The sequence below is a fragment of the Somniosus microcephalus genome, chromosome 6 (genome assembly GCF_052327205.1).
Source record: "Somniosus microcephalus isolate GS21.2 chromosome 6, FLI_Smic_1.0, whole genome shotgun sequence".
NCBI classification, from domain to species: Eukaryota; Metazoa; Chordata; class Chondrichthyes; order Squaliformes; family Somniosidae; genus Somniosus; species Somniosus microcephalus.
In genome coordinates this window covers 188,990,909-189,054,485 of record NC_140992.1, presented here as the reverse complement: position 1 = coordinate 189,054,485, position 63,577 = coordinate 188,990,909, and the positions used below count along the sequence as shown (strand labels likewise).

The following is a 63,577-nucleotide window of genomic DNA, read 5'->3' as shown; positions in this document are numbered from 1 at the left end:
CACCACCAGCATACCGTGGCTGCAGTGTGTACCATCTACAAGATGCACTGCAGCAACTCGCCCAGGCTTCTTCGGCAGCATCTCCCAAACCCGCGACCTCTACCACCTAGAAGGACAAGGGGAGCAGGCACACGGAAACACTATCACCTACAAGTTCCCCTCCATGTCAGAGAATATCCTGACTTGGAAGTATATTGCCGTTCCTTCATCGTCACTGGGTCAAAATCATAGAACCCCCTCCCTAACAGCAATATAGGAGTACCTTCACCACTGTGACTGCAGCAGTTCAAGAAGGCGGCTCACCACAACCTTCTCAAGGGCATTTAGGGATGGGCAATAGATGCTGGCCTTGCCAGCGATGCCCACATCCATGAAGGACTAAAAAATGCAAGTGTTGTAGCGATCCAAGGCCTTTCCTGGCTCGACCAAGTAAAACATTGTAGATGTTCTCTGCCACAACTGCTCACTGCTCTGTAATTGTCCTGGAGAGCAATGGTAACCCCTCATTTCTTTCCCCCTCTACCAATCACCTGCTGAAACGTTTCTCCCCTAATGACAAGTTCAAAGAGTTCATGGATTTCTTTTTCGTCAAATAGAGACCCTCTGTTCAGCTACCTCTACTGCTTCCTCCTTACCCCTTGCACATCAGGCCAAATCTCTCCTCATACTGTACCCCTGAATCCTTGTTTCCCTATATCTTCTCTTCCTTCTTCCCTACATGCACTCTCTAACTTCATCTAATCCGCATGAACCACTTCCTGCTCCATAGGCGCAAACCGATGACCACCCAACTTCCATTTCTGGCCCCCATGATAGCTAAAGTTATAAATGGCTGCATCTTGTCAGAGACTGTCCCCTTTCATTTGGAAACCACTCATTCCAATAAACTCACACTCGACCGCTCTTCTCTGTGCAAACTGCCACCACATCTCTGAACTCCATTTCGTCCTGCAAGACACTGGGCCAAACATTGCGGCCAGTGGTGGCATACCTCCGGAGTATACCGCTGACCTGTGAAAAGAATACGCATCTACCTGAAGGCGGCCCTCCTGCGAAATCTTGTCATCTGATGCTGCGAGTAGAAGGGCGGCGTAATGGCCACAGATCCCAGGGACGCAGCCTGTATGGAAGCACACCTGGTATTACGTGGACATGGTCCTCCAATAAGAAAATAGAATTAGATTGTACATAACTTCAGAAGGGAATCCTGTAATCCTGTAACTACAGGCCAGTCAGTTTAACATCAGTGGTGGGTAAAGTTTTAGAAACAATAATCAAGGAAAAACTTTATGAGCAGTTGGAGAGGTTTAAGCTAATTAAGGAGAGGCAACACGGATTTGTAAAATGCAGATCATGTTTGACTAATCTAATTGAATTTGTTGATGAAGTAACAGGGAGGATCGAATAAGGGAATGCAATGGATGTTGTCCACATGGATTTTAGGAAGACGTTTGACAAAGTACCACATAGAAGGCTGGTTAACAACATTGAGGCTCATGGAATAGATGGGTCAGTGGCAGCTTGGATAAGGAATTGGCTTAAAGACAGAAAACAGCGAGTTGTGGTAAATGGCTGTTTTCAGACTGGAGGATGGTAGGCAGTGGTGTTCTCCAAGGGTCAGTGCTGGGGCCACTGCTTTTTGACAAGTGGCAGATGGAATTTAATACAGGGAAGTGTGAGGCGATGCGTTTTGTCAGAAGGAACAGGGAGAGGCAATATACACTTAATGGCACAGTTTTAAAGAGTGTGCAGGGACAGAGAGACCTGGGCGTTAATGTGCATAGGTCCCTCAAGGTGGCAGGACATATTGAGAGAGTGGTTAGCAAAGCACATGGGATCTTGGGTACAAAAGTAGAGAAGTTATGCTGAACCTTTATAAAGCGCTAGTTAGGACACAACTGGAGTATTGCGTCCAGTTCTGGTTACCACACTTTAGGAAGGATGTGAAGGCTCTTCAGAGGGTGCAAAGGAGATTTACCAGAATGTTTCCGGGGATAGCTACAAGGACCGTTTGGAGAAGCTGGATTTGTTTTCATTAGAGCAAAGGCGGTTGAGGGGTGATTTGATAGAGGTGTACAAGATTATGACGGGTTTGGCTGTTCCCACTAGTTGATGGTACAAGGACTAGGGGGCACAGATTTAAGTTTTTGGGCAGTAGATACAGGGAGCATGTGAAGAAAAACGTCTTTAGGACCTGGAACTCGCTGCCGATGGAAGTGGTGGAAGCGGACACACTCACTGTTTTCAAGGGGGACTGGATAGGCACTTGAGGGAAATAAATCTGCAGGGCTGCGGGGATAGAGCGGGGAATGGGACTGACTGGATTGCTCTACAGAGAGCCGGCACGGACTCGATGGGCCGAATGGCCTCACTCTGTGCAGTTATGACTCTATTACTCTATAATCAAAATGAATGGAATCCCGTAATCTGATTTAGTTATAATTTACAGGATTGGAATTTAATTCCTAATCAGCTTCGTTCCACCAACTTCACTAAAAATTTAATTTTGTTGATAATAATTATCGACATGATGAAGACTCTCATATTTGCAGAAACAAGGCTGATTTGATACAGTTAAACTATATGATTTCCGAGATGAACGTGTTTAAAACATGTCTGAGGATAGTATCCCCTTACGCTGATGCAAACAGCTCCTGAATCTGTTGGCATCAACCGCCACATTTCCGTATGCAATTGCTGGTCATGTGTTGGGAATATCGTCCAACTCAGCGCCAGCAATTGGTTTTTCTTGGGCCGTGTGGCTGGTCTGTCAACGCGCGGTGGATTTCAAAGGAGGTAGGATGGCGTACTCTGAGAGTACGCAGCCATACCCACCGCAAATTCCGCGCATGGTTAACCAAACCATCATTCTCCAACGCTTCTCCTCTGTATCCAACCTGGTTAGACTGCCGTTACTTATCAGGAAACACTCCGCTTGTGTTGGCAAATTCTGCACATGAAAATCAAATATTTTCCCTTACTCTTTGCTGTCCATCACACATGTAGTCCAAGCAGTTGAATAAGCGCAGAATTTAGAAAATTCCACTTCACAACTGAAGTTAAATTTCTGAACCCGCAATTACATGATGTCAAACGTCATTGCTACGTATCTCATAGAAAACTAACCGCAAACCATTCTTAACAGTTGCAAACTCGCAGTTACTGCAGAGAGTCATCAGTTGAATCTGTTGCTCAGAATGTCGGCGAGTATGCTTTTCCTGTGTCTGACTCTCCGGGGGATTATTTACACAGGTACCTCTTTATTCATTGTTCCAGCTACTTTAATTTATAACATGCTTCGGAGGTAGTTTCCACATTAATTTAGTGAACTGTAATTCCTCTATCTAGATTATTTTTCTCTCTTCCATCGCTATGACGTGTCTAATACAATTAACCTGTACTTGACTATATTTTCTGACAAATGTAAGAAGTCACACAACACCAGGTTATAGTCCAACAGCTTTATTTGAAATCACAAGCTTTCGGAGCGCTGCTCCTTCTTCAGGTGAAGTGGAGAAATGCATAAAGACACAGCTTATATAGTCAGAGAATCATGTCAGATGTTTACAGGTAACCTTTCCAACTGCCATTTATCACACCTCGGCAGAGAGATAATCACAGCAGTCAAAGGTGTGAATGGTGTCCAAACAGGTCAGTCAGGGAAACATTTTCTGACAGCAGCGGACCAGATTTCGTTCAGTGTGACTCAAACGCCCAAACAAGCGATTTTATCCAGAGGGGGGAACATCACTTTCTACTGCATATTCCCCATCTCGCAGGACCATTCCTTGGTAAGAGTGCATTGGTGGAAACAGGGTGAGAATGAATACCTGCGCACAAGCGCCGACAACGGAAAACGATTTGGTCTGAGAAGTAAGGCGGACGGGTTCTTTCAGTTGCTGAGCGCGACTCTCCGAGACTCTGGAGTCTATCAGTGCGCAGTGTTCCATCGGGGAATAATTCGAGGAAATGGATCCGGATCACATCTAATTGTGCATGGTAAGTGTGAAACACAAGAGAGCGGCACAGTCGAAAATATATCGAACATAACAAACGGGGATGTTTTGTGATTGTTTTATTGCACCGCTTTTGACAGTATGAACATGTGTATTGATACATTTCGCGATAAGTAAAGTTGTATGTTCGTGTTCTCTGTGTAGAACTGCTTATTAGACGCAATATCACAGGCAGAGTATTGCAAAATGTATCAATATTAACCAATTTACACATCAGATGTCTGATAGCGGAAGTTCGGAACAAATTCCAAGCATATAACTGACTGAAAATCGTTTGTATTAACGCGCCAATTCCAACATATACACGGCTCTCAGTCCACTTCTGATGCTCTGTCTGCCCCATCTTTGCGGTTTAACATTCCTGAAATTAAATCTCACATAACCGTCAGGGATTAGAAAGCCGGCGTGCAACTAACGGCTTCACTCAACAAACTGGAGCTTGGAGCAAATAACGTTGTCATCTCATTAACCTCCAATAAATAAAACAATACAGAGGAACTGTGTTACCGAACCCTCCTGAGGTTCAAACGAGCATAATTTTGTTCAACAATTGTCAAGTTTCGGCTGTGAAATCTGTCCGATGCCGATCAAGGCCCTCATTTTGCCATCCACAATGTGCAGATTACTGGTCACTGTCTATCTGTTCCTAACACCGAGGGACTCAGCGCGCCAACTTCCCTCGAGGTTTATTTACTTAATTCTTTGGACTATGAAAAGCAAACGTTGATTAGCAAATCGTGGCGACTTGACAGCGCAGGAAAAATTGAACAGATGCGGGTCTCTATGAGAGATATGGATGAGGTGCGTGTAGATGATGAGTGTAACATTAATAGGACAGGAGGCTGCGCTTTCGAATGGTGCTATTATAAGAAAATAGAAACATAGAACATAGAAACATAGAAAAATAGGAGCAGGAGTAGGCCCTTCGGCCCTTCGAGCCTGCTCCGCCATTCAGTATGATCTTGGCTGATCCTCTATCTCAATACCATATTCACGCTCTCTCTAATTGACGGAACGTAAATCAGAATCATATTTAATCTCCCAATGGTGCCCGGTAACTCGACTTTATTCAAACTCTGTTCCACAGCGGCCCCAACCCCACTGAAGATTGTCTCCACAGAAGGAGATTCCCCTGCTTCACTCACTCTTGTGTGTAAAACGGCTGCGTTTTATCCGGAAAATTTGACCCTCACTTGGTATAAAAATGGCGTCGAAATTGTATTAGGAATACATACCAGGAAAGTGCAGAACACAGAGGGTCTGTATGCAGTTTCCAGCTCTTTGACTTAGACGCAGCCTGTCCCGAGCGACGCCAATTATATCTGTCTGGCTTCTCACGTCTCCCTCGAGACTCCAGCTGTTGTCAGGGTATGAGGCCAAAAGACCAAAAAGGACAACCAGCTACTGTTAAATTCGTAGAGAGATATATCGGACAGTTTGCACATAATAATAATCATGAAGATAGTCCACAGAAATCTCACGGGAAATATCAACGAAAGCATTAAATTCATGTTTTAATGTATAATATAGTTGAACCTGACGTGTTGTAAAACCGGGTTATATCTCAGTTATATTCTCAGTCAAAACATTTTTGGTTTCAAATTCCTTTTATCTGATATATACAATTATAAACAGAAGTTTAACTTTTCTATCCGATTATATCTCCTAAAACAGTGTTGTGAGATCCCTAAAACGGTAGTTCGATGCGTAGATAGATCCAGAATGTCTGATCCATTCGACGAAGTAGTTACTTCAAATACTACATCTAAAAAAAAACATTTTGTATGTAATCTTTCTTATTGCCGTTCTATACCGCGGAGCTACTGAAAGAAACCATCATAGTTTAACCAATAAACTATCTTGAGGCCTACTTTTAACCAAACGCCCGTCATAACTTAATGTTTCTATTAATCTTACAGATAGCGTCGATAAGTCACTTTACTTCTGGGTGTGTGGTGGGTGGATTGGCGTTTCTGGTGCTAATGATCTTCGTTGGGACGCGGTGCCGACTGCTGAAGAATGAAGGTAAGATCAACTGCAAGCCCTTTATTTTATTACAAAACCTCCGGGTTAGTGACAGACTCCGGGTAACACGAGGGAAGGTGAGCTCGATTAGGACTTAAAGTTGAAAACAGTGTTATCTGTTTCAGGAAGCGCCGATTGTTCCAAATGCATTTTAAAATGCAGAATGCTCACAGAATCGTAATAAAAATGGAAAGAATTATCTGGATATTTGCAATAAAAATGCACCCTTTGCAGCACGATAAAAACATGTACCCTGAAACAACCCATTCTGTTACAGATGCGCAGCGAGTTTGAGTGAAAAAGTGTGAGGCTCCGGCCGGGGACTGGTTGTACACACACCCCGAAAGCCCAATGGAAGTGCCGGTTTCGTGCAGGCACTGCGCATGCGCGGGAAACCGGCACTTCCGTTCCCCTGAAAGAAGGGGTTGAGAGGTGGAACGCGTGCGCAGGAGAGGCAGCGCGTGCGCATCGAACTTACTTTTTTTTGCATGTTTTCCCGGGAGGGTAAGTCTCCAGGATTTACACTTTTAAAAAGCAGGCGTAAGGCCTGCTTTTTACAAGGTAAGTGGTGAATTAATTAAAATTAAAAGATTTTTTCCACAGGTTTATTATTTTTAAATACTTTAAAGTAAGGTAAGTTTATTTTTAGCCCCGTATAAAATGTAATTATTTTTTTCAAAAATTTAAATTATTGTTTAAAATAGTTATTTCATGTAATTTATAGTTTATTTTAAAAATGTGACGTTTTTTAAAAATTGATTTGAAAATTTAGTGATGTTTTGGGGCTTATAGTATTTATAGGTTTGACAGCTCTTCCTGTCAAACTTATGAATGAAGCATTCCCTGCTGCCATTGGCTCTCCATGGCCCACATGATCCCAGGGGACTCATCGAACTAACTGTGCCCCTGGGATACGCAAGCACTGCGCCCAGGATCGGAATCCCACGCGGGCCCACAGCTCAACGGCTGGCGCGGTACGTAAGTGCAGGTCGGGGGCTTGCACCCGCGGGAAGCCCCCGACCAGAATTTCTGGGCCTAATAGGAACATTAGTAAGCCGTACTGCCCTCGAACCTACTCCGCCATGAGATGAGATCATGGCTGATCCGCTACCTCATGTCCACTTTCCCGCCCTATCCACATATCCCTTGATGCCCTATGTGTCAAAAAAGATTCCCTTAGTTTCCGAGAAATATCTCAAAAATCCACCATTGTTCATCGCTGCAAGGGCTGGGATTTGAAACACTGTCGGACCAATCCGGAATTGGCAATCATGTTCGGCTTTGTTCTGACTCTGGAACTGTTTTTGCAATCACTGACATGGAAACTGAGTAAATATTTCAATCTTTCAATATCATTAAATTTCATTCATTTCCAGGTAAAGAAGAATGTGTAACTGGACCGAACCACCGTCAGAGCTGGTGCGTTCATTCATCCATCCCGGCAGACGGTTGAAACGTCAAGAAAGATTGCTATAATGGAAAGAGTATATCATTGTCACATCAGAGCAGTTTAAGTCTATTTACTGAAAGTATTTATCCGGTCTTAGTAAGTCATTTAAATCGTGGTTAGAATTGTACTTGACACCCGGTGCGTTGCTGGTAAAAATGTTAAATGGCAGACAACAAAACTGCTTGCTCCGTTGAAAATGCACCTAGGTAATAGCTGTCTATAGATTCATCTATTCTCTGGATTTGAAAAAAAAATTACGTCCTAAAGCTGCCGCTCATTTAAACATTTCTGGAACATTGTGTTGCAGTGTGAACATTGACATGTTTAAATATTAGTTATAGTGATCACAGTTCCTTAATATACACACCTATGTAAATATATCTGAATTAGGGTTTGTGCACTTGATCTTTGGCCGAGTTCTATCTATTCAATGTTTGATCAGCGGCGCGTAAACGGGTGGAGGCAATAAGCTAGCCACATAACCAAACAATTTCCTTTCTGACCCATGCAGGGAGCAGCGGCTGAATTCATGCATTATGCTGCATTGGATTTGAGCAGAGCCAGGTAAACTCCAAGACCGAAACGTGAAGAGGAGAGAACCGTGTACGCTGAGGTAGGACTGTGTAACAAATCAGAGAAACATAGATCACCGGTGTTACAACTCATTCATGCGATAACGGGGGGCATATGTTTGTGCTGACTTTGACCGTGTGCAGCAGGCCGCAAAGCTTACAAAACGACCAATTAACAATATTTACAAACATTGGCTTCACAGACCGAACAAGGGACAGGCCGTGACAAGTTGACATACGCGACTATAGCATTGACTGGCTTAGAGAAAACGGGGAAATGCAAAAATAACGAAAGGACAGAGTATGCCCAGCTACGGACAAAAAAACAAAGAGAAGTAACAGAGGCCGTCTACACAGAAGTAAGAACCAAATAGCAATAGAATTTTAGATGAGGAATTAACTTTTTTGGTGTGTTCTGATCGCATTTCGCTCCCATATCACGCGTATGTATACCGTGCGATATCATCCCTACGAGAGGTAACGCCTTCCGTTGATATATCAGAGAATACAGTCTATAGTTATTACTTACTGTTTTCTTAAAAGTAACTTTCCTGACATAATTTGATGTTAAATCGGTATTAGTTAACTGATGACAAATCTCTGCTCATTCGATTAGAATGATACGCTAATATCCTTGCTGTACCGAATTATCATCATACATTATTAATTCAATAAAAATTGATTATATACGATCTTTTACAAGTCAACGATTGGTGCTCATTTTTTGCGTGCAAAACTGCAAAACCTGTGTGTTGGTTTATGTGTGGCGTCACTGCACTCTGACTTCCAGTCCAGGTGACGTTCCCGATGTGAAACGGGGGAAGCTCCAGTCTATGGAATCGTCCATCAAGCTACTGAAAACAGCTACCCGTTGTTTTATATCTTCCAAACATCTGTCTACCCATGTGGTCAAGTAGATTTATAGAATCTTACAGCACAGAGGGAGACCATGCTGCCCATTGTGCCCGTGTTGGCACTTTGAAAGATCTAATCAATTAGCCCCACTCTCGCGCTCTTTCCCTAAAGCCCTGCAATTTTCTTCTTTTCACGTATATATCCACTTGCGTTTTGAAATTTCCCATGTATTTTGCTTCCAAGACTCATTATCTTCTGGTGTCACTATCGTTACCGATGGGAATGTGTAAACGCTTCGCCTTAAGGCGTTTGTCCCTCTTTTATTCATTCCAGTTTCACATATTAATCTGCCTTTTTGTTTTATATATCCACACACATTTCAGTACAGTTAAATTGGTTAAATCTCTGAAACGCACTGCAATTTCTTCATTTCCTACAATATTGTAACATTGATTACATGGGCTCACAAATTGTAGGTTCTGCATATTGTCCAAAATATCAAGAGAGTTCGGCCAATAAAGCACCTTTTACTCAATTTCTGCATAATTGCAACCATTTTGTGAGGAATGTTGCTCATTCAAATTGCTCCGATCACACTGTTTGACAACATAGAACTGGAGTTTGGAGGTGATGAAGGAGCAGATTTGCAAATAATTTCTAATGTGTCGTCTAGCCGACCTGTTCCAATCACATCGGGACATTGAGCAGAGGCAAGAAATCCCCATTCGTGATGTCACAGGAGAGACACTTCCATCTGGCATTCCTGCATCCAGACAGCATGCAACCGGCAGATTAGAATCATAATAAAGGTGACTGGAAGACAGTAATAAGTGGAGAGATATTTTCCGTTACAACATTGAAGGAATATCAGGCAGTTCTGAAGCGTCTAGATGTTTGCATTCCCCTTAAATAATACACTATCTATGATTATGCACAAGATGACTGAAAAGACAATGCGCAGACATATGTGCAGAAGCAAATATACCGACCAACACATGCACGGCAAATGTATCGTGGCTGTGGATACCTATTGACAAATATCCAACGTCGAATGCCAATGGGAGCACATCTTGGTTCTCTCCGTCCAGGTAGATTTGCAGATTAGTATTTTGCTGGTGGCTTAATGTAAAGGTAATCCTTGCTGCAAGTAAATCGTTTCGGTTTATACTACAATTAATACATAATCAAAGTAAAGATATGAATAGGAATGGATAATCAGCTTAACGGACTCAAACACGATGATTTTTTTCTTATTTGCCTTATCTCTATGTTACCCAGTAAACCACTTTAACTTTCTCACCACCTCTCCCCCAATCAAAAAACAGTTTAATTCGCCGAATTTCTGTTAATCGCTTGCCGCACATTATCGATACAGGTCTGAATCAGAAAAATTGGTCTTTCAGTTATATTCAGAACATAGTTTCTACAGCTTAGAATCGCGACCTCTGATTCCACGCAAGCAACCGGCTTTCCCAATGCAATTGAATTGCCACCTTAATCACTCGACGTGAAAAAGGGGTTGCAGTTAACTCTATGGGACGTATCGTTTTATATTGACAACACTCAATCTAAGCACTGTTCACGTTAAAACCACTATCAATAAGACTTTCTACTGCCTTACATGATGAAGACTGTATTTGCAGTCGCTGAGCATTTGTTTTCACTGCGAAACACAAGTGCTTATGTTGGTTAGTACAAAATTATGAAATAAAAAACGCTGGGAACTTTATTTTTTTTACATAATTTCCCATCCCACTGTAGTTACACTCAGAGCGATATCGAACCCCATCCCTGTGAGACCTACTCCACCTGGTCAGGCCGTGACTTGGATTGATGCTGCAAGTTTAGCATGGCTGGCAAACGGAAACCACTTCACCTGGAGCGAAATTTGGCGACAATGAAATCTGACGGTGTATGATCATTTTCTATGAACCATGTTGTGTTTGAAAGACCCAGGAAAAACTGATAATTCTCAAAAATTCAGCGATTCCCGCCGACCGCGACATTTTATGGCAAAAGGTACCAATGCCTTTAATAAAAAAAATTCACTGCTAACCAAATAAAAGGTTCATTAATGAAAGAGCTTTAAAAAAACGCATATTTGCCCAAATGCATCGCCTTGGTTGTACAGCTATCCTGTCGGTTACTCTCTCCATGCCCTAAAACGAATATACAGCACATAAACAGGTCATTTAGCCCAACTAGTCTGGGCTGGTGTTTATAATCCACACGAGTCTCCTCTCATTCCAGCGACCTCATCTCAGCCTTTCAGCATATCTTTCTATTCTCGTTGCTCTCATGTACTTGTCACGTTTTCTTCTGAAAGCCTCTAAGCTACTTGCTTCAACCACGTCCTGTGGTAGCCAGTTCCACATTCTAACCACTCTCTGAGTAAAAAAAAATCTCCTTATTTCTCTATTGTCTATTGTATTTATTAGTAACTATTTTATATTTATGGCCCGTAGATTTGGATTCTCCCACAAGTGGAAACATTCTTTCCACATATACCCTGTCCAACCCATTCATAATTTAAAAAACCTCTGTCAGATCACCTCTAAGCATTCTCCTTTAGACAAAAAAGCCCTAATCTCCGACAACCACTTCCATCTTCCTTTGTATGACTCCAGCCAGTGAAGTGTTTGCCCCCGATCCAGATTGACTTCAATTTTATTAGGGCTCTTTGGTGCCGCACTCGGGAAAATGCAGCCTTGATGTCAATGACATTCACTCTCACCTCACCTCTGGAATTCAGCTATTTTGTCCATGTTTGGACAAAGGCTATTATGAGGTCTGGAGCTAAGTGGTCCTGGCAGAACCCAAACTGAGCATTGGTGAGCAGGTTATTTGTGAGTAAGTGCCACTTGACAGCACTGCTGACGATACCCTACGTCACTATGCTGATGATTGAGAGTAGGCTGATGAGGCAGTAAATGGAAGGATTGAAAATGTCCAGCTTTTTGTGGACAGGACAAACCTGGGCAATTGTCCACATTATTGGGTAGATGCTGGTGCTGTAGATGCCAGAGGTGCAGCTGATTCTGGTGCACAAGTTTTCAGCACTACAGCCGGGATGCTGCAGGGACCAATAGCCATTGCTGCATCCACTAAACTCAGCCATTTCTTGATATCACGTGGAGTGAGTCGAATTCGCTGAAGACTGACACCTGTGATGGTGGGAATCTGAGGAGGAGGCAGAGATGGATGTTCAACCGGGAACTTCTGGCTGCAGATGGTTGCCAATACTTCACCCTTGTCTCTTCACTCACGTGCTGGGTTCCGCTGTCGTTGAGGGGAACAGTGTTCATGGAGGCATTTCCTCCCATTAATTGTTTAATTGTCCACCACCATTCATGACTGGGTGTGGCAGGACTTCAGAGATTTGATCTGATCTGGTGGTTGTGGGATCGCTTAGCTCTGTCTATCGCATGCTGCTTCTGCTGTTTAGAATGTTGTAGCTTCCCCAGGTTGGCACCTCATTTTTAGGTACACCTGGTGCTGCTCCTGGCATGTCTACACTGCTCCTTGAAACAGGGGTGCTGGCCTGGCTTGATGGTAATATTAGAGTGCGGGATATGCTGGAGCAGAAGGTTACAGATCGTGGTGGAATACTGTTCTGGTGGTGCTTATGGATGCCAGTTTTGAGCTGCAAGATCTGTTCTGATATACACAACACGTGTCCTCAGTGTGAAGACGGGATTTTGTTGGTTACTGCTACCAATGTTATGGTGAGTTTTTTCAAGTTTTACTTGGTCAAATAGGATTTTCCCTCGTGTTGGTTCTCTCACCAACTGCCACAATCCCAGTCAGCCAACTTGGGCAGTATTGGTGCTACCGAGCCACTCTTGGTGACTGAAGTCCACTAGTAGTACATTCTGTGCCCTCAGTGTTTCTTCCAAGTGGTGTTCAACATTCAATAGCTGACGGCAGTAATCAGCAAGAGGTTTCCATGCCATGCGGAGTCAATGTTGAGGAATGCCACTCCCTTTCACTGGTGGTTCTGTCCTGCATGTGGGACAGGCCATACCCAGAGACTTTGGCTGATAGGTCAGTGTAGTCGATCGGACAGCTCTCTCAATTTTGCCACAAGTCCCCAGATGTTAATGAGAAGGACTTTGCTGGGTTGATTAGGGTGGGTGTGCCTTGGTCAAGTCTGAATCCAATGCCGAGTGTTCCTGCTGCTTTACTCTTAATATAATTTTTGTAGCAGTTTGATACAACCGAGTGGCTTGCATTTAAGAGCTAACTACATTCTATATTTCCCGGCACATGGGTCTGGAGTCACTTGTGGGCCAAACAGGGTAAAAACAACCGGTTTCCTTCTCTAGAGGACATTAGTGAACCAGTTGGGATTTTACGACAATCCAATAGCTTCATAGAATCATAGAACTGTTACAGCACAGAAGGAGGCTATTCGGCCCGCCGAGTCTGTGCTGGCTCTCTGCAAGAGCACTTCAGCTTGTCCCCCTCCGCAGCCCTTTCCCCATAGCCCTGCAAATGTTTTTCCTTCTGGTACTTATACAATTCCCTTGTGAAAGCCACGATTGAGTCTGCCTCCATTAACCTTTCAGGCAGTGATTCCAGATCCTAACCACTCACTGTGCAAAAAAGTTTTTCCTCATGTCACCGTTGGTTATTTTGCCAATCACCTTAAATCTGTGTCCTCTGGTTCTCGACCCTTCCACCAATGGAAACAGTTTCTCTCTCTCTACACTGTCTAGACCCCTCATGATTTTGAATACCTCTTTCAAATCTCCCCTCAACCTTTTCTGCTCTAAGGAGAACAACCCCAGCTTCTCTAGTCTATCCACGTAACTGAAGTCCCTCATCCCTGGATTAATTCTCATAAATCTTTTCTGCACCCTCTTCACATCCTTCCTAAAATGCAGTGCCCAGACTTGGACACAATACTCCAGTTGAGGCCAAACCAGTGTTTTATAAAGGTTCATCATAACTTCCTTGCTTTTGTACTCTATGCCTCGATTTCTGAAGCCCAGTATCCCATATGCTTTTTAATCTGATTTCTCAACCTGCCCTGCCACCATCAACGATTTGTGCACATATACCCCCAGGTCTCTGTTCATGCACCCAGTTTAGGATTGCACCCTTTAGTTTATATTACCTTTCCTCGTTCTTCCTACCAAAATGTATCAGTTTGAACTTTTCTGCATGAAATTTAATCTGTCATGTGTCCGCCCATTCCTCCAGCCTGTCTATGTCTTCTTGAAGTCCATCACTGTCCTCCTCACTATTCAATATACTTTCAAGTTTTGTGTCATCTGCAAATTTTGAAATTGTGCCCTGTACTCCCAAGTCCAAGTCATTAATATATGTATCAAGAAAAACTGTGATCCTAGAACCGATCCCTGGGGAACACCACTGTATACCTTCCTCCAGTCCAAAAAGCAACCGTTCACCACGACTCTCTGTTTTCTGTCAATTAGCCAATTTTGTATCCATGCTGCCACTGTCACTTTTGTCCGTGGGCTTCAACTTTACTGGCAAGCCTATTATGTGGTACTTTATCAAACGCCTTTTGGAAGTCCATGTACACCACATCAACCGCATTGCCCTCATCAACCCTCTCTGTTACCTCATTAAAAAACTCGATCAAGTTAGTTAAACACGATTTGCTTTTAACCAATCGTGCTGGCATTCCTTCATTAATACACAATTGTCCAAGTGACTTAACTTTGTCCCTGATTATGGTTTCGAAAAGCTTCCCCACTACCGTGGTTAAACTGACTGGCCTGTAATTGCTGGGATTATCCTTACACCATATTTTGAACAAGGGTTTAACATTTGCAATTCTCCAGTCCTCTGGCACCACCACCGTATCTAAGGCGGAATGGAAGATTATGGCCAGTACCTCTGTGATTTCCTCCTTAACATCCCTTAGCATCCGAGGATGAATCCCATCCTGGTGACTTATCAATTTTAAGTACAGACAGCCTTTCTAGTACCTCCACTTTATCATTTTTATCTCATCTGGTATCTCCACTATCTCTTCTTTCACTATGACTTTGGCAGCATCTTCTTCCTTGGTGAAGATAGATGCAAAGTACTCATTTAATACCTCAGCCATGCCCCCTGCCTCCATGTGTATGTCCCATTTTTGGTTCCTAATTTGCCCCACCACTCCTCTTTCTACCCGTTTATTATTTATATGCCTATAGAAAACTTTTGAATTCCCTTTTATGTTAACTGCCAATCTATTCTCATATTCTCTCTATTATTCTCAATCTGACATCTGTCATATGCGTGCTTTTTCTGCTTCCTCTTACTCTCTATCTCCTTCATCATCCAGGGAGCTCTGGTTTTAGTTGCCATGCCTTTCCCCCTCTTGGGAATGTACCTCGACTGTGCTCGAATCATCTCCTCTTTAAAGGCAGCCCATTGTTCGATTACAGTTTTGCCTGCCAATCTTTGATTCCAAATTACCTGATCCATTCTCAACCCACTGAAATTGGCATTCCTCCAATTAAGTGCTTTTAATCTAGATTGCTCGCTGTCCTTTTCTATAGCTAATCTAAACCTTATGATACTATGATCACTGTTCCCTAAATTTTCCCCAACTGATACATGCTCCACTCAACCCATCTCATTCCCCAGAACCAGATCCAGGAATGCCTCCTTCCTCGTTGGGCCAGAAACGCACTGATCAAGAGAGGTCTCTTTAACACACTTCAGAAATTCTTCCCCATCTCTGCCCTTTACACTATTACTATACCAGTTTATATTAGGAAAATTGAAGTCCCCCAACAACATGGGAGCTTGGTAAGTGTGGGAGTTTTAAAGGTTAATCTCTTTTAAAATCTAGTGTTAATTGCTAGGAGCTCTTAAGTAAGATCAAATGTTTAAGTTAAATTTTAAACTTAACATTTTTAAGTTTCTTTCAGGCTTAAGCAGAGAAAACAATCAAGCTCTCCTACCGAAGAGCTGCTTTAGTAAGTTAATTAGCTTGCTAGAGTAAACTGGTTCCTGAAACAATACCAGAGCAGTGTTGACTCACCTGAGTTACAAAAAGTATAAATACAGGGACCTGTGACTGCAACTGGCACAAGGTGCAGCGGGCACAGAGTGAACAACTTGGGTGTTTGGTAAGTGTGGGAGTTCGGTGAAGTGTGGGAAGGAGGTGCTGCTTTGCCTTGCTTTTCCTAACTTCTCCCACAGAGCGGCGGCGGACCTGAGCGGGAGCAGACCTGAGAGCAGGGATAAAAGCAGCAGCAGACCTGCAACCACTGGAGAAATCTGCAGTGTGGCATCACAGGTAAGGCAGATAAGTGATTGGTAGTGACTGTGGGCTAAGTTTTAAGTTAACATATAGCATATATCTAAATTTTCATACCTAAACTTAAATTAATTAATTTAATAAACTAAACGAAGTAAATAATTTGATTAACACCAAACTAACTAATTAAATAAATACAATAAAGAGAGAACAGGAGATGTGTTGTTACTGCAATATGTGGCAGCTTGTGAATATTTTTGTCCAGGGTGACTACATCTGCGGTAAGTGTCTGAGGCTTGAGGAAATTCGGCTCTGAGTTGAGGAGCTGGAGTCCGAGCTGCCGACATTGCGAGGGAGGGAGAAAGCTTACTGGACCTTTTGCTCCAGGAGGCAGCCACACCCCTTAGATTAAATACTTTGGAATTGACACATGGTCAGGGACAGGAGGGTGTGACTGCAAGTGAAGTAGGTATGGGGATCCAGGAGGTAGTATTGCAGGAGCCTCAGTCCCTGCACTTGTCCAATAGATTCGAGGTACTTGCAACCCTTGTGGACAAGTTTGGGGACTGCGGGGAGGACGAGCAAACTGACCAAGGCACCATGGTATAGGAAGCCGTTCAAGTGGGGGGAGTAAAAAGAAAGGTGGTTGTACTAGGCGACAGTATAGTCAGGGGGATAGACACTGTTCTCTGCAGCCAGGAGCATGACTCCCGAAGGTTATGTTGCATATCCAGTGCCAAGGTGAAGGACATCTCCTCTAGGCTGGAGAAGAACTTGGAGTGGGAGGGGGAGGACCCAGTTGTCCTGGTCCACGTAGGTACCAAAGACATAGGTAGGACTAAGAAAAAGTTGCTGCTGAGAGAGTTTGAGCAGCTAGGGACTAAATTAAAAAGAAGAACCACAAAGGGCAGAAAACATTGGTGGGAATTGTCTATAGGCCTCCAAATAGAAGTGATAATGTAGGGGACGGCATCAAACAGGAAATTAGAGATGCATGTAACAAGGGTACTACAGTAATCATGGGTGGCTTTAATGTACATATAGACTGGCCAAACCAAATTAGCAATAATACTGTGGAGGATGAATTCCTGGAGTGTGTACGAGATGGTTTTTTAGACCAGTACATTGAGGAGCCAAATAGGGAACAGGCTATCCTAGATTGGGTATTGTGCAATGAGAAGGGGTTAATTAATAATCTTGTCGTGCGGGGTCCTTTAGGGAAGACTGACCATAACATGATAGAAATCTTCATTAAGATGGAAAGTGAAGTTGTCCAATCCGAAACTAGGGTCCTAAATCTAACCAAAGGAAACTGCGAAGTTATGAGCAGTGAGTTGGCTATGATAGATTGGGGAACTTCATTAAAAGGCATGACGGTGGATAGGCAATGGCTAACATTTAAGGAATGAATGCATGAATTGCAACAGTTATACATTCCTTTCTGGCACCAAATCACAAAAGGAAAAGCGGATACAACATGGCTAACAAAAGAAATTAAGGATTGTGTTAGACCCAAAGAGGAGTCATATAAAGTTGCCAGAAAAAGTAGCAAGAAAGGACCAAGGGATTGATTAAGAGGGGAAAAATAGAGTATGAGAATCAACTTGCAAGGAACATAAAAGCGGACTGTAAAAGCTTCTACAAGTATGTAAAAAGAAAAAGATTAGTGAAGACAAATGTAGGTCCCATACAGTCAGAAACGGGAGAATTTATAATGCAGAACAAGGAAATGGCAGAGCAATTAAACAAATACTTTGGTTCTGTCTTCATGGAAGAGAACACAAATAACTTCCCAGAAATGCTAGGGAACCAAGGGTCTAGTGAGAAGGAGGAATTAAAGGAAATTAGTATCAGTAAAAAAATAGTGCTGGAGAAATTAATGGGACAGAAGGCTGATAAATCCCCAGGGCCTGATAATCTGCATCCCAGAGTACTAAAAGAGGTAGCCATGGAAATAGTGGATGCATTGGTTGTCATCTTCCAAAATTCTATAGATTATGGAGCAGTTCCTGCAGATTGGAGGGTCGCAAATGTAACCCCACTATTTAAAAAATGAGGGAGAGAAAAAAGGAAACTACAGACCGGTTAGCCAAACATCAGTAGTAGGGAAAATGCTAGAGACGATTATAAAGGATGTGATAACAGTACACTTAGAAAATATCAATGGGATTAGACAAAGTCAATATGGATTTATGAAAGGGAAACCATGATTGGCAAACCTACTGGAATTTTTTGAGGATGTAACTGGTAGAATAATTAGGGAGAACCAGTGGAGGTGTTGTTTTTGGATTTTCAGAAGGCCTTTGATAAAGTTTCACATAAAAGGTTAGTGGGCAAAGTTAAAGCACGTGGGATTCGGGGTAATATATTGGCATGGATTGAAAATTGGTTAACAGTCAGGAAACAGAGAGTAGGATAAAATGGGTCTTTTTTGGGGTGGCAGGCGATGACTAGTGGGGTACCGCAGTGATCAGTGCTTGGGCCCCAGCTATTCACAATATATGTCAGTGATTTGAATAAAGAACCAAATGTAATATTTCCAAGTTTGCTGACGACATGAAACTAGGTGGGATTGTGAGTTGTGAGGAGGATGCAAAGAAGCTTCAAGGCGATTTAGACAAGTTGAGTGAGTGGGTAAATACATGGCAGATGCAGTATAACGTGGATAAATGTGAAGTTATCCACTTCGGTAGGAAAAACAGAAAGGCAGAGTATTATTTAAATGGTGATAGATTGGGAAATGTTGATGTACAAAGGGACCTGGGTGTCCTTGTACACCAGTCACTGAAAGTGAACATGCAGGTGTAGCAAGCAGTTAGGAAGTCAAATGGTATGTTGGCCTCCATTGTAAGAGGATTTGAGTACAGGAGCAAAGATGTCTTACTACAGTTATACATTGCCTTGGTGAGACCACACCTGGAGTACTGTGTGCAGTTTTGGTCTCCTTACCTAAGAACGGATATATTTGCCATAGAGGGAGTGCAGCAAAGGTTTTCTAGACTGATTCCTGGGATGGCAGGACTGTCGTATGAGGAGAGATTGGGTCGACTAGGCCTGCATTCAATAGAGTTTAGAGGAATGAGAGGGGATCTCATTGAAACGTTTAAAATCCTGACAGGGCTAGACGGACTGGATGCAGGGAGGATGTTTCCCTTGGCTGGGGGGTGGGGGGCGGTCTAGAACGAGTGGTCACAGTCTCAGGTTATGGGGCTGGTCATTTAGGACTGAGATGAGGAGTAATTTGTTCACTCAGAGGCTGGTGAACCTGTGGAATTCTCTACCAGAGAAGGCTGTGGAGGCCAAGTCACTGAATATATTTAAGAAGGAGATAGATAGATTTCTAGACACAAAAGGCATCAAGGGGCATTGGGAGCGAGCGGAAATATGGTATTGAGATAAAGGATCAGCCATGATCATATTGAAAGGTGGAGCAGGCTCGAATGGCCGAATGGCCTACTCCTGCTCCTATTTTTCCATGTCTATTTTTCTATTGCTACACCTTGGTTTTTGCACCTCTCTGTAATTTCCCTGCAAATTATGCTCCTCTATATCTTTCCCACTAGCTGGTGGCCTGTAAAATACATCTAGTAGTGTAATGGCACCGCTATTACTTCATAACTCTAACTGAATAGATTTTGTCCGTGACCCCTCCAGGACGTCCTCTCTCTCCAGCACTGTAACATTCTCCTTAACTATTACTGCCACCCATCCCCTTTCTTTCATTCCCTTTCTTTCCTGAACACCTTATATCCAGGAATATTTAAAAACCAATCCTGCCCTTTTTTGAGCCAGTCTCCATAATCGCCACAGCATCATATTCCCATGTGGTTATTTGTGCCTGCAGCTCACCAACTTTATTTACCATGCTTCATGCGTTTACACACATGCACCATAAAGCTGCCTTAGATCTTCTTGTATGCTCTCCTTTTCTGACGCCACCTAATACATTACTATTTCTTATTCTAGTGCCATCTGTCTCTCCCCATCCTATGTGCACTTTGTTTCTCCTTTCTTATGCTACATCCTGGTCCCCAGCCCCCTGCCAAATTAATTTCAACCCTCCCCAACAGCGTTAGCCCCCACCCCACCCCCGTTCGGCCTGACAGGTCGCACCTCCCCCAGAACCAGTCCCAATGTCTCAGTAATCTGAAGCCCTCCCTCTTGCACCATCTCTGCAGCCAGGCATTCATCTGCTCTATTCTCCTATTTCTAAAGTCACAAGCTCGTGGCACAGGGAGTAATCCAGAGATTACTACTTCTGAGGTCCTGATCTTTAATCTCTTTCCTAGCTCCCTCAAATCTGCCTGCCCTTTTCTTCTACCTATGTCCACGACCTCTGACTGTTCACCCTCCCCCATCAGAATGTTCTGCAGCCGCTCGGTGACATCCTTGACCCAGGCACCAGGGAGGCAACATACCATCCTGGAATCAAGTATGTGGCTGCAGAAACGCCTGTCTGTTTCCCTAACTATCGAATACCCTACCACTATTGCCTTCCCAATGTTCCTTTTCCCCTACAGCTGAGCCTCCCATGGTGCCGTGGACTTGGCTCTGGCTGTACTCCCCAGAGGAATCATAACCCTCAACAGGAAAGCGAGATGCACTCATTGGACGGCTGAACTACCTGCCTGGTCCTCCTTGTCTGTCTGACGGTCACCAAGTCCCTATCTGCCTACACACTCTTATGCTGCATGGTGACCACCTCCTGAAATGTGCTATCCACATAGCTCTCAACATCAAGGATGCACCGCAGTGACACCAGCTGCAGCTCAAGCTCCAAAACACAGAGCTTGAACTCCTCGACACTTCCTGCATATGTGATTGTCCAGGACACGGGAAGCATCCTGTATTTCCTGCATGACACAGGATATGCATTCCACGGGACTGCGGTGCCCTGCCATGCCTCTATTTATTCAACTATTAACTAACTTAGAGAAATAAACTTAAGACCTAGAGCTAGAAATTGGCCTCCTTTGCACTTCCCGTTATCGCCTCTGGGGAGTTATAACGGGGCACTAACAACTTACCAACTGGGCGGGGCAATAGAAATGATTCCTGCGAAATTCAATCAGGGGGTAGCACTAGCGGTAAAACTTCTGCCTCGATCTCCTGTGTACCGAAGATCATGATGTTACCCGGTGCCCATTGCCCCGTTACTGCCCAAACTGATCCCAAATTTACTTCTGCCCCCTGCAGCTTTGCCAGTCTTCAGCAATTGCAGCTGCAGGCGCCGTTGTGACCTTTGCTGGCTGCTTGGGGAATGACAATTAAAGGGATTGGTGGTCAGGTAGATCAAAAAAATGTTCCCACCCCTTAGTGCTGTTTGTTTAAATTTTCAATTGCTGCAATTGATCAGCCTTGCACTCTCTTAGAGTGCTTGGGGCTGTTCCTCACGGATCGCGCATGCCATCACTGACCCATCCCCAGCCTTACCTTTAACTGCTGTGAGCATTGGCCCTTCCCTTTAAAGGAGAGAATGAGCCAGCGAATTCAGCAGCGCTGCATGGAACATTGATCAGTGTTATACTGACACCACCCCTCTCACTCCGATACCGCCCCTCTTACTCCCTTCCGCTAAGGGAAGTGGTAGTGCTTGATTGATGCTCCACTTCCCTCTTGGAGTGCTACAACTGAATTTCGCAGTAGCCTCTCATCACTAGTGCCTGGTGATAATTTTTCCACTTCCGAGGTTTTAGCACCCCAAACCAGGATATAATGAATGTCTCCCCCCAAGAGTCTTAAAAATCGGGCCTACCTTTATTTCTGGTCGCTTCTCTTGCGCTCTTTGGGCTGGATTTTGCCAGCCCTGGGGAGGCGGGTTTGGAGGCAGGACTACTGGGAAAGGACAGAAATTGATGGTGCAGATCTTGGTGGTGGTTGCCCAACCTGGCCCCAACCCGCCGCTATGCCATCTTGCCAGGAGGCAGGAAGCTGTCCCGCACTGGTTCCCATCTCCTTGGAGGTAGGAAGGGATTACAGCCAATTAATTACCTGTTAACAGGTAGTTAACAGGCAGATAAGAGGATTATCCCCATTTTGCCCACACAAGTGCGGGCTTCCTGAAGGCTGAGGCGAGTAGTGGGTCTGCAGGGGTTGGAGGGGTCCAATAGTGTGCTGTGGAGGTGAGTGATGGGTGCAAGTGTGGAGAGGTGATTATCTGAGGTAAGTGGAAAGTGTAAGAAAAAGTGTACTTACCTTTGTTTCTTCCTGCAGGTTTCAGTCAGTGGGTATGTGGAGAGTCTCGCACCTCCGCAGTAGAGATGACAGATGGCCGTTGCATTCTCCAATACAACAACCATCTAATTTCTGCCAAAGAAAAAGGTTTGATGATGTCTTAAATTCAAGAACTCATGAAACTACAGAGAATGTCAACGTTTGACAGCTTCACACAGTTGTCAAATGATGGCAATTCAGCTGTCAAAACTTTTTGACAGATGAAACCTCATACGTTGACGTTCCCTGTAACGGGCTTTCCCGTAATTGGCCTGCTAAGCCCACTGGGCGGGCTTAACAAGACCAATCAATCTAAAATAGCGTGGGATGTCCAGAAGTTGATGGAGGCGGGACTGAAACCCGACAAGTGGGAGTCCCGCCTCCAAAAGCTCCACATTGGCAAAATCCAGAGTCTTTAATCACGCAGTTAAATTAGAGAGCCTAAAACGCTAATACTCACCCACGAATCACCTATCTGCTGACCTGTGACATCACTCCTTGATTTTTTTTCCCTTTATTGTTTATGAATTTATCCGATCTCTGGCTATTCATGTTATCTTTAATCCTTCCTTTAGTTTGTCCTTTACTCTCTTTTCTTGATTAATTTATTGTTCGGTTTTTGTAATTTCTGGCATTCCCACCCCCTCCCATGTTATTATTTTAAAGTCTTATTTACAATCCTAGTTAATCCTTTCCTCTAGGACCTCGGTCCCAGCCTAGTTCAGGTGCAGCCCATCCCAATGGTACAGTTCCCTCCTGCTCCAGTACTGGTGCCAGTGTCCCATGAAATGGAACCCATCCTTCCTACATCACTCCTATAGATAAGTATTGACTTTCCTCAGCTGTTTGTCTCTATACCAATTTCCCCGTTGCTCAGGTAATAATCCGAAAAAAAGTAAAAAACCGGACCTCACACGTAATAATCCCGAGATTATTACCCGTGCTGTCCTGCTTTTCAAGTTAGCTCCTAACTCCTGATGCTCTCTTAGATAAAGTCTTTATTCACGCAGTTAAGTTAGAGAGACTAAAACGCTAATACTCACCCACCAATCACCTAATCTTTCCTTTATTGGTGAAGGCATGGAATATAAGAGCAGGGAGGTTATCCTTGAACTGTATAAAACACTAGTTAGCCCACAGCTAGAGGACTGTGTACAGTTCTGGTCACCAGATTACAGGAAGGATGTGATTGCTCTGGAGAGGGTACAGAAGAGATTTACGAGGATGTTGCCAGAACTGGAGAATTTCATCTATGAGGAGAGATTGGATAGGCTGGGGTTGTTTTCTTTGGAACAGAGGAGGCTGATGGGCGACTTGATTGAGTTGTATAAAATTATGAGGAGCCTAGATAGAGTGGATAGGAATGACCTATTTCCTTTAGCAGAGAGATCAATAACCAAGGGGCATAGATCTAAAATAATTGGTAGAAGGATTATAGGGGTGTTGAGGAGAAACCTTTTCACTCTGAGGGTGGTGGGAGTCTGGAACTCACTGTCTGAAAGGCTGGTTGAGGCAGAAACCCTAATCACATTTGAAAAGTACTTGTGTATGCACTTGACATAACAGAACCTACAGGGTTACGGACCAAGAGCTGGAAAGTGGAAATAGTCTCGACAGCTCCTTTTCATACATCACAGACGCAATGGTCCAAATAGCCTCCTTCTGTCCCATAAATATCTATGATTCTCTGTTATTGGTTCTGACATGGAGCACAACAATGAGATCCTCCTCTACACTTCCAGATTACTTACTATCCATTTCGAGATTTCCCTTACTCTAGCACTGGGTATGCAAAATTGCCTTCGGGAATCTCGATCCCTGGCTGAGATGACTACCAATTATAGAATCCCCCGTAACTTCAACCTTTCTATCCTGCACCTCCTCCTTTGGAGAAGCTTCTGTTCCATAATGTCTTGGCTGGCATTGGGGCTGTCCTTCCCACAGTCTTTCACCTTATCCTCACAGGTATCAACTACTTTGTACTGATTGGATAATTCTGATGGACCTCCTTCTCTACCTCTCCTACGTTGCTCTTACCCAGTTGACTGACAGTCGCACTCTCCCCTTCCTGTACCTATTCTTTCCTCTGGTTTGTAACTGTATTCTGGCGTAAATTATGCAGCAATTCCTCCTCCTGCCTTATGTGTTGAGTGTTTCTAGCTCACATTCCTGCTCAATGATTCTGAACCAGAGTGTCTCGAAGCAGAGACATTTCTTGCAGATATTTTTTATTCGTTTATGGGTTGTGGGCGTCGCTGGCAAGGTCAGCATTTATTTCACATCCCTGATTGCCTTTGAGAAGGTGGTGGTGAGCTGCCTACTTGAACTGCTGCATCCCGTGTGGTGAAGGTACTCCCACATGGCCTTTTGCGAGGGAGTTCCAGTATTTTGACCCAGCAACGATGATGGAACAGTTATATATTTCCAAGTCAGGATGGTGTGTAACTTGGAGGGAACTTGCAGGTGATGGTGCTCCCATGAGCCTGCTGCTCCTGTCCTTCTAAGTGGTAGACATCATGGGTTTGGGAGGTGCTGTCGGAAAAGCCTTGGTGGGTTGCTGCAATGTATCTTGTAGATGGTATACATTGCAGCCATGGTGCACCAGTGGTGGAGGGTGTGAATGTTTAAGTGGTGGATGGGGTGACAATCAAGCGGGATGCTTTGCCCTGAATGGTGTCGAACTTGTTAAGTGTTGTTGGAACTGCACTCACACAAGCAATTGGAGAGTATTCCATCATACTCCTGACTTGTGCCTTGTAGATAGCGGAAAGCCTTTGAGAAGTCAGGAGGTGAGACACTCGCCACAGAATACCCAGCCTCTGACCTGCTCTCGTAGCCACTGTATTTATGTGGCTGGTCCAGTTAAGTTTCTGGTCAATGGTGACCCTCAGGATTTTGATGGTGGCGGCTTCGGCATTGATAATACCATTGAACATCAAGGGTGGGGGTTGATTAGACTCTCTCTTGTTGAAGATAGTCATTGCATGGCACTTGTGTGGTGCAAATGTTGCTTATCACTTATCAGCCCAAGCCTGAATATTGTCCATGTATGCAGGCATGGACTGCTTCATTATGTGAGGATTTGCGAATGGAACTGATTACTGTGCACTCATCAGTGAACGTCCCCACTTCTGACCTTATGATGGAGGGAAAGTCATTGATGAAGCAGCTGAAGATGGTTGGGCCTAGGACACTGCCATGAGGAAATCCTGCAGCAATGTCCTGGGGCGGTGATGATTGTCTTCCAACAACCGCAACCATCTTCCTTTGTGGTAGGTATGACTCCAGCCAATGGAGAATTTCCCCCCTGATTCCCATAGCCTTCAATTTAACTGGGGCTCCTTGAAGCCACACTCGGTCAAATGCTGCCTTGATGTCAAGGGCAATTACTTTCACCTCACTGTGGTAGTCTGGCATAGTCTCGTTGTCCACAAACTCCCACATTCAAAAATCCCGACACAGTGCCTGTACTGCCAGGTCTTAATTAAGTAAATAATTAATTAATTAATTAAACTTATTTTATTAGTTGGTTATCTGTAGTTTATTTCTTAAACTATTTGGTCACTTGAGGTCTAGATTGAATAAATAGGTGGATTTAGCTCGATGTTAAGTAAATTAGCAGTCAGTTATTGTGATTAACTAATTAGCTATTTATCAATCATTAGTGTCTTTAAATTGCCCTAATGCAATAAGATGTCTTTGGGTCCAAATGCTTGGAGCCTCTCAAGTTTAGTCGAAGAATGACTACGGGTGGACGAATATTATTTCACTGTTCTCGTCGCAATTACTGCTTCTCTCCTCCCATTTGTTTCCGTAGATATGCCGAATACGATGTATCCCGCAATGCGAACGCGTATTTTTAACTATTCCATGTACACAGTGTCCAACTTTCTCTTCAAAGAGCAGACTTTCATTTGAATTGGCTTCGCCCATGACATAAATTCTGATCGTGGACTTTGAGTACAAATAAATGTCAGATGTTAATGGGCCTCCAACGGGTCTCGTATTTATAATTCTATGACCAGTACTTTCTCTCTAAGTCACTTCATTTTACATCAGTAAAATATAAGACATATGATAGGTTTACACGCTCGATACAACTTGCCACGTATAAATATCAACACTTAGATTTATTGAAAAATGTCGTCAGCTGGAAACATTCATCCATCAAGATACGTGTCCGCTCGCAAGAAATACTAACATGTCAGCTAAAACCCTCTCCCCCTGCATTTACATAGAATGCAATAAGCTCATTATATACAGGAGCCAACGAGCAGTTAACTTTGTATAATCTAATGTTACAGAAAGAGTGTGTAACGAAGTATAATGGAACCCGGCTGTAAGCGAGTGCTGTAGGAACCCTTTATCCGTTTCGATTGCAGCTCCTTCATCACGTTCCCTGCTTTCGTATGTTGCTGCTTTTAATTCCCAGCTGTGCCTGGACACGCGTTATTCTTTCCCAAAGGCTAACCTATTGCTCTCGTGGAATTGTGAGCAGCGGAGGCAGAGATTATAAGCAGTTCTTTACCTGGCCATTAAAAACAACATTCAGAATCATAGAATCATGGAAATTTACGGCACAGAAGGAGGCCATTCGGCCCATCGTTTCTGTGCTTTTAAATAATGTAATTAACTTGTTTATTTTTTCTATTTTCCATCCACACCCGGCGCCCTTTAGAGCACGTCAGCATCAATATAAATAGACTCACAGATACACTCACAGCTGCATCAATATCCAACTATTATTAAACTAAAGGAACGTTCTTCAATTATATCCTTGCATTGTGATTCGACAATAATTATCAAAATAATATTACATTAAATCATTCTAGGACTGAGGCAAACTCCTCAATTTTACATAAATATGCCGTCATCTCAGGATGTATTAGGTACAAAAGTTACATTTGTGTTTAACTTTCTTTCGGAGATATTCTTTCACTCATGATTATTGTGTATGTGTAATTGTGTACTTTATCTTTCCTATATTAAAATTACCTAATATAAGAACATAAGAAAAAGGAGCAGGAGTAGGCCATTCGGTCCCTCGAGCCTGCTCCGCCATTTAGTGGGATCATGGCTGATCCCATTTTGGCCTCAACTCCACTTTCCTGCCCGCTCCCCATAGCCCATGACTCCCCGATTGCTCAAAAATCTGTCAATCTCCGCCTTGAAAATATTCAATGACTCAGCTTCCACAGCTCTCTGGGGTAAAGAATTCCAGATTCACGACCATATGAGAGGACAAATTCCTCCTCATCTTCGCCTTAAATGGGTGACCCCTTATTCTGAGACTATGCCCCATCGTTTTAGATTCCCCCACTAGGGAATTAACAACAGATTACATAAATCATAACCGATGTCGCACTGAATCGTTTCCATGGCACTTAATGTAGAATGATACAAAAATACTGCTCTTAGTAGTTTTATTAATGATTATCTGAATGAAAACCTTCGAACCGTCTGCACTCATCTGAGGTCCAATACTCTCTTGCACACATATAATTACGTTTCACACTGAATAAATCCACATCTTAAGGCACCCATAGGTATAGCACGACCCATACATATCAGAAGATGCCAGGTTGGATTGCCTGTCAGTGTTGTGTTAAATGATACCTGTAATGTATATACCTTTAAGGGGGGGAACTACTTTTTACAGCTCATGTATACTGTAGTACCGGCAGTGACCACACCTGTATATAGCACTGAGTAGGAATCTGTACAGTCAGTTCAACTGTGAGCTACGTTGAGTAAACACCTGTTGTACCGTTTCTGCTGCAGTCTGTATCTTATTATACCCAGACACAACATTGACGACAAGGCAAGGTTGAACCTACCTGCAACTCTGCTTCACCTCCCGGGGATTCGTTCCTGGAGATCAGTGGATTGGAGGTCAAGGCCAGAGACTCGGGCGTTGACCACGGGCAACCGCCCAGTCATCCAGCAGAGACTTGAGAATTGCGGGGGAGGCTGTCGAGAGCCAGGCTTGGCTTTCCAGTCGAGGTGGTCCAGCGAAATGGGCTGGCAACAGGTAGTGCGCAGACCCTTCCCGGACAGCGGCAGGCTAGAGCCCGACCGAGCGGCACAGCAAAGGGCCGAGCAGCGTTGACGGGGGGGAGAGAGAGAGAGGGCAGAGCGCACAGGGCGCAGCCGGTGTTCAGGGGCCAAGCAGCATCGGAGAGAGGGAGAGAGAGACGCACAGAAACCCGCGAGGCACCGCCATTGCCACGAGGACCGCCGAGTGCAGCGTTGGCAGCAGCGGGGGAGGAAGGAAAGCGCAGGAGATGCCATTTTAAGCCATTGGGAGACGCCATTTTAAACCACACCCAAAATGCCGAAGAGTGGCAGTATCACTGCATTTGACAATGAAGTCAAAGATTGGACTACATATGTCGAGCAAATAGAGGTGTACTGCAAGGCAAATGAGGTGTCAGATGACAAGAAAGCGTCGGTATTGTTAAATTTAATGGGTGCAAAGACGTATGGGTTATTATGAAATCTAGTAACCCCAACGAAGCCAATGGAAAAGAGTTTTGAAGACATAGTAATGATACTACAGGAACATTTAAACCCCACACCGCTGCTGATAGCAGAAAGATTCAAGTTTCACAAACGGAACCAGCATAAGGATGAAAGCAATGCTGATTATTTAACAGAACTGAGCAAACTATCGAAACACTGCCAGTTTGGAGCGGGACTGGCAGATATCTTAAAGGACAAGTTTGTGTGTGGGCTTCAAAGTGAAGGAACCCAGAAACGGCTTTTATCTGAAAAGGACCTTACGCTGGAAAAGGCTTTCAGCATTGCGGTATCATATGAAGCAGCAGCACGGGGCACTGCAGAGATACAACAGAGACCGCAAGAATATGGCACAAACGAAATGTCATATGGAACAGAGAAGTGCTATCGCTGCAGCAGAACAACAGACGACCAGAATGATTGCTGGTTCAAAGACAAAGTGTGCAGACAGTGTGGAAAAGTAGGACACATAGCATGAGTCTGCAGGTCGTGAAAGAAAACCAGCAATAAGAAACCTACCAAAGGAAAGTACAAAAAGGTACATAAGATGACGGAGAATAGTTCAGACGAACAAAAGAGTGATAATGACTCCGAAAGCAGGGAACTGAGTTGTCTGAAACTACATAATGTGATCACAACGGAGGATCACCGAACCATTTGGGTCACTCTCAAGATAGCAGGAGTCCAGGTAAAGATGGAATTGGACACAGGATCAGCCCTAACAGTCATAAACTGATGGGACTACGAGCGGCTATTCTCACACATACCCTTGAGAGACAAAAATTATTTTGAAGACGTACACAGGGCAAAAAGTCTACCCCAAAGGAAAAATAAGGGTGGCCGTTATATATAACGGTAAGGAAACACCAAAACTAGACCTGTATGTATTGCAAGATGGAGGACCACCATTACTGGGACGTGAATGGATCTGGAAAATACAACTGGATTGGCATTCCATACAGGCACTGACTGTGGCTGACAAAAAGGATGATGATGTCACACCTGGGCGACTGTCAAAGATCCTAACTGACGTGAAAGAAGTGTTCCAGCAAGGACTCGGAACACTAAAAGGCATGACAGCGATGATTAAAATGGAAGAAAACGCAAGCCCAAAATTTTTTAAGGCCAGACCTTTTGCGATCTGCCCAGCCGTCGAAGCAGAGCTGGAAAGTCTGGAACATTCAGGTGTACTGTCCAAGGTAGACTGGAGCGAGTGGGCTACACCCATCGTCCCTGTGATGAAAAAGTCGTTGAGCAGCACGCCTGGGGAACCAAGGAAGGTTCGCATCTGTGGGGACTTTAAGGTAACAGTGAACCTGGTCCTTCACACCGCACAATATCCACTTCCACAGATTGAAGATATTTTCGCCTCGCTATCTGGAGGGAAATGCTTCACAAATATTGATCTGGCCCAGGCGTATCTGCAAAAAGAGGTAGAAGAAGCATCAAAAAAATACCTCAGCATCAACACCCATAAAGGTCTCTACCAATACAACCGGCTGGTATTCAGGGTAGCATCAGCTCCGGCTATTTGGCAGAGGGCAATGGAACAAGTCCTGCAAGGGATCCCAGGGACGCAGTGTTATTTGGATGACATCCTGGTCACGGGCGAAAATGACAGTGATCACCTTGCCAACCTGGAGCAGGTGCTCACTAGATTGCAGGAATATGGGCTCCGAGCTAACCGCCCCAAATGTGAGTTTTTTAGAAAACAGATCTCGTATTGTGGCCACGTTATCGATAAAGAGGGGTTACATAAGTCCCCAGAGAAGATTGAGGCAGTAGTCAAGGCTCCAGCACCGGAAAATGTGTCACAACTGAGTTCGTTCCTCAGGCTGGTAAACTACTACCATAAGTTCTTGCCAAATTTGTCTACAATACTACACCCACTGAACACCCTACTGCAAACTGGGGTGCCATGGAAGTGGAGTGATGAATGTAGATGAGCTTTCCAGAAGAGCAAAACACTAATCACATCGAAAGAGGTATTGGCCCATTACAACCCAGCATTACCAATTCGGTTGGCATGTGATGCGTCACCCTACGGCATTGGAGCGGTGCTGTCACACAAATTCTCAGATGGCTCAGAGAGGCCAATAGCCTTTGCGTCATGATCACTAACCTCAGCCGAGCGTAACTATGCCCAGGTTGACAGGGAGGCCCTCAGCCTAGTGTGGGGAGTGACAAAGTTCAATCACTATCTGCACGGGCAGAAATTCACCTTGCTGACTGATCACCAGCCTCTTGTCTCCATTTTTAATCTGAAGAAGGGCGTTCCAGTGATGACTACGCAATGACTACAAAGATGGTCACTTTTTCTAGGGGCGCACCACTATGAGATTGAATATAAGGGCACGAAACAGCATGGAAATGCTGATGGGCTATCACGCCTGCCACTGCCTACTGCGGAGGAAGCACCAGCAGCGGATCCTGTTGAAATATTCCATTCGACTATAGTTGAATACCTACCGGTAACTAACGCTTGTATCGAAAAGGAAACCTGAAATGACCCGACACTGTCTCGGGTATATGATTTGACGGAGAAGGGATGGCCAGCACATGGTGACTCACTGTTGCCAGCATTCTCGACAAGGAGAGAACAGCTGTCAGTGTGCCGGGGGACCTTGATGTGTGGATCCCGAGTGGTAATTCCACCCAAGTTAAGGGATAGAGTGCTCAATGAGCTTCATGAGGGTCATCTGGGAGGGGTAAAAATGAAAAGCCTAGCCAGGGCTTATGTGTGGCGGCCGGGAATCGATAAACAAATCGAGGACCTGACCAAGAGCTGCTCAGGATGCCAGAAAGTCCAAAATGCACCACCACAGGCCCCTCTACACCCATGGGAGTGGCCCTCATCTCCATGGCAACGGGTGCATATTGATTTTGCTGGTCCATTCATGGACTCAATGTTTTTAATAGCCGTGGATGCGCACTCGAAATGGCCTGAGGTCATCAAAATGTCCCCCACCACCACGGAGAAAACTATTGCAGTCCTACGGACCATTTTTGCCAGGAATGGCTTGCCAGAACAGATTTGCTCCGACAACGGACCACAGTTTATGTGCGAAGAGTTCCGGAGGTTCTTGAAAAAGAATGGGGTAAGGCATTACACATCCGCCCCGTATAACCCAGCCACAAATGGATTGGCTGAGAGGTTCGTACAAACCTTTAAGAAGGCAATAAAGGCTATGTACAATGACAACATTCCGCTGCTGCACAAGGTGGACAATTTCCTGTTTGCCTACCGGAATGCGACACATGCAGTCACCAACCAGGCCCTAGCCATGATGTTCTTTAACCGAAGGTTAAGATCTCGCCTGGATTTGCTCAGACCAAACATACGAAGAGATGTTGAGAGTAAGCAATTCCAGCACATCCATGAGAAGCCAACAAGGAGCTTCAATGTAGGGCAACCAGTCTTGGCCCGTGACTACTGAACAGAAAAATGGCAGCCAGGAACGATATGCACACGGCAGGGCCCACTAATGTACACAGTGAACGTTGGGGAGAGCATCGTGAGATGCCATGCTGACCAGATCCTAGGGTCACAGGAACAAGTCAACCCCATGCCTCACCCATACGTACCTGGTGATGAGCCCGACATACAGGTCGCATCTACCCCAGAAACAGTAGCATCGGAAGCTGATGAACCAACCGACGACAGGGGGCCAGAATCGCCTCCGCACCAAGAGCAAGACACTCGGGAAAGGCGCTATCCAGAAAGGATCAGGAGGCCTCCCCAAAGACTGAATATATAAATAGACTTTTTTCAGCTAATGTTGCATGTTAAAAGTGTTCATTGTAATTAGTTTGATATTTAATTGTTAAATGAGTGTTATGGTACTGTTAATCTAAAAGGGGAGGAATTGTAATGTATATACCTTTAAGGGGGGGAACTACTTTTTACAGCTCATGTATACTGTAGTACTGGCAGTGATCACACCTGTATATAGCACTGAGTAATAATCTGTACAGTCAGTTCAACTGTGAGCCACGTTGAGTAAACACCTGTTGTACCGTTTCTGCTGCAGTCTGTATCTTATTATACCCAGACACAACAATACCAGTTCCGGCAGCAGTTGAAATGCTAAAACTGGCCTGAGTGCCCAGGGAGAGGAAGAAGGCAATTAGCCTGCCAACCCGAAAATGACTCGCTTATTACTACGCTCTGATTTCTGTCCGTTAACTAATCCTCAATCCAAGCTAGTATATTACCCCCAATCCCATGAGCCCTAATTTTGTTTAATAACCTCTTGTGTGGCACCTTTATGGAATTTAATACAGACAAGTGTGAAGTGATGCATTCTGGCAGAAGGAACAGGGAGAGCCAATATAAACTTAATGGCACAGTTTTAAAGATTGTGCAGCGACAGAGGGACCTGTGCGTTAATGCGCATCGGTCCTTGAAGGTGGCAGGACTTATTGAGAGAGTGGTTAGCAAAGCATATGGGATCTTGGTCTTCATAAACAGAGGTATTGAGTACAAAAGTAGAGGAGTTATGCTGAACGTTTATAAAGTGCTGGTTAGGCCACAACTGGAGTATTGCATCCAGTTCTGGTCACCGCACTTTAGGTGGATGTGAAGTCCCTTGAGAGGGTGCAGAGGAGATTTACCAGAATGGTACTGGGGATGGGGGATCTTAGCTACAAGGACAGGTTGGAGAAGCTGAATTTTTTTTCATTAGAGCAAAGTTGAGGGGTGATTTGATAGAGGTGTGCAAGATTATGACGGGTTTGGATTGGCTAGATGGGGAAAGGCTGTTCCCACTAGTTGATGGTACAAGGATTAGGGGACACAGATTTAAGGTTTTGGGCAAGAGATACAGGGGAGAATTGAAGAAAAACATTTTTATGCAGCAAGTGGTGATGACCTGGCATTTGCTGCCGACGGAAGTGGTGGAAGCGGAGACACTTAATGCTTTCAAGGGGAGACTGGATAGGCACTTGAGGGAAATAAACGTGCAGGGCCACGGGGATAGAGCGGGGGTGTGGGACTGGCTGGATTGCTTGACAGAGAGCCGGTATGGACTCAATGGGCCGAATGGCCTCTTTCTATGCCATATGACTCCATGACCTTATCAAATCCCTTCTGAAAACCCAAGTACACTAAATCCACTGGGTCCCCCTTATCTATTCTGTTAGTTACATACTCAAAAAATTCTAACAGATTTGTCAAACACAATTTCCCTTTCATAAATCACTTTTTTTTAAGTGATCCCCATTCATACTTTTGACAGATCCATGCGTAGATACCTGTCAAAAGTGTACAGGGGGATTCCCTTCTTTGATTGGTTCTGCATAGCCCACGTGATCCCAGGGGCGCTTGCAAACTGCATGCTCCCCTGGGATACCTGGGTCTCTGTGCATGTTGGAGAGCAGAGGCCCAGGATCAGAAGTCTCGGGACTTATGGAGCCAGCAGTTAAGTTCATATATTTTTTCTGATCAGAGGCATCCGCACGTAGGAAGCCTCCGATTGGAAAATCCGGCCCAAAGTATTTGTTTAATTTCTTTGCCATTTCCTTATTCCCCATTATAATTTCTCCTGTCCCAGTCTGTAAAGGACCCACATTTACTTTTGCTAATCCTTCCCTTTTTACATACCTATAGAAGCTTTTACAGTCTGCTTTTATGTCTCTCGCTAGTTTACTCTCATATTCTATTTTCCACTTCTTTATCAATTTCTTGGTCCTCCTTTGCTGAATTCTAAAATCCTCCCAATTCTCAGGCTTACTACTCTTTTGGGCAACATTATAAGCCTCTTCCTTTGATCTAATACTATCTTTAACTTTTGTTAGCCATGGTGGGGCCACTTTTCTCGTGGAGTTTTTGTGCCTTAAGGGAATGTATATTTGTTGTAAATTATGTATTAATTATTTAAATGCTAGCCATTGCTCATCCAATGTCATACCTTTTAATGTAGTTTCCCAATTTAACTTAGCCAACTCGCCCGTCATACCTACATAGTTTGCTTTGTTTAGATTTAAGACCCGAGTTTTGGACTTAACAAAGTCACTTTCAAACTCAATATAAAATTCTATCATATTATGGTCACTCTTCCCTAAAGCCTCTTTACTATAAAGTTATTAATTCTCAATGGCCACGTGAGAAATATATGGAGATGGCTGTGGACATCCTAGCAAGAATCCGCACTTTGGGAAGAGGAGAAAACAGGAGAAAATGGCGAAGTAACCACATGAAAACAGCTCACACTGAGAGGCATCTATGCCAGATTAAAGAATTGTCCCAGAATACCAACCCTGCAGTTTTTGCTGATATTAATGCAAAAATGAACAAGAGCACTCGGTAAGTGGCACCTGTGTTATGAATTACTCAACCATAAATATAAGCCTTAGAAAATACAAGACAGAAATTGCATTTATATAACACCTTTTATCATGACTGGACGTTCCAAAGAATATTTCCAAAGGACTATAGCATGTTCCAAACAATAATTGAAGTACTTTTGAAGTGTAGTCACTGTTGTCATGTAGAGTAAAGCAGTAGCCAATGTGCACACAGCAAGTTCCCACAAAAAGCAATGAGATAAATTACCAAATAATCAGTTTTAGTAAAGTGGATTGAGAAATAATTATTGGCCAGGATGCAGGGAAGGGCTCCCATGCTCATCTACAATATAGCACCATGGGCTCTTTTATGTCCAGCCAAGAGGGCAGACGGAACTCCCTCAGTGCTGCGCTGAAATATTTGCGTGGATTTTGTGCTCAAGTCTCTGGAGTGAGAACTTGAACCCACAACCTTCTGACTCAGAGCGAGGATCTACCACTGTGCCAAGACTCAAAATTGCATCCAATGTTCAGTGTTTACTATTAGAATTATCCTGTAAGAAACTGAAATAAATATGAAAATTGTCATGGTAAAGTATCGTATTTCTATGTTGTCAGCAATTTGGTGGCAAAGCGTTTTATTTGTTAATCTTAAATTACATAGAAGCATTGATTAGTTCAGCACAGAAGTATGCCATTCAGCCCATCGAATCTGTGTAGGCTTTTCGGAAGAGCAATACTGTTAGCTCCACTCCGCCGCTCGTTTCTCATAACCCTGCAATTTTATTCTCCTTCAAGAACTTATCCAATTCCCTTTTGAAGGCTACTATTGAAACTGTATCCACCTCCCTATCAAGCAGTGCATTCCAAATTCTAACCACTCGCTGCATGAAAATATTTTTCATACGAACATAAGAAATAGGAGCAGGATTGAACCCGGATGATTGTCGACCTCAACTCCACTTAGCCACCTGATCCCCATATTCCTTGATTCCCTTAGAGTCCAAAAAATCTATCGATCTCAGCCTTGAATATACTCAACAATTCAGCATCCACAGCATTCTGGAGAAGAGAATTCCAAAAATTCACAACCCTGTGAGTGAAGAAATTTCTCCTCATCTCAGTCCTAAATGGCTGACCCCTGAGACTATGCCCCCTATTCCGAGCCTCTCCAGCCAGGGAAAACAGTTGCTCAACATTTACCCGGTCACCCCTCTCAGAATATTATATGTTTCAATGAGATCGCCACTCATTCTTCTAAACTCTAGAGTGCTTAGTCCCATGCTACTCAATCTCTCCTCATAGGACAACCGTATCATCCCAGAAATCAATCTAGTGAACCTGCATTTCACCCCTCTAAGGCAGGTATATTCTTCCTTAGGTACGGAGACCAAAGCTGTACACAGTACTCCAGGAGTGGTCTCACCAAAGTGCTGTACAATTGCAGCACGACTTCCTTACTTTAGTACTCCAACCCCCTTGCAATAAAGCTCAACATACCATTTCCCTTACTAATTGCTTGCTGTATCTGTACATTAACATTCTGTGTTTCGTGTACAATGACACCAAAATCCCTCTGAACACCAGCATTTAATAATTTTTCACCACTTAAATTATTCTGTTTTTCTATTCTACCTACCAAAGTGAATGACCTCTCAATTCCCCACATTATACTCTACCTGCCACCTTCTTGCCCATTCACTTAACCCATCTGTATCCCTTTGCAGACTGTTTGTGTCCTCCTCACAGCTTACTCTCCCTGCTAGCGTTTATTGTCAGCAAACTTGGATACATTACACTCGGTCTCTTCATCTACGTCATTAATATAGATTGCAAATAGCTGAGGCCCCAACACTGATCCCATATGCCCTTATCTTGTGTAACAACCTTTCGTGTGGCACCTTAGCAAATGTCTTTAGAAAATCCAAATATACTACCTCCACTGGTTTACCTTTATCTAACCTACACGTTACATCCACAAAATACCCTAATAAATTTGTTAAACACGATTTCCCTTTCGCAAAACCATGTTGACTCTGTCTAATCATATTATGATTTTCTAAGTGTAATGTTAGCAGTTTCTTAATAATAGATTCTAGCATTTTCCCGATGACTGATATCAGGCTAGCTGGCCCGTAGCTCCCTGTTTTCTTTCACTCTCCATTCTTGCATGCTGGTGTTACATTTACTACCTTTCAATCCACTGGGACCATTCCAGAATCTAGGGAATTTTGGAAGGTCAAAATCAATACATTCACTATCTCTGCAGCCACCTATTTTAGAACCCTAGGATGTAGGCTATCAGGTCCAGAGGATTTGTGGCTTTTAGTCCCATTAATTTCTCCAATACTTTTTCTTTACTAATGTTAATTACTTTAAGTTCCTCACTCTCATTAGACCCTTGGTTCCCCACTATTTATGATATATGTTGTATTTCTTCTACTGTGAAGGCAGTTACAAAATATGTGTTTAACGTCTCTGCCATTTCCTTATTTTGCATTATAATTTCTCCTGCCTCAGCCTCTAAGAGACCCACATTTTCTTTCGGCACTCTCTTCCTTTTTACATACTTTTAGAATCTCTTACAATCTGTTTTTATATTTCTTGATACTTTACTCTCATTCTATTTTCTCTCTTACTAAATTTTGTTCATCCTTTGCTGGTTTTTATAAGTCTCCCAATGCTCGGGCTCACTACACTTCTAGGCAACATTGTAAGCCTCTTCTTTTAATCTAATACCATCCTTAACCTCTTTAGTTAGCCATGGGTGCATCAACTTTTACCGTGGAGTGTTTTATTTCTCGATGGAATGTATAATTGTTGAGAATTATGAAATATTTTTAAATGTTTGCCATTGCTTATCTACAATCATATATTTTAATCTAATTTCCCAATCTACCTTAGCCAACTCGCCCCTCATACATAAGAGCATAAGAACACAAGGAATAGGAGCAGGAGTAGGCCATTCGGCCCCTCGCGCTGACCCCACCATTCAATAAGATCATGGCTGATCTGATCTTGGCCTCAATGCCAATTTACCGCCTGCTCCCCATAACCTTTGACACTCCTGTAGCTCAAATATATGTTTATCTCTGCCTTGACTATATTCAATGACACTGCCTCCACAGCTCTCTGGGGTAGAAAATTTCAAAGATTCACGACCCTCTGAGAGAAAAAATTCCTCCTCATCTCCACTTTAAATGGGCTATGTAATTGACTTTATTTAAGATTAATACTCTAGTATCAGACTAAAGTATGTTACTCTAAAACTCAACTTGAAATTCTATCATATTATGTTCACTCTTTCCCAGAGGCTCCCTTACTATGAAATTACTAATTAACCCTGTCTCATTACACAATGCAAGATCTAAAATAGCCTGTTCCCTGGTTGGTTCCATGACATATTGTTCTAGGGAACTTTCTCAAATAGATTCCCTGCACTTGTTTTCCAAACTATTTTTGCCAATTTGATTTGTCCAGTCTATATGAATATTAAAGTCCCCCACGATTATTGCAGTACCTTTGTTACAAGCTCCTCTTATTTCATGATAACAACTCTGTCCAACAGTATAGCTTCTGTTGGGGAGGGTGTTTTAAACTACTCTCACCCGTGTTTTCTGCCCCTTGTTATTTCATTTCTCCACCCATACTAATTCTACTTCCTGCTCTTCTGAGCCAAGATCCTTCCTCACAATTGTCCTTATGTCATACTTTATTATTAGGGCCACTCCCTCCTTTTCCATTTTGTCTGTCTTTTCAAATCATCACGTACTGTGGAATATTTAGTTCCCAACCTTGGTCACCATGCAACAATGGCTTTCTAATGGCTATTAGATAAAACCTGTTTATCTCTATTTATGCCATTAATTTGTCTGTTTTGTTATGAATGCTTTGTGCATTCAGAGAAAGCGCCTTTAATTTTAACGCTTTATTATTTTTCCCTGATTTGACCTTATTCACTGATGCATTGCTCCTGTCCCTTCCTGCTGCACTCTGCTTATTATTACCAAAATCACAACACTGCTCTAAGGCCTTGACTTTTCTCTATAGATTTATAAATTTCCCCTCTCCTGCACACTCTCCACTTTTTAGTTTAAAGCCCTGTCTACAGCCCCAGTAATTCGATTCACCAGGACACTGGTCCCAGCCTGGTCTAAGTGGAGTCTGTCCCAACAGAAAAGCACTCTCTTTCCCCAGTACTGCTGCCAGTGCCCCTTGAATCATAACCCCTGCCTCCCACACCACACTTTCAGCCATGCATTCAACTCTTATTTGTTTGACCCTATGCTAATTTGTGCTTGTCTCAGGTAGTAATCCAGAGATCATTACCTTTAAGATTCTGCATATTAAGTCGGACCCGAGCTCCTCAAACTCCCTCAGCAGAAGTTCATTCCTAGTTCTACTTATGTCATTGGTTCCTACGTGGACCACAACAACTGGATCCTCCCCCTCCCACTCCAAGTTCTTCTCCAGCTGTGACACGCTACCCTTAACCCTGGCACTGGGCAGGCATCACCACCTTCGGAACTCCTGGTTGTGGCCAAAGGGAACAGTATCTATCCCCCTGAATAAACTGTCCTCTACCACGACCATATTCTATTTCACTCCCCTCACTTGAATGGCCTCCTGTACCATGGTCCTTTTGCTTATCAACTCTGCAGACTTAGCCTTCATCTGCACAGGCAGCAGGAACCTAGTTACTGTTGGATAACAGCAAAGGCTGAGGTTCATCCTGCACTGCACCTGACTTGCCTAACTCACAGTCACCGCCTCCTGTCCATTAACACGAACTAGACCTGTGCCACTACCTAACCTAAGGGGTGTGACTGCCTCCTGGATCAAAGTGTCCAGGTAACTCTCCCCTCCCTGAATCCCCGCAATGTCTGCACCTCAGACTCCAGCTTAGCAAATCTGAGCTGAAATTCCTCGAGATGCAGACACTTACTGCAGATACGGTTGTCCAGGATCCTGATGCTCCCCACAAACTCCCACATGCTGCAGTTGCGACACACCTGCTGCCATCCCTATATAACCTTATTTTATTTATTTAATTAATTAAAGTTTATGTAATTAATCAAGGTAGCTTATATTCTTTATTTTTAACTAATTATTTGATCTACATTAAGTTAGAGGTATATTAAATTAAATATTTACCTTACCCCGCCAACCTCTGCTGTGACACCACTTTACGATTTTTCTGGCGTGCCACTCTCGGTTTCGCCGTTTTCTTAGATCTCAGATCTATCTGTTTACCTAAAGTATACTATGGCCGTAATACTTCGATAGATGAGATATTAAACAATTAATAATGATTCCTCGGCTCCCATCACTCCTCACTCTATACGGACAATGATGTCATTTTTTGAGTTTTTCCCTCCGTTTGTCTTGTACCAGCTATTGCTCTCTGCCCTGCTCCTTTTAAATCACTGGTGCTCGGGATCCCGCTCTTTTTAATCAGCTGCTGCTCTCTGCCGTTGCTTATAAACAAACAGCTGGCAAAAATACATTTCTCATCTCCATAAAACCAATCCTATCTCTGTGTGTACTTCAAAGTTGATTTCCTGAATTAATAAAGCGTTTTCTTACCTTCATTGGAAGTTATTTTTACATGGTCCACAATAATTCCCGTCAGTGCAAGAATTATCAAAAAACCCAGAACAAGCCGAGCAATCATGAGGAGCCGGATGCTGAAACTGTGACCTACAATGTTGGATTAAAACCAAGATATAAAACTGTTGTATAGACGTATTATCGAATGGAAGCAACAATGATTGGTTTATACAGGGGCATGGGGTCCATTAAATGTTTACTTTAAACCGAACTCCATGGGGATCGATTTAAACTTGCCTAAATCGGCGTTAACGGTGCGATAATGGCCTCACAATGGGATCGGTAGACTTAGCAACATGTTAACGCCTACAACGGAGCCTTCTACTGTCAGAGAGGGCCTGTTGCTCGGGGCTATCGCCTTTGTCTCAGGTAGTAGGCTACTCTTCACACAAAAAGAAAATACTGCAGTTGCTGGAAATCTGAAATAAAAACAGAAAATGCTGGAGATACTCAGCAGGTCAGGCAGCATTTGTAAATCGAGGTTCTATGATGAATATAGCATCCCGATGGTCATTTCAGGACAGAACTGGTACGCCCTGCACTCTGTGGCCAGTGTAACTAGCGAGAGAGATAAAGAGATCTGAACATGTACATTTAAATTATTTCTGCGTGACTAGGAAAAGCAGGAGTGCTCCTATGGGCCCCATAAAGATAACCTGGGAATCTGCAACCCGGGCAGCCCCTCCCCCCATGACCTGATCATGACACTCCCGGTTTAGCTTGCTGCGCATCGGGCTGTCTCCCGAGACCTGCGCAGTGTATTGGGCCGCCTTACATGCCTTAAGGTTCATCATTTTCATACAAGTAGCCTGGCGTTGTCTCCCTTCATGGCAGACTGGTTCTCACCAGCATAGGGACCAAGTGCCAAATTGTTTCCATCTGCACAGTAATTTCCACCATTCCTTAATTTTACTCTAACATCCACAGTGATAAAAACGGTTCCGAACATTTCATAAACTGTTATTTATTGGTCTAAAGAGTCCATAACTATAATGATAGCCAGAGTGGCTTTAGAAGCAATGCGTCTTGCTCCATCAATCTATAAGAAATTGAGGAGAGACATTGCTCAGTGGATGAAAGAAATCCAGAAACTAGTTTCCTTATATTTTTGGAAGATACTTGCAAAAGTTCTGCGCGTGAGGCTTTTGAATCAAATTCAGCCTCATGACATTCGAGGAGAATTGGAAAGTGATAATTAAAGGCTCTCTCTGGGGAACAGTAGATTTCTAAACAGAGCTCTACCCGGGCTATTTCAGGTTCCATGCTGTCTCGTCTATTGATGAACTATATGGAGGAGCCACTTCTAGTAGTAGTCCTAGATGTGTCAATACATAGATAGAAGAGATGTAGGATAATAACACTCAAAGAAATCTGGGACATCGAAGAAATGCACTTGAAAGATGTTCCCGGCAGTTCCACACATAATCTGTCTTAATTATACCTTGCTTCAGGGTGTAGCTGACACTGGCGGGCACCAGAAGAGAGACATGAGATAACAGACATGTATAAACAACTCCGCTCTGGGCAGGCTGTGCTTCTTCTAATGAGCTGGAAGCCTCAAACAGTCCATCCGTGTTCCTGTTTTTCACAGTTGCTATTCCGGTCAGATTTTCGACACCATCTCTTCGCCAGAAGATTTCTAAATGCCCCGGGTAAAAGGCAGTCGTTTTACACTCGAGTTTTAGAGAAGTCGCTGAAATCCCTGCAACAGGAGCGATTTTCAGGGGAGTTGGGGGAACTTTAACAGAAAAAAAGTTTTTTTCAATTTAAAGGAACACATTCTCATTTGCCTACTCTCGTTACGCTGTTATAGTCCTAATGTCACAAAAGTTATCCGCGCTGTCGTTTTTTTTAAACTTCGAGTTTGCATTTATTTTATAAATTGTTCTACGGCGCACAACAAAATGACGGAATGTATTGGAAACCATACGCAAAGAGGGTGTATCTCCCAGGGCTGCTGACATGCAGGGAGGCACGCGTCACTGTTCTGAATGGAGTATCAGATCCTTGCGCGGGATTGTGGTTGGCAGCAGTGACCCCGAGTGAGGTTCCTGTCCGAATATATCGGAGGGAGCGCAACCCAGTCTACACGAACAGTGGAATTGTTTCTCGTTATTCATTAATAATCTTTGGAGTATTAAACATTTTGTGTGTTTATTTAAAAATTGGTCGATTTTTAGATATTTCATATAGTGCAAACATATTTTATATAAACGGTGAATATTGAGAAGAAGAATTCTTACTAATCTATCGAAATATCTCCGATGTCTACACAGATTACAGGTTATATCTATAGATTAAAATTCGTGCATTACAGTTGCTAACTCAGCATCTCAGTGTCGGTGGTGGAGATTTCAGATCGTGCAGCTTTCACTAAATGTACTTTCCCCAGAGCGCGAACCGAGGGCCGGAATATCTTTCACGTCATGAAAGGGTTATATTGGTAATTATATACCTCTCTTTAGATCACAAGATCCATACAGATGAGGGAAACCGAATAGGAAATCCTAACTCAGAGTGCATGTCTCATATAATTCCAGGGTTTTTGTCCTTCCCCAAGTCTATTCGGTCTGTTGAACACGTTTTACCTGAAGAAGATTCTGCTTATATCAATCCTACAATCGTCTTTTACTAATGTGAACCTTTGTCCACTAGAGCTACAGTCAGCTGGAAGTAGAGTCCCTTATTAGGTTTGCATTGTTTTGTCAGTTTATTACAAACAATCTCTTTAACATCTTTTCTTTAAATGTTTACTTTTCCGACTTTGTGCTAATAGAAAACTTTTAAATCAGGGGTGTTATTAACTTGGAAATTTATTTTAGCCTTTATTCCCAGCAGCACCGTGTTCACTGTCCAACCAAAGGTCAGAATTGCTCCATTCCTTTACCACTGATCTGTTTAGGTATACAATATGTAATGCGGTATAATTTTCGTGGAGGAGGAGGAGGACGAAAGTGTTCATTTTATCTGCTGCCGTAACTTCAGTCGGGGATTGGTAGAATGTAAATAGATATCATGAATTACAAATACGGGAGCCCAGGCGTTTATAGCAATTTCGGCGATAATCTGCCCGTACTTTACAGGTTGTGTGTATGAAAGAAAGTCCAATTGGCGTAAGACAGTGGTTCAAACAGGAGCATTGGTTTTCTGCACTCTCCTGCAAGCTCTAGGACTTGGGGTGGAATCTAGCATTGAGGGTAAGACCAACACTTCCCTTTCAATGGGCTATAAGATTCCTTTTTGAAATGAGTTTGGCAGTCTCAAAAAAGTTCTCAATGGAAGCAAGTGCACAGCCTTAACTCCGGATATAGGAACAGGAGGAGGCCATTTAGCCCCTCGAGTCTGCTCCGCCATTCAATTAGGTGATGGCTAAATTCCACTTAATTCCATATCCCTTGATAATCCCAGCTAACAAAAATCTATCCATCTCAATCTTGGAAGCTCCTATTATCCCGTCATCCACACCCTTTTGGAAGAGAGAATTCCAGATTTTGGACAATTCTGTACAGAAAATATTAGATTGGCAATTTCAAGCTGTGGGGCCAAAATGTGCCCTGGTGCAATAACCACGATTGTAGCAGGACATTGTTTTGTTGAGTTTGTGATGAAGGCACCTTGTTGGGACGGCGTAGCTGGCCTTTAATTTTATATAAAATATCTGACCTAGGAGGTGTTAAAATTGTTCTCATTGTCGCTCCTGGGCACCGCTATTTTGGTGAGAACGAATGTGACCATCTAATCCCAGTTATTAATTTCAAGCCAAGATTCAAACGTTTATAGTATTTCAGTATCTTGCCTCAATAATAATTGTAACTGCACTTCCAAAAGCACCTACTGGATGCAAAGCACTTTGGAATGTCATGCGGACAATGAAGGGGTGAAATTGATCTAGGGCAGTAGCGCAGACCGGGCGCTAGCGAATCGGCGGGCGTTGTACACCGGGGTCAATGGAAAAGAAAATCGGGAGAAGCGTAAAACGAATTTGCTCTCAGCTGGTTTTCGTCAAGTGATAAAAGTTGAAATTACCCCCGCTATTGAGTTTTACATATATCGCACACTGCTGAAAATCTCCCATTCCCCGGCTCAATGACACTTACCGTACACAGTAAGCTGGGAGCCACTTCCATCTCCAATAGATTTTTGATGATGTTTTACTTTACAGTAATACACTCCGGAGTCGGCGACACTCGCATTCAGGAGATCAAATGAACCACTTCCCTTTTTTACATTAAATTGCTTTCTGCTGTCTGGCTCCAGAAATGCCTCCTCGCCCCGTCTCCGCCAATAAACATCGGGAGCATCTTGGAATATGGGAAATGTGCAGAACATGGAAACATTTGTACTCCTGGCAACTTTAATGAATTTAGGGAATTGACCCACTTTGATCGAAGTTCCTTCAGCGGCTATCAGAAAATAAACAAAAATGTTGACATAATAGTTTGCATATCTTAGAAAAAGAACACATAAAATGACTTAGAAATAAAAAACAAGAAAATTAACCACATTAATAACGCAATAAGAAAAACGGAAGAAGGAAATGTGCACAAAATATGACAATTTTTTTAACATTAGCTTTTTTTCGATAAGCATGGAGCGGTAAGATAAACAAACACACCTCTGTAAAGAACTCCCACCAAAGATATGCAGAAAAGCGCGGAATTCACCGCCATTCTGAGTGACGATGTGGCCATTAGACTGGCCATAAGCTGCAAGGAATCAACAAGCTCCTGGAGCTTTGGAAGCCAGGGGTTTGCACGTGATCTAGAGTTGCGTGTAACATCACGTGCCTAAATGTACAATTTCAACTGATGTATTTCCAATGTTAAGGCAGTATTGTGGGCGGAGAGCCGTGCAGACTCAGGGTTAATGCAGCCACTTAAAAGATCTACGATATTTGGGTGTATTGTAGTTACTCGAGTAACTCAATTACGCAAAAATGCGCGCGATCTTTAAAGCCATGTATTTTGTTTGCCTCCAGGTTGCACTTCTCTCTTGGCGGAAACGCGGAGCGAACTCTGGACTGTGAGTGCTCCTTTGTTGTTTTTGTGGTGATAAAGCGATATTAATTGTATTGGTGTATTTTGTTCTGCCTATTCCTACAGCAAACCCTGATCAGTGTAAAAAAAACTCCTGTCTGTGCATTGAACGCCGGTGCGCCTTTACGCTAGCCAATCGAGTTCTCCATGTTAATGAGCATATATCAAAATCCAGCGACTCACATTCTGCTGTAAATAGGAGGAGCCTATTTGTCTGACCCATGGTTGTGCCAATGTAATAACACGCTTGACTTCAGCTGTGATGGTGAACTGTCGGATGAATTAACTTGCCTAGCTCATCCCTATTAACCTTTCGGTTTTATTTCCTATGAACGTTGAAACTAACAAATGAGAAAACAAGAGTGAAAGTGGAACGCCAGATCGTGTGGACTATAGTTTTATTTTGCGTTATAGTGAATCCCCTCATCCTGTTGCCCGATTATAGCCCCCAGATCCACCTGAAGTCACAAATGCTGTCCTAGTGGCTTCTATTAAATGATTGCAGTGTCTACCAAAGCCTATGAGTATCCCATTAGCACCTTCCTCCGATCAAATACTCCGGTGTGAGTTTGGTTTACATCTGTACGTTCAGTGAATATTCATGCTGCCACTAAACCCATTCACTATATATCTGCATTGTTTCAGATTGCATGCTTGCTTACCATGATCTGGTCGCTTATTTGGTGAAGCCATCGTCCTTGGAGTCTTCTGTATTAGGTGACCTTAGAGACAGCTATTACAGTAGTGGCATGATTGAGCTAAGTGCTCCTGCACTGGAGAGAATATTAATCAATTAGGGTTGGGTTGTCATCCATATCTGAAGCAGCTAAATGAAATGAAGTTTTGTATGCAGGCCAATGTCCGCAGTGTAATTAATAAGGTTGTTGAGCTGCAGGCACAAATTGCCGCATGGGATTATGACGTGGTTGCATTAATAGAGACCTGGCTAAAACAAAGCCAGGAATTGGTTCTTAATATTCCTGCTTACCAAGTATTCAGGAATGATAGAGTAGGAGAAAGCGCAGGGGGCGTGGCAGCATTGAATAAAGATGATGTTACAGTTCTAAGTCGAATGTATAAACTGGATGACTCTAGGACTGAATTTATTTGGCTTGAGCTGAGGAACAGAGGGGGAGCTGTTACACTGTTGGAAGTTTTTTTTATAGAGCTCCAAACAGTGGGAAGGAGTTAGATGAGCATATTTGTCGGCAAATTTCAAAGGCGTGTAACAAAAATAGAGAAGTAATATTAGGAGACTTTAATTACCCTAATATAGTCTGGGGAAAACATAGTGCTGAGGATAGGGAAGGAGGAGTTTTTGATATGTTTACAGGAGATCTTTCTCGATCAATAGGTCTCCAGTCCAGCAAGGAAGAAAGCAATTTTGGATCTGGTTCCGGGAAATGAAGTCGGGCAAGTGGTGTGTATTACCGTAGGAGATCATCTAGCTAAAAGTGACCACAACAAAATTCGGATTAAAATAAGTATAACAAGAGACCAGAAAATATCGAAGGAAAAAGTGCTCAACTAGGGAAGAGCTAATTTCAGTGATTTAAGGCGGGACCCAGAACAGATAAATTGTAAAAGGCGATTGCAGGGTAAAGCAGTAACGGAGCAATGGAAGGCATTCAGGGAAGAGATAGTTCAGGTGCAAAATAAGCATACTTCTACGAAGGGAAAAGGTACAGCACCCAAAGTTAATGCTCCCTGGATGACAAAGGAAATAAAAGTTAAAATAAAACAGAAAAAGTAGGCTTATGACAAATTTCAGGAGCAAGATTCAATTATTAACCAGGAAGTTTATGGAAAATACAAGAGGGAATTGAAAAAGTTAAGTCGGGAGGCAAAGAGAGGTTACGAAAAAAGATGAGCAAGCAATATTAAAATGAACCTTCAAACATTTTTATAAATATATAAAGCATAAGTAGTTAGCTAGGGACAAAGTTGGGCTATTAATGGCCCAAAGGGAAACCTTCATGTCGACGCAGAGGACATGGTTAAACTATTAAATGAATACTTTGTATCTGTCTTGACAAAGGAAGATGGAATGCATCCTAGGTTGCTGAAAGATGCAAAGGTTGAAATAGCAGAGGCATTGGTCAAAATCTTTCAATTCTCATTGGGTACAGGAGTAGTGCCGGAGGATTGGAGGGTTGCTAATGTTATACCACTATTGAAGTTAGGGGAGAGGGATAAACCAGGAAACTACAGGCCAGTCAGCCTAACATTGATAGTGGAGAAGTTACCAGAAAGAATTATCAGTGACAAAATAAACTTTCATTTGGAAAGGCATGGGTTAATCAAAAAGCGTCGGTATGGATTTGCTAAAGGCAAATCTTGTCTGACTAACTTGATTGAATTCTTTGATGAGGTAGCAGAGAAGGTTGATCAAGGTAGTGCAGTAGATGTTGTATGAATGGACTTTCGGAAGGTATTGGACACATTGCGCACAGGAGGCTTATTAAGAAGATGAAAGTCCATGGAATTAAGCGGAAACTGGCTCAAAGACAGGAAGCAAAGGGTAATGGTGGATAGATGTTTTTCATACTTGGAGGTGGTTTGCATTGGTGTTCCCCAAGGCTCAGTTTTGGGTCAATTACTCTTCTCAATTTTTATAAACGACCTTGACTCGGCTATAGGGAGCAGATGTTTGCAGATGATGCGGAGCTTGGTAAAGTATTGATAGAGACGAGGATTGTTATAGGCTTCGAGATGACATAGTCAGGATGGTGAAATGGGCAGAAGCATGGCAGATGGAGTTCAATGCGGAGAAAAGTGAAGTGATGCACTTTGGGAGGACTTATGTGGAAAGACTGTATACTGAAAACGGCACGATTTTGAAAAGTTTAGATGAGCAAAGAGACCTTGGTCTCCATATACACAAATCGTTAAATGATGCAGGGCAACTTGATAAGATGGTTAAAAAATCATATGGGTTACTTGGGTTTATAAATAGAGGAATAGAATATAAAAAGCAAAGAGTTCATACTGGAACTTTATAATCACTGCTTAGGCCTCAGCTGGAGTATTGTGGACAATTCTGGGCACCACACTTCATGAAAGATGTAAAGGTCTTAGGAAGGACACAGAGAAGGTTTACTACGATATTACCAGGGATGAGGGACTTCAGTTATGAGGAGAAGTTGGAAAAGGTAGGACTGTTTTCCTTGGAACAGAGAAGGTTAACAGGTGATCTAATAGGGGTTTTCAAGATGATGAGAGGTTTTGATAGAGTAGAGAAAAGATATTCCCTCTGGCGAGCGGTGCAATAACTACAGGCCATAAGTTAAAAATCATTGACAAAAGATCTAAAGGCTGATGAGGAGTTTATTTTTCACTCGAAGATAGTGGAAGCTGATTCCTTAAATAATTTTAAAAGGTTGTTACGGACCAAAAGCAGGGGTGTGGCACTAAGCACGGATGTTTTTTCAAAGTGCAATCACATGCAGGACGTGCAGAATGTTTCGATGATTCTACGATCCTTATGTATAAAATAGGATTGTAAAGGTAATTCGGGAATACTACTGCCAGCTAAGCAGTGATTGTAGGAAAAGTTGACGCGATTGCAAACGAGCAGAAGGTAATTTTAAGACTGATATCAGGAAGATTAATTTTCACACAGGAGTGGTCACCATGTGCAAGGGCCTTCCAGTTAGGGTAGTGGAGATAAAAAATAATCAATGCAAAAATTCAAAAAACAACCTGTTCGGAATCTATAGCGTCTTTCAGGGCGCACGGACCAAATTTATTTTCTCACCTGTATCTACTTTGCACTCGTGACGCCTGCTACAAGGTGTGTGTATGCGTGTTTGTCCCTTATGGCTCAATTTTGGATCCATTTCCATGTTCCACCCCCAGTCACCATTGGGACTGACGCTTGAAGAATGATCAGTTGGGTGAGGGTGAATGGTACAGGAGGGCTAATTGTGCAAGTGGACGCTTATCTGATTCACTTTCAAGAGCAGAAGAAAAATGGGCAGGAAAGTAGACAACATTGTTTTAAATCTGCTTCTGCATTTTCGAAAGCAGGTAAACTAGTTTAAATATAAGTGATTTGTCGTGTTTTCAGAGTAGATTTTCTTCTTTATTTTATAAGTGGTTTTGGCCTCATTCCTCTGACATAAGAAGGAGATGGTACCGGGCCTTCTCCTTGAAGGATTCTTTTTACAACTGGATGGCTTCCTAGGCCTTTTCAGAGTACAGTTCAGAATGACACTCATTGGTGCGAGACTGGAGACACATATAGGTCGGGTGCCAGTTTTCCTTGCCTAAAGGAATGAACCGTTAGTTGATCGTTAGTCAATAGTGAACATCTGAGGTTATTACAACAATGCAACAGCTCGATTGTCAATTTTACTGCTATCAGATTTTAACTCCTTCAATCACATCCATAAAGAAATTTTTCTGAAATATGTTTTGATTGCCATGCTTTTTATTTTCAAACTGACTTGAAATTCTCAAACTGCCATGTTGAAATTTTAACTTACGCTCGCTGGATTACAAATCCAGTAACATAACCACTACACTACCGTATCCACTGCATTCCCTCCTTCAGAAAACAGCAGGTTAGTGTTCTGTGGGTCACACAATCCCGACTCATAATGCTGTGATCATATTTCCTCTTGAGAAAGTGCTTGCTCGTAACACCGCAGATCAATCCCATTTCATCTATTTAATTATATTGCGATTATTACCATTTGACATACAGCACATTCATATATAAAGAGTACATGGTGTATTACATTCCGTATATTTTGGTAGTGAGGTTCACTGCGTGGCTTATTAGCACCTGCACTAATGCAACCGAAGCTTCCTGAGCAGAAATAACTCGAGGATCTGGTTAAATTGAAAGGACCGTAAACAGCCTATCGCCGCCGCACAGCCGTATTAATCACACTGTGAAACATTCGCCTGTCACTGCAACAGGTTGACGGAGATAAATTTAACACCGTATTGTGCACGTTCGCTTGCTGATTTTGCAACATTCAAATCAAAAGAACAGCAATGTTTGGTCTAACGCTAGCAGTGAAAGATCAAGCTAGCCTGTTTTGTTTGAGTAACGAATTAGCACCCCGGCTATTTCTATTTTCTTATATATTACTTATACCGTTTAAACTTTTTCTTATAACCTGTCATTTTTTTTAGTCAGGTTACTTTCTAAGTTATGCTTTTTTATTTTACATGCATGTACGCAATTTGGAAAGCCGTTCAAACGTAATTCCCAGGACCAAATATAAAGTTAAGGCCTGAGACACCTCCCATTAACGATCGCTCGAAACTAGTCCAATGAGTAAATGGTGTACGTTATGTCGGGGTATTGGACAGTGCCTGGATTTTTGCAAACGGTTTAACAGGCTCGATTAAATATGTTAGCATTTGCTTTATTTTTCAACAATTAATCAATTTTAAGATGACACTCAGAATTACATAAAGTATTTCAAGGCGGTCCTTTTCATTGAGGCATCTCTGTTCTAGGTAAGATAGGTAAATTGCTGGGAGGGAGACAACACGATGAGACATGTCATGTAGGTGAACTGGGAATGAAACTTAACCTGGAAGCTCAACTGGAGAATAAAGAATGCACAGAGAGACACAACAAAGACCAATTGTACAAATTTAGCTATTTCCGGGTACCGATTCATTTCTAGTCCATAACGAATCATTTAAACAATTTGTGCAGAGCAATAAATAAACGATATTATGCGACGTGAAGCTTCGGCGGAGCAATAAAATAACTAAATAAAATAGCATTTAAATATGCATCTTAGGTGACAATAATCTTGGTCCATGTATACAATCTTTGTTTAACTGCTCATGATTCTATGCCCCACCGAGGTACACACGTTAATGTCTTTGACATAAAACCGAAAATGCTGGAGATACTCAGCAGGTCAGGCAGCATCTGTGAAGAGAGGAACAGAGTTAACGTTTCAGGTCGATGACCTTTCGTCAGAACTGGAAAAAAGCAGGAAATGGAACAGATTTTTAAGCAAGTGTAGGAGCTGGGAAAGTGGGGAGGGGCTGAAAGCGCAATTTACACTTCATCTAGAGCCATCTCTTGTTTCTTAACCTGTGCCATTACCATCTCCTTTTGCCTTGAATATCTCTTAATGTCTCTTAACCTCTCATGCCTTCTATCCTATTACAGACCTTCCCCTTTGTTCTTTCATCCCCTCCCCCCTTTCACAGCTCCTACACTTGCTTTAAAATCTGTTCCATTTCCAGCTTTTTTCCAGTTCTGACGAAAGGTCAAGGACCTGAAACGTTAACTCTGTTTCTCTCTTCACAGATGTTGTCTGACCTGCTGAGTATTTCCAGCATTTTCTGTTTTTATTTCAGATTTCCAGCATCTGCAGTATTTTCTTTTTCTTTTTGAATTAATGTCTTTGACATGTTCAGTTAAAGTTCAGAGGCACCCGCACAAGTTCACTCCTGGACTGTATATAAAAAAACACAATGTAGAAATCGTCATCATTCTTCTGCTCCTTCTTTGCATTTTTTGGTTGAATCCCAAGCAGGATCCTACGTATCCAATGAAATGAGTTTTAAAAAATACATTGCTATCCCAGATACACATCTACTCTTTATTTAATTACACGACCAGAAGATATTTAATTGAAAAGTTGTGTAATAGATATTACGACATTACATTCTCGCAATGTCGACTAAAGTTATAATTGCTGTTTGGCAATATATAATTTTCGACTGCATTTTCCAGTGGGTATTTAGTATTTGCCTACCAGCAATTCAGTAATCAATTCAGTTTGCTGCCAGTCTTTTCACCTCGTCAGAGATAAAACATATTTAAATTTGTTGCTAGTGGTCTTCAGACATTTGATTCTGAATTTTATGCCTTCAGTGTCCTACCCTGTTCTCCGAAGGTGTTGAATTATATTTGAGTATAAATCCACGGCTGTCGGTTATCCTCTACCCGCTGACCCAAGTGGCCTAGAGTGGCGATAGGCTTTTCGATTGTGAGAGTCAACACAGCTGAAACCTATCGCCAGTGGGAACGAGAGATGTTTGACCTTCCAGTGAAGTTGAGAACTCACAATTGACGTCCTGTCCAATATTTCAATTAGATATAATTAGGGTTAAGCTATTAAATGCACTTTTAGCCATGTAGGCAAGAACGCATTTTGTTTTTATAAATTGGTGTTAGTGATAGCAGCTGCTTGATTTGTCTTTGTCACTGATTCAAATAGGGTTAGAAAATTAGGCAGTGTTTGGGTAATGAATGATACACCATCGCTCTCACTTTCAACGTAACCAGGATTATAGTTTTATCTGATTTTCGGTCATTACTGCCACATAAAACTATTCGAAACAGGGTAAGAACATTTCTCAAATCCAACCCCATCCATAAACGTGGTTTGTACAAATAGCCCCTGAGGTTACTCCCTGAGAACAATTTAGATATTATTTGCAATTTGTCTCTCCCTTCTTTTAGAGGATGCGTTTGCCGTTCTGTTTTAAAAAGATTCGTACATCCGGTGAAATGAGGAAGAGAGAAATTTTGGACGAACGCATTCCGAGTTCCAAAGCTACTGTCTCACAGCATAACTAGAGACCCAGCTATTTACGGACGATTGAATAAGGCCCTTGAATTGATGCAGTACAACATTCTGTTAGCAATCTTTACGAATTCATAACAACTTCTTCCATCAGTTATTTCAATACAGACATTAATCAATTTACTTCAAAGAAGTTGCTGTTTCCAGTAAATTAATGGGCAAGGAATTTAATACGCACACCTTCAGCGATCTTGTGTTAATATCATACTGGGCATTTTTCATCTTAAAGCTTATTTAAATTAGGAGGAATCTTATCTTATTGCAGTTTCTCTATGTGACTCTAGCTCTTGTGTGCGTCTGATGCGGTTTATGTACAATCAATGTAATCATCGGTGGCAACTTTACAAATTCGATATAAGCATAAACAGAACTGTTTGCACCCAACTCCTTGTTTTGGAGATTTTTTGTCTTTCTGTACTGGACGTGTTATGATGAAAGGCACTGAGCCCGTGTGCGTTTTCAGATAGGTGAAATATGGGTACAAGCTAAACATTGCTTCATCTCAAAGTCTCAAACAGTTGTATGTAGCGTATGCATGTAACTTACCTGTTTCTGATTCATTCTGATCCGAATTAACTGTACCTATGAGCGATACAGAAGCAAGATTTTGAAAAGGGATAACGCTGGTTATCAATATTAAATAAACTGTATTTACAGCCAAGTAAATTGAAATTCCATTTTCAAAGTAAAGCAACTGACTGGTGACTTGCAATGGCGCTCGCTCGATCTACAGCTTTTAACTAAAATGGGAGCTATCGTGTCGTTGTAGGTACACATTTAAGATTAAAAGCCGCTTAGAGCATTAAAGGACTGTAGCTGCATACTGTTCGCTGGTCAGGCAAAGCAGAGATTGTCCTGAATGGGCTGATAAGTGGCAGGTAACATTCGCGCCACACAAGTGCCAGGCAATGACTATCTCCAACAAGCGAGCATCGAACCACCGCCCCTTGACAGTCAACGGCATTACCATCGCCGAATCCCCCACCATCAACATCCTGGCAGTTCAGCATTGACCAGAAACATAACTGGACCAGCCACATAAATACTGTGGCAACAAGAGCAGGTCAGAGGCTAGGTATTCTGCGACCTCCTGACTCCCCAAAGCCTTTCCACCATCTACAATGCACAAGTCAGGATTGTGATGGAATGCTCGCCACTTGCCTGGATGAGTGCAGCTCCAAGAACACTCAAGAAGTTCGACGCCATTCAAGTCAAAGCAGCCCACTTGATTTGCACCCCATCCACTACCTTAAACATGCACTCTCTCCACCCCGGCGTACTGTGGCTGCATTGTGTACCATCTACAAGATGCACTGCAGCAACTTGCCAAGGCTTCGTAGGCGGCATCTCCCAAACCCATGACCTGTACCACCTGGAAGGACAAGGACAGCAGGCGCATGGGGACACCACCGCCTCCAAGTTCCCAACCAAGTCACACACCCTCCTAACTTGGAAGTATATCACCGGTTCTTTATCGTCGCTGGGTCAAAATCCTGGAAACTCCATCCCTAACAGCACTGTGGGAGTACCTTCACCACACGGACTGCAGCGGCTCAAGAAGGTAGCTCACCACCACCTTCTCAAAGGCAACTAATGATGGGCAATAAACGATGGCTTTGCCAGCGGTGCCCACATCCCATGATCGAATAAATGTAAAAAAATAAAAAGTGTACCTGGCTGCCCATATTGGATAAACTCAGTTCACCTGTGTCTAAATCGTGGTCCAATGTTAGCAAAAATTGAATTGGTTATTCTGCTCAAGACCAAATAAAGTTATAAATGAAGTTTGAAATGATGCTTTTAAATCAAAAACCTCAAGTCTCCGAATAAATAGAGTTTCACATTCTAGGAAGCAAAATTGTTGCTCAGTAAAACTAAGGAGCTTTGGATTAGCGCCTGCTATATTTTAAATACAGGTAGAACAAAGTGAACATTTTTAACTTTTTGATTTTTTTTGGTATTTTCTAAATTTGGCAAAGAGCCAATGCTTAACTTACACTACCATCGAGTTAACCGATTTTAGCTGGATGGGGAGTGGAGTTCTGTGCGTTCCATTGGAGCAGCACTTTGTTCTGCTCGAATGTGGTGCAGAGCCAACAGAATAATGATGCCACCTTCCATACCAGTGCTTCTGGCATGTCTTCCTTTTTCCACAACCGAGGATTCCCCTCTACAACGGTTGACACAGCCTTTGACCATGTCCATTCTATCTCCTGCACTTCTGCCCTCACCCCTGCCTCTCCCTCCCTTGTCGTCACCTTTCACCCCATCAGCCTCCACATTCAATGGATCATCCTCCGCCATTTCCGCCACCTCCAGCGTGATCCCACCACCAAATGCATCTTCCCCTCACCTCCCCATTCAGCATTCCATAGGGACTGCTCCATCGGCGACACCCTTGTCCATCCCGCTATCACCCCAACACCCCTTCCCCTTCGCCCAGCATCTTCCCGTGCAAGCACAGGAGATGCAACACATGCCCTTATACCTCCCCCCTTCCCATTGTCCAGGGCCCCAAACACCCCTTTCAGGTGAAACAGCAATTTACTTGTACTTCTCGCAATTTAGTATACTGTATTCGCTGCTCACGATGAGGTCTCCTCTAGATTGGGGAGACCAAACGCAGATTGGGTGACCACTTTGCAGAACACCTCTGTTCAGTCCGTAAGGGGGACCCTGAGCTTTCAGTCGCCTGTCATTTTAATTCACTGCTCCACTCCCACTCAGATCTCACCATCCTTGGCCTCTTGCATTGTTCCACAGAAGCTCAGCGTAAGCTGGAGGAACAGCACCTCATCTTCCGATTAGGCACTTTACAGCCTTCCGGACTCAACATAGAGTTCAATAATTTCAGATCATAACCTCGGTCCCTATCATACATATATATATATATTTTATCCACACTTTTTTTCTGTGTCTTTTTTTCTTCTCCCCCACATGGGCGTTGTCTTTCACTCTGCCAACACAATTCACACTTCATCTAGAGCCATCCTTTGTTTCTTAACCTGTTCCATTACCATCTCCTTTTGCATTGAATATCTTTTAATGTCTCTTAATCTATTCCACCTTCCACCCTATCAAAGACCTTCCCTTTTGTTCTTTCATCCCCTCCTCCTTTCCCAGCCTCTTAACTTGCTTAAAAATCTGTTCCATTTCCTGCCTTTTTCCCGTTCTAACGAAAGGTCATCAACCTGAAACGCTAACTCTGTTTCTCTCTTCACAGCTGCTGCCTGACCTGATGAGTTTCTCCAGCATTTTCTGTTTTTGTTTCAGATTTCCAGCATCTGCAATATTTTCTTTTTGTATTAGTGTTTAGTTCACTGCCACTTCTCTTCCAGGAATGCCCACCTTGAAGGAGTTCTGCTCTTCTCTCCAACGGGAGTTCCGTTTGTCTCTTTTACCTTTTTCATCTTCATTGCTTTCTGTCTCCCTTCTCGTGTTTGATCAGGTATCTACCAAAATTAGCTTTCACAGCCACATATCTTTCCTCAGCTACTGTCTCCGGCTCCGACTCATTCCACGTGGATTCCAACTGAAATTCCACCCTTTGTGTTTTGGATCCACCCAGGACTACAGATATCTCCAAGATATTCAGCGTTCCTCGAACCACTGCTCTCGATGTATCCTGAGATCCACGTTGAATGCCATGTGATGCCACATGCACACCCTCAACCTCTCTCTTCAGCAGCACCGATATCACTTACCTCAAAGCTGGCCTGGTCTGCAGTTCCATTTCAACTTTTGCCTCATCCGGCGCTTTAACAAAAATCTTTTGTTCTTCCTTTCAGGTGTCAAGGATCGCAAGCTTCAACAACCCTTGGACACCAACGCCCCTCCGGAACCTTCTTCCCCTTCACTTTCTGCTGACCCCATTCCTTCTCCCAATCTCACCCCCTGCTGCGCTTTCACTATCCCCTCTGACCTTCCCCTCTCTGAACCCGAATGATCAGTCCTCAGCAATGGCCTGAGCTTCATCCCCTTATGCTCCCACCTCAATGGATTTCGAGCTCGGATCGATGCTGAGCTCTTTTTCCACCGCCTTCATCTCCGTGCCCACTTTTTGGTGAGGAGTCTTCCCCCCGCATGGCTGACCCTTTCTCCTGCTTTCAGAATTCTCGTTCCACCTGAATCCCTCCCTCTGGCCTCTTACCCTCTCTAGATCTTTTCATTGAAAACTGCTGGCGTGACATCAGCCATCACCATTTCTCTGCTCCCCTCACTCAGTCCAACCCACCTCCCTCTGAACTTGCAGCACTCCATTCTCTCAGATCCAACCCCGACATTGTCATTAAACCCACTGACAAGGAGGGTGCTGTTGTTGTTTGGTGGACCGACCTCTATCTAGTGGAAGCTGAATGCCAACTCTCCGAAACATCCTCATACCTCTGCCTGGACCATGACCCCCCCACCGAACATCAAGCCACCGTTTCCAAGACTGTCACTGACCTCATCTCCTCTGGAGATCTTCCCCCCATGGCCAACAACCTCATAGTTTCCCAACGCCACACAGCCCGCTTCTACCTCCTTCCCAAGATCCACAAAGAGGACTGCCCAGGTAGACCCATCGTTTCAGCTTGTTCTTGCCCCCCGGAATTTGTCTCTTCCTATCTCAACTCTATTTTTTCTCCCCTTGTCCAGTCTCATCCCACCGACATCTGCAACTCTTCCAATGCCCTCCGCCACTTTAAAAGTTTCCAGTTTCCTGGCCCCAACCGCCTCCTTTTCACTATGAATGTACAATCCCTCTACATCTCCATTCCCCACCAGGAAGGCCTGAGTGCGCTCCGCTTCTTCCTTGAAAAGAGGCCCAACAAGTCCCCATCCACCACCACCCTCCTCTGCCTGGCTGAACTTGTTCTCATATTGAACAACTTCTCCTTTGATTCCACTCATTTCCTCCAAACCAAAACTGTTGCTATGGGGACCCGCATGGGTCCTAACTATGCCTGCCTTTTCATGGGATATGTGGAACACTCTTTGTTCCAGTCCTACTCAGGTCCCCTCCCTCACCTCTTTTTCTGGTACATTGATGACTGTATCAGTACCGTTTCCTGCTCATGCTTGAACTAGATAATTTCATTCACTTTGCTTCCAATTTCCACCCTTCCCTCACCTTCACATGGTCTATAACCAACTCTTCTCTTCCCTTCTGCGACTTCTCCGTCTCCATCTCTGGGGATAGGTTATTGACAAACATTCACTACAAGCCCACTGACTCCCACAGCTACCTGGACTACACTTCCTCCCACCCCACCTCCTGTAAGGGCTCTATTCCATTCTCCCAGTTTCTCCGTCTCTGCTGCATCTGCTCTGACGATGCTACCTTCCATAGCAGTGCTTCTGACATGTCTTCCTTTTTCCTCAACCGAGGATTCCCCTCTACAATGATTGACATGACCCTTGACTGTGTCCGTTCTATCTCCCGCACTTCTGCCTTCACCCCTGCCCCTCCCTCCCAGAGTCAGAACAGAGTTCCCCTTGTCCTCACCTTTCATCCCACCAGCCTCCACATTCAATGCATCATCCTCCGCCATGTCCGCCACCTCCAGCGTGATCCCACCACCAAATGCATCTTCCCCTCACCTCCACTTTCAGCATTCCATAGGGACCACTCCCTCTGCGACACCCTTGTCCACTCTGCTATCACTCCGAACACCCCTTCCCCTTCACCCGGCACCTTCTTGTGCAAGCGCAGGAGATGCAACACATGCCATTATACCTCCCCCTTCCCACTGTCCAAGGCCTCAAACACCCCTTCCTGGTGAAACAGCGATTTACTTGTACTTCTCGCAATTTAGTATACTGTATTTGCTGCTCACGATGTGGCCTCCTCTACATTGGGGAGACCAAATGCAGATATGGTGACTGCTTTGCAGATCACCTCCGCCAGTCCATAAGGGGGACCCCGAGCTTCTGCTCGCCTGTCATTTTAATTCACCGCTCCATTCCCACTCAGACCTCACTCTCGTCGGCCTCTTGCATTGTTCCATGGAAGCTCAGCGTAAGCTCGATGAACAGCACCTCATCTTCCGATTAGGCACTTTACAGTCTTCCGGACTCAACATAGAGTTCAACAATTTCAGATCATATCCTCAGCCCCTATCATATATATATATATAAAGATATATATATATATATATATCTTTATCCACACTTTCCGTCTGTTTCTTTTTTTCTTCTCCCCCACATGGCAGCTGTCTTTCATTCTGCCAGCACAATTTACACTTCATCTAGATCCATCCTTTGTTTCTTAACCTTTTGCCTTGACTATCTCTTAATGTCTCTTAATCTCTTCTGTTTTCCATCCTATCACAGACCTTACCTTTTGTACTTTCATCACCCCTTTCCCAGCCTCTTCACTTGCTTAAAAATCTGTTCCATTGCCTGCTTTTTTCCAGTTCTGACGAAAGTTCATCGATCTGAAACGTTAATTCTGTTTCTCTCTTCACAGATGCTGCCTGACCTGCTGAGTTTCTCCAGCATTTTCTGCTTTTATTTACGATTTCCAGCATCTGCAGTATTTTCTTTCTGAATAACTTTCATCGCCCGGTTCTGCAGCCTCGATTTGCCTCCATGAGCGTAATTTGAAAATTCCACTTCCATTTCCAAAATGTTAACTATGCAAAGGCAACTACCTCTAATCAATAAAAACGTATTCTCCCCTTTAAGCTGTGTCAGTTGATTAGTTTGTGCATTATACATATAAACTCGTTGTCTTATCTGTACAGCTACATAATATAAATGGATCAGCGAGGATACGTAGCAACATTAGTATTGCCAATGAACCCACTACAATATGAGAGATTCTATAATTGGAGGAGGCAACATTTGTTCCTACAAGATATATGAAATAAAGGCAAAACTGACATGTTATATGTAACTTCATTTAATTGATATGAAGATAACTGTATTAGATGCTAGCCCTACAAGTTATGTGGTTATTTGCATAGGAACGTAGGAATAGCTAGACGAAAAGATACAGCATTCCATCTTGCGCCCCTTCTACCATCCTGGTTGTCGCATGAAACAGTGCTAAACGAATTGTTAACTATTCACGGCAATCAGTCTCTATCAATTAGTTTACAGCAGGCTTATACATGACGCGAGGAAAACCCCAGTGGTATGAGCTTTGGGAACCAAAGCGCCAAAGTCTCCTGTTCCTCCCAAGCTTGCTGCACTTACCACATGTCCTGTCTCAAATTAATCATATATTGTATCCCAAAATGTTATTTTGTTGAAATAAATCTAATTTGCATTTGAATGATTCGCTGCTAACAATTTCAATTGAGAGACAGTTGGCTTTAGTTCTCCAAAAGCAACACACTGCGGATGCTGGAAATCTGAAATGAAAACAGAAAATGCTGGAAATACACAGCAGGTCAGGCAGCATCTGTGGAGAGAGAAACAGAGTTAACGTTTCAGGTCGATGCCCCTTGGTCAGGACAGTTAGCATTTTCTGGCTTTTGTTCGCCTCCGAAGCATAGCTTCAAAATTCCACGGTGTTACCCAAGTATCTCGCCAGTTTAGAAGAAGGATCAATGACCTGAAAAGTTAACTCTGTTTCTCTCTTCGCAGATGTTATCTGACCTGCTGAGTGTTCCCAGCATTTTCTGTTTTTATTTCAGATTTCCAGCATCTGCAGTATTTCGCTTTCATTACCCAAGTATCAATTCTTATCATATTGGTTTAAATTATTTAGTCTGCTATTTTATAGCAGAAGCGTTACGTTTAACTAAACGAGTTAATATATCTGGTACAATAATGACAAAAGAATTCGATAGCAATGCCTGAAGCGTTTGTATAATCACATAGCCTGATTTCAAAGTTCACATATTTTGTAGTTTTTTTCAAATTGACATATAAACACAAATGAATCCTTTATATATTTGAGTATTCCGTTAAATGAAGGCAGTACAGTCATATATCGCAGCATTCTTCAGTCAACAATCCCATAGCCATTCAAACATAACTGGTAAATATAGACTGATTATAGTATAGTGGTCGATCTCCCCTGACCAGGCCCGTCCCTACTGGTATGTCTTTTAGCTGCATTGTTGTAACAGGCTGAGGAAATTCATAGCCCCACCTCTGGAACAAGTTAGGAATAGCACGGTTTCTTGTATAACTATTTTAAGAGGATACAGTGCCATTCTGTGGAGAGCGGGAAGATAGCAGGTGTTTCTATTACCTTTACCACATTACCCATTGATTTCAATGGACTGGGAGTGTTTCATCCTCAGCTAAGCTGTACGATTTAATACGAACTAGTCAATTTCCCGTGGGGTTGCATATGTGATGTCAGAATATATGATATCAGCTTTATCTGTCTCTGTTGTCTTCGTGTTGCTATTTCTGTCTGTCTCTGCTTCTCTGCTTTTGTTTCGCTTTCTCTTCTCTTGCTTCTCTCACACTAAATCTTTTCTTTGCCCATCTCTCACTTAAACACGGACACAATCGGTGCCTCTCTCCCTCTCTCTCTCTCTTTCTCTCCCCGCCTCTCTCCCTCGTCTCTTCGGCCTCTCTGTCTTTTACTTCTTCCATATTTCTTTTCATATGTGGGGTGACATGTTATCCTGGCAAAATAAACTGCTGATGACAGCAGTTTCACATATGGAATGTACAGAAAAGGAAATATTTCTGTTTGTCTGTCTACCAATTTGTGTACATATGTGTCTCTGTCTTTCGGTGCTTTTCATAAGTGTCAGCCATTAGAATATGTCAAAATAACACAAGAGAGACGCTTACAAGCCTTCTGTTTGCTTCAAAATTTAACAATCTTTGAAACTTTTACTAAGCGTATGGTGAGAAAAGAGCTTCTCGATCAGCTCAATGTGCTTTCTAAAGTTTATAGAAAAACAAAACTAAAGCTTCAACAGGTGTGTAATCACCGCATTTTCATTCTTCTCTCTTTCTTTCTCACAGTTACAAACACACACATTGTTCTCACATAAATATGCAGAATAAATGTCCCCTAGCTTTCCTTTAAATAACTTTGCTAAACAACTGAGAATAAATTGCTTGAGGTTAAAGAAAAATATTCCCCCGTACTGTTGACTGAATGGTATTGATGCATCCCAAGAAATTAGATACACTGCACTTCTTCAGTATCTGCTTTCACCGAACAGAATCAGAGCTCTGGGCAAACATATCAGCCCAGATATTCGGGTCTCCACGGGTGAGTATGCGCTGGGTACTCACGCGTGGGCCCGATGGAAGTGCTGGTTTCCTGCATGCACTGCGCATGCGCGGGAAACCGGCACTTCCGTTCCTCTGAACGAAGGGGTCCAGAGGTCGAACGCGTGCGCGGGGGAGTCTGCGCGTGCGCATTAAACTTACGTTTTTTTTACAGGTTTCTCCGGGAGGGTAAGTCTTTAGAATTTAGAAATGTAAAAAGCAGGCGTAAGGCCTGCTTTTTACAAGGTAAGTGGTCAATTATTTAAATTAAAACATTTTTTCCACAGGTTTGTTATTTTTAAATACTTTAAAGCAAGGTAAGTTTATTTTTAGCCCCGTTAGAATATTAAAGTATTTCTTTCAAAAATTTAAATTATTGTTTAAAATAGTTATTTAATGTAATTTATAGTTTATTAAAAAGTGTGATTTTTAAAAATTTATTTGAAGTTTTACTGCTATTTTGGGGCCATACAGAAATTCGGGTCTCCACGGGTGAGTACGCATGGGGTACTCACCCGTAAGCCCGATGGAAGTGCTGGTTTTGTTCATGCACTGCACATGCGCGGGAAACCAGCACTTCCATTCCTCTGAATGAAGAGGTTCAGAGGCCGAACGCGTGCGCAGTGGAGGCTGCGCGTGCGCTTTGAACTTACGTTTTTTTTACAGGTTTTTCCATGACGGTAAGTCTGAAGGATTTAGAAATGTAAAAAGCAGGCATAATGCCTGTTTTTTACAAGGTAAGTGGTCAATTAATTAAAATTAAAACATTTTTTCCAGAGGTTTATTATTTTTAAATAGTTTAAAGCAAGGTAAGTTTATTTTTAGCCCCGTTAGGAAATAAAATTATTTTTTTCAAAAATTTAAATTATTGTTTAAAATAGTTATTTAATGTAATTTATAGTTTATTTAAAAAATGTGATTTTTTTAAAACATTTATTTGAAGGTTTACTGCTATTTTGGGGCCGTAGTATTTATAAGTCTTGACAACTCTTCCTGTCAAGACTTATGTGGGCAGCACGG

General features: G+C 43.0%; 1 protein-coding gene and 1 pseudogene across 1 annotated transcript; one reads left to right on the top strand and one right to left on the bottom strand.

Annotated features, from left to right (window-relative positions):
- Positions 1 to 3,197: 3,197 nt before the first annotated feature.
- Positions 3,198 to 8,437, top strand: LOC147116262 (tyrosine-protein phosphatase non-receptor type substrate 1-like; annotated as a pseudogene).
- A 2,049-nt stretch (positions 8,438 to 10,486) lies between these two features.
- Positions 10,487 to 46,502, bottom strand: LOC147116261 (natural cytotoxicity triggering receptor 3 ligand 1-like). Its single transcript, XM_085992034.1, has 6 exons — positions 46,472 to 46,502; positions 45,389 to 45,479; positions 44,871 to 45,220; positions 42,215 to 42,511; positions 40,750 to 40,863; positions 10,487 to 10,581 (listed from the first exon to the last, which is right to left on the bottom strand). Exons 1-6 carry the CDS (start codon positions 46,500 to 46,502, stop codon positions 10,487 to 10,489), a joined length of 978 nt encoding a protein of 325 aa, XP_085848160.1.
- Positions 46,503 to 63,577: the final 17,075 nt, after the last annotated feature.

Excerpts from the sequence above, each read along its gene's own strand:
- LOC147116261 (XM_085992034.1), bottom strand. The coding sequence starts at position 46,502 with ATGGCTTCACCAAATAAGCGACCAGATCATG. Across the intron at positions 45,221-45,388 it reads GGTGGGAGTTCTTTACAGAG|ATATGCAAACTATTATGTCA; the intron begins GTGTGTTTGTTT and ends TCTTTTTCTAAG. Across the intron at positions 42,512-44,870 it reads CTCCCAGCTTACTGTGTACG|TTCCCCCAACTCCCCTGAAA; the intron begins GTAAGTGTCATT and ends TTTCTGTTAAAG.